Raw genomic sequence first — 62,253 nt, 5'->3', positions numbered from 1 at the left:
CTTTAAACTATCATTTAAGCCCAGGTAGACTAATGATACTGTTATCATGTTCTTCATGAATTCCTCTTGTCAATTACCATATATTATTTATCTATTTTATATTTGAGGAGACTATTTAGGTACTGTGCTGTCCCTCTGAGAGAAAGAGTAGAGTGCAATATTAATGAACTTAGTTTTAGAATTAAAAAAACTTTTCAGTCCTGGACCCTGAGCTCAGGGCCTGAGCACCGTCCTTGGGCATTCTCAAAGCTAGAGCCACAGCACCACTTCCATTTTTTCTCTGTGTATGTGGTACTAAGGTTCTTCATGCATGCTATGCAAGCACTCTACTACTAGGCCAAACTCCTGGCCCCTAGAATTTTAAATTTTTTAGGAATTATTTCTCTTCAAAGTAGGCTTATATACACTTTGGGCATTAGAGTTACTTCAAGCTTGGGAGTTGGAAGTTTTCCCCAGTGATTATAGTACTTGCCTACCACTTGCAAGGCCCTGAATCTGAAAAAAAATCAAGGTTGATATGATATTCTTGACCTAGTAAAAAAAAGGAAAATACGTTATGCCGGGGCCAACCGGCAGCAAACCAGGGTTCGCAGATTGGGGTTCCTGAAATAGGGGGCAAGGACTAGGAAGAAATAGAAGAGAGACAGACACACCGGTCCGGGATGTCCGCAGTCCAGGTAAAGACTGCCGCGTTTTTTTTTCACTCCAGCTTCTTCCCTCCTTGAGACCCAGGGAACTTCCAGGTGTTACATTCATATGGTAAATCTCAGGTCATTTAAACAGAATAAGGCCAGAAAACAATAAGACAATAAAGCCATTGTCTGATGCAAATCAAGGTACAGTTTGATTCCACTCTGGCTCCCAACAACGTTACAATTGTGTTGTCATTGTTTAGTAGCTCATGTTTCTGCAACCTTTCTATTACCATTCATGAAATGACAAGTCTTAATTCTAAAAACCTTGTTTTAAAGACATTTAAAATGCTATTTTTGCATGTTTTTACTAAATCACATAGGTGATGTCTCTTTCTAAAGCAAAAAGAAATTATAACTTTGGATTCATTCCGATAGACTTCTGCCAAGACTGCTTTTACTCTTGCAAATTCTGAACTCTTTCAGAATGATGACTTAATACACATCTCTGAAACCAAATACTATAATTTTTCTCCACTTTCCCTTTTGTCATTTTCTCCATCTCAAAAATGTAATTTTAAATCATTGAAATATTTGTGCTGACTTGTCAATGATATAATACATTGCTGAATCTTGAAATATAATAGTGAAAATCTCTGGGACACTCATATCAGTATTTTTATCAGTAGCATTTCAAGTATGTTATACAATTTATATGTGGATATACATAAATAAATTAATAATTTGTACAAATGGAATAAAATTTATGCATAATCGATTCTATGAGGTATTTTTTATTTACATAATGTATTTTTGGACACTTTTGTATGAGCATATATAACTTTTAAAACCCACTTTACTGTATTCTTGTTGCTATTTATACACTTTATATATTAAATCCTTCAATATTTTTAGTAACTCCATAGATAGGGAAGCTATTGTAAATAGCTGCATGAGCGAGAATAACTTGCTTAAGATAAAATGTCTACTGTGCAGTAAAACGAATGTTTGAACCTGGGCACAGTGAGTCTAGATCCTTTACTTCTGCTCTCTTACTGGCTCAAGAAGTAAGACCCACCTTTTCATTTTCCTGGCTAGTTTATGAATGAATACAAGTCATGAAAAAAGAAGTCTATCATTAGATATCAATAAAATAAAAGATAAACATAGATTAATCCTATTTTGGAGTTAAATATATATGAATATACATGAAAAGAATGGCAGTGCAAATGTCTGGGCTACTGAATTGAGTGAATTTTTCTTCATTTCCTTTATAAATTTTTTTTCAATTTGATTGTCAGTATGTTATTTTTTTTTTGCCACTCCTGGAGCTTGAACTCAGGGTTTGAAGCCTTTTCCAAAGCTAGCACTGTACCACTTGAGCCACAACACCACTTCTGAGATTTTCTGTGTATGTGGTACCAAGGAATTGAACCCTGGGCTTCCTGCATGGTAGACAAGCACTCTACCACTAGGCTATGCTCCTGGCCCCAGAATTAGAAAGAGTATTGCTTTGATGAACATGTATTGAGTTTTGATGACTAATACTTGCTGAAATGTAGAGTTCTTAGTTACTTGAGAGATAGTAGACAAGTATTTGTATGCTTTTCATCATTTAATTCTCATATTCTCTAATATTATACCCACTTTATGGTTAAGAAAGCTGACATTTATTAAGATTATTAAGTCAGATGTCATACAGCTAGTAGCAGTGACAGAAATTAAAGTTCTACTTACAATTCATGTTCTTTGCGCTCAGCTGCCTTTATAAAGAATTCTTTTTTTTTTTTTGGTGGTGGGACTTGAACTCTGGGTCTGGGGGCTGTCCCTCAGCTCTTCAACTCAAGACTATCACTCTACCCCATGAGCCACTGCACCACTTCATCTGCCTTTAAATAGCCAAATGTAGCTAATGCATCTCTACATGAAAAGTCCTCAAAAACGTGTGTCTAATATCACTAAAATATATTCAATAACTTTAATATATGTTTTTAAAGAAAAGTATACCTATCTTTCCTACATTTTGTGCTGAGAAATGGTGAGATTTTGTGTGCTTGTTTTTAAGACAGTCTTGCTTTGTATCCAGGCTGTCTCCAATTCATGATCCTCTTGTCTCAGCCTCCCTAGTGCTGTAATTACAAACATGTTTCACCAGGCCTGGCTAAACTTTTTTTTTTCATGATTTAAGATTAGTTACCATAAGAATACAATGTATATTGGCCTCTAGGTGTTGTAAATCAAGAGCTTCATAAGTCCTTGTGTGATCTGGAAGATTAACACTTGAAATCATTATCACTCAATAATCCTTTAAGTACTTCTCCTATAATGAATCTATCTCCTGGCTTGCCCAGCACACTTTGTTCTTAAGGAAGCAGATTAGAAAAATCTCAGAGCAATAGGGACTAAGAAAGTTGAAGGTCACAGCCCCCTGACTGGAGTTTTTGTTCTACCCAGATAGACATTACAGGCAGGTGAAAACACTCGTGTGTGGGTAGGTGACAGTGAACAGTTCCAGGTAGGCGTGGACCTTTGCCAGGTAGGGCACTTGCACAGGTGTTCAGACCTCAGGATTGCAGCTTGAGGTCTGAATTGCTAAGACGCAGCATGGATTCGGGTCCTCAGGCCCAGACAGCTAGAGTGGTAACACGGACCTTGGGATCTTAGGTATAAACGTTCATCTTACTCAGCGGATCGGAAGAAACCTTACAGCTCTCCACTGCCCACAAATACTCTATGCTGCAGTCACTGCTTAAGTTTACTATTCTTGCCAGTTTCCCCCGGACTACACAGCTTGCTGGCCCTGATGTTGACCTGCAGTCAGTTAAGCTTCCTTCCAGCCTCTACAATTTCTTCTTTTTTCATTTTTAGCTCAGCAAAGGGAGAAATTCTAGATCACTTTATTTGGACCTGATGCTGTAACAATCATAGAAACAAGCAGTAAGTGTTATTTCCCATTTTCTCACAAAATGAACCGAACACTTGATTATATATAGCCAGAAGAGTGAAAGAACAAGGTGTTTTCACTAATATCAAAGTTTTTCTGATGTATGCGGTAATCACGGTACAGTTTATTATGCAAATGAAGGATTATGTTTCCACCAGTCACAGGGCTTCTGGTAAGTTTATGTCCTCCTCTTCATACATCTGTCTGGTCTGAGGCAAGGATTGGGAGGAATGGTAATTGTGTCCGTTATTTTTTCCGTTGTGACAAAGGATAGGCAGTGCCTTCTGGAGTTAGAGTCATGCAGCCTCGACCAGGAAGAGGATCCCACAACTGTCAGTAAGTCTTAGTAAGCTGTTAGTCTTCTCAGCACCCAACATATGTGTGCATGACAAGAAAAAATATAGTATTTCAGAGGCTTATCAATAAGAGTAAACAGTATTTAACAGTATTTTAACAATGCTTAACTTCTGTCCCGGGGAGAACTGTGACCCTACCATCTGATGCAAAGAAGATGTGGCAGCAAAGCAATAAACAGCTGGGAGGAAGCATCAAGGACAAATACTGACCTCGCACTTTCACCACGGATAAATTGTATCTCACAGGTGAGTAACATAATTATACAAAAAACTACAACACAAATGCCATTACACAAGAATGGTATTTTAATGGTTTTGCTTATGCACTTTTACATAATTACACAAAAATATTACCAAAACATCTATAATGCTTAAATTATATAATGTTATATAATGCATGGTGTTAAAGCCTTTTCTAAGGCTTTCCCGTTTTTGATATCATTCATCCTTAATACTGATTTACATATCTGAAATATTAAAGAGAGGGCCAGGAGCATGGCCTAGGCATAGCTTGCTTGAGTAGCACGCAAAAAGCCCTGGGCTTGATTCCCTGGAACCACATACTCAGAAAAAGCCTGAATTTGTGCTGTGGCTCAAGTGGCAGAGTGCTTTCTTTGAGCAAAAATTGTCTAAGGACAGTGCCCAGGCCCTGAGTTTCAAGTCCCAGAACTGGCAAAAAATAAATAAATAAAAAAAGATTAAAGAGAGAGTGACATTACCCAAAAGGAAAAGTACTCTTTGCCTGATTTATGTAAGTGTAATCCCTCTATTTTTATCACTTTAAAATTAAAATAATAAAAAGGTTCAAAAGTAAAACTATAACTGAGAGAAGAGTTTGACATCGTCCATTCTACTGTGGTCTAGGTATGTGAGCTATTGGATTGAAAATTGTTGGTAAGCCCTGTACTATGGCAGCCACATATTCAACCTTTTTTGCTTTGTTTCTCAGATGAGGTCTTAATTCCAGAGCCAGAGGTGAATCTTGTTCTTCCCATGTCTATCCTTCTATCACCACCTCTTGAATAGATAAGACTGCAAACATGAGCCATCACAGACAGCTTGCTTTTGTTTTTCTGCTGTTTGCTTTATGTACAAAGGGGTTTCAACACGTCAGTTTATGAGTACAATGAGTATTGATTTTGAGATTGAAGAAATTCACCAAGTTTTTCCCTGGTTGCCCCGGAACTATTTCTGTCTTCTCAATACCTGTATTACGGATGTGAGCCACTACACCTGTTCCTCTCTCTTTACATACGGGTAAGATCTGTATACATTTCCAAGGACCAAGTAGAAAGTATATAGGTGTATTCTATGATCCTTTTTATGTAATTTAATAGGCCTGCTTAAGCTTAAAGAGTGATGATGAAGTGAATCAATCTGAGATAAGAACTATGAATTTGGGGTCCTCTAGAATTTTAGCTTATAGAAGAAAATATGAAATTAATGAGACTTGTCTATACTTCATGACATCTACTCAAATTTGTGACACAATTTTTAACTCCATTTTTATCAAACTTTTAAGCTTAGCTATTTTATCTCATAAGTTCTTAGCCCAACTTATTGTATTTTGGCTTCAAGCTCTGATACCTTGCAATCTTCTGGAGATGCAGTCAACTGAAATTTTATTTGACATATATGAGTTTTTTATTTTCAGAACTTTGGTATAATTTTTCACTATATCATACTGAATTTTTCCCTCAGGCTTTGCACTGTCTGCCTTATTTCACTGAGCTGTTGATTGACGTTCTGAGTTAAATTACTTTTTTTAATTAAATTATTTGGCTGATTTCACCGAAGTGTTTACATATGTCCTTTTCTATTTTCATGCTTTTGAGTACATTCTTTGAGATTTCACCCACATTATTACCATTCGGATTTTTCATTGTATATCTGATGTTGATACCTGGAGTATTGTATATATATATTTTTAAATTAGGGAAGAGAAGGGGAACAACAAAATGTTAAACAAAGGACAAAGGGTGAACCAAATGCAGCAGCGATACTTATCTTGGAAATGAACTTTACAACTTGGAGTAAGGGTGGGGGGGGGACATGAGAGGGGGCAACAATGTTCATCCAGAAAAGTACTTATTACCTTCTATATGCAACTGAAAGCCCTCTGTACATCAATCATCCTGACAAGGAAAATCAATTAAAAAAAGAAAAAGGGCAAATATTGGGAGGCTTATGATTTAAGGCCAGTGTAAGCAAAAAGTTAGCAAAACTCCATCTCAACCAGTAAAAAGCTGGTAATTTTAGAGCTGATGCGAATAAGTTTCCAAATATTGAAAGAATTGAAATTGTTAATTGTAGAGGAAAGCTATTACACTATATCTTGAGGCTATTATACTATGTGATAAGTGATACTGGAAGCACAGAAAGTGTGGGACAAAGGGTGAATTAATTCGGCAGTAATACACACTGGACACTACGTTGGAAATGAAGTTCACAGCTTGGAAGGAGGAGGGCTGGGAGGGAAAATCAGAAGAAAATGAGGCGGGGGTGACACTGCTTAAAATAATTTACTCATAATCTGAGTTCTTAATTGTAACCCTTTTGTACATCACGTTCACAACAAAAAAAAGTGATACTGCCAGGTGTGGTGGCTCACACCTATAATCCTAGTTATTCAGAAGGCTGAAATTTGAGCCAGCCAGGGCATTAAAGAATGTGAAACTCTTATCTCCAATTAACCACTAGAAAATCGGAAGTGGCGCTGTGACTCAAGGGGTAGGGCTATGATCTGGAGCTGAAGAGTTCAGGGGCAAGGCCCAGGCCCACAGTTAAAGTTCCAAAAAAAAGTGATACTGGTGCTTATGTACCTAATTACATCAGATATATTCATATGCTAATATGATATAAATACATATTTTAAAATATGTATTAAATATATACACTTAAAATATTTTTGGCAAAATTTATACATATTTATATTAACAATATGTAGACATTATACCATATACTAATGACTTTCTCATCGTAATTTTTTTTTTGCCAGTTCTGGGCTTGAGCTCAGGGCCTGAGCACTGTCCTTGGACTTTCCCAAGGCTAGAGCTCTACCGCCTGAGCCTCAGCACCACTTCCGGCTTTTTTCTATGTATGTGGTACAGAGGAATCGCACCTGGGTAGTCGTGCATGCTAGGCAAGCACTCTACCACTAGGCCAAACTCCCGGCCCCATAATTTTTTTCTAGATTAAAGTGTAAACGTTACCAGTAATTCTACTACACAGAGCAACTTAATTTTAGTCACATATAAGATTATAATTTTGTTATATTATGCGAAGCAAACCAAGCCCAAAGAAATATAGGTGGTATGGTTTACTTCATTTGTAATAACAAGAATATGTCCCTTCTTAGCACGGAATCACAATAGCCCAATAGCTAAGTGCATAGGACCATATATAATGAAGCACATCAAAATGAACTGCAAGAATTGGAAACGAGGTTCTTATTATGTACTGTATACAGTTATTGCTATTTTCTTTACTGGTTTAATTTGCTGTACTCTGTCTTATTTATAAGTTTATTTGATCTGTGGAAGGGGAAGAGAATCATGGAAATAGCAGGACAAAGGAGAAACTAAGGCAACAATGATACTCACTAGGCATTACGTTGGAAATAAATTTTACAACTTTATAATTTTAAAAGATATTTAAGAAAACTTAAAACTGGCAAGCTACCTTCAATTCTTTGTAAATTATCTTAAAAAGAAAACAATTTCATTTTTAAATACATTTCAACAGTTGTTTTAAGACTGATGGTGTTGTGTTACTTTTTTTTTACTGAAGATCCACAAAATTGAAATTATTTTGTAATATAATCTCTATTGTCTGACAATAGATAGCTTTCAAGCATTACCTATTGATAATATTGCAGGGAACAACCTTTACTTACCCATGTGAACTCTTCCTGCTACTCCTTTTCCATCCATTCTTGGCAGCAAAATCACTAAGATATAGAACAAATATAATTGAAAAGCTGTCCAATTGTTTTTTGAATGAGTTTTTTGTTGCAGTGTAGCAAATTATTGCAAAGGTAATTATCTGAAGCAACACACATTTATTATCATATAGGTGTGGTCACAGGGCTGTGTTCTCATTCCAGGCTATAGGGGAGACTGTTTCTTTTACTACTTTTTGGAGGCTGCTTGCTTTCAGTGGCTTGTGGTACCTTTCTCCATCTTTGAAATCAGCAGAATAGCACCTTCCAATTTCTTTCCCTTCTCTGAATCCTCTGTTATCCCATTTTGTTCTCTGATTCTCCTGCCTTTCTTGTCTTTAATTACGATGTTATAATTACATTAATCTCACAGGAAGAACCAAGAATAAATCCCCCCCCCTTTTTTTTATGCCAGTCCTGGGCTTGAGCTCAGGGACTGACCACTGTCTTTGGTTTTTTCAAGGCTAGAACTTTACCCTTGAGCCACAGCACTACTTCCATCTTTTTTCTATGTGTGTGCCACCGAGGAATCAAACTCCGTGTCTTTGTGCATGCTAGGTAAACACTCTACCACTAGGCCAAACTCCTGGCCCCCTTGTCTTAATTCTTAATCATACCTGAAAAGTCTCTTTCCCTCTATGAAAGTGAACATATTTACATGATCTTGAAGAATCCTTAGGTCTACCTCATAGTAAAAAAGATAACATGGTTCCTTGTTTGCGGTCTTTTTTCAGTTGTATTTTAATGTTGGGGTGATAGAAAGTTACATTTGGTACATTACTCCTTGAACCTTGGTACTCCTTCCCATGTGTTTCTCTCATTTTCCCTCCCCCATCCTTCCCAATCATCTTGTTTTCCCCTTCCCTTCTCTATTTCAAATAAACAAATAAATGTATATAACACATACCAGGTACCAAAGTCAGATACAGTGACATGAGCTAAACCATAAGGAAAGAAACAAAACAAAACAAAACAAAAAAGGTGTGTGTGTGTGTGTGTGTGTGCGTGCATGAGAGAGAGAGAGAAGAGAGAAGAAATAACATCACACCGTAGGTTTAGAACAACAAACACAAAAATAAAACAATTGTTTCTATATTCTGGAGTTCATTTCATTATCCTCATCCTATATGGCCATATGTACATAGCTATTGAACTATTGTGGTCCTCTGCTATGAGAATCCTAGATGTGTACTACTTATTGCAAATGAGGAAAATCATGGAACCTATGTTTCTTTGGATCTGGCTTGCTTAATATGATTTTTTCCAAGTCTTTTCATTTCTTTACGAATGGGGCGATGTCATTCTTTCTGATGGCAGCATAGAATTCCATTGTGTATAAGTGGCAAGTCTTGAATCAATCATCTACTGAGGGGCACCTGAGTTGGTTCCATACCTTATCTATGGTAAATAATGCTTCAATGAACATGGTTGTGCTAGTGGCTTTAGTATGCCCTTGTTTATGGACATTTGGGTAAATGCCCAGGAAAGATGAAGTTAAACTTTCACTCTTTGCAGATGACATCATTCTGTATTTAAGGAACTCTATAGACATGACTCCCAAGTTATTTGAATGGATGTGAAACTTTTGCAAAGTAGCAGGGTATAAAATTAACCCTCAAAAATCAATGGCTTTCCAGACTCAAAGGAACATAGGTTCAATGATTTCCCTCATTTGTCAATATTAGTATAAACCTTGGACTCTCCTAGCAGGGGTTTACAATAGGGCAAAACTTAGATACACAAGGCCATAGAGGATGAGGCTAAATGAAAGGACCTCTAGGAAACAAGAGCCATATAATGTGTGATTGTTGTTCTTTTTTTTCCATATATTTTTTATTGTAATTAATAGAAGGGTTACATGATATTTGCCAGATAGATGGTGCATTAATTCCCATACATTGATACCCTTTCACATGTCTTAGTCCCCATTTCCCCCACCCCTCATCTTGTTTTCCCCCATTCTCTATCCAATTTCAAATAACCAAATACAAATATATACAGATATATCAGGTAACAAAGTGAGATACTGTAACAATATGAGATAACCAAGGGACAGCAAAAGAGATGAGAGATAACATAGTACCTTAAGAAGAACAATCATTCATTATATGGCTTATGTTTCTATATCCTAGAGATCCTTTCATTTAGCGTCCTACTATATGGCCTTTTTTATTTATTTTATTTTTTTCCATATATTTTTATTGTAATTAATAGAAGGGTTACATGATATTTGCCAGATAGATGGTGCATTAATTCCCATACATTGATACCCTTTCATATGTCTTGGTCCCCATTTCCCTCCTCCCCATCCCCACCCCTCATCTTATTTTCCCCGTTCCCTATCCAATTTCAGATAACCAAATACAAATATATCCAATAATGATTGTTGCTCTTAATGTAATACGTTATTCCTCATCTCTTTTGTTGACCCTTGGTTATCTCATGTTGTTACAGTATCTTCCCTTGTTATCTGATATATTGTATATATGTTTATTTGAAATAGAATAGGGAAGGGGGAAAACAAGATGATTGAGAGGGGGTGGGGGGAATGGGGACATAAACATGAGAAAGGGAATCGATGTTGGTGAAGTAATACATATCTGGTGAATATAATGTAACCCTTCTATTACAATTAAAAAAGTCAATGGCTTTTTGATGTGTGGCTGAAATCAGAAAAGCAACTTTTTTTGCAATAGCCACACAAAAATAAAATATTTAAGAATTAACAAAGAAAATACGAATGTTTATGATGAAAACTTTAAAAACCTGAGGAAGGGAATCAAAGCAGAACTAAGGAAATAGAAAAACCTCCCATGCTCCTGGATTGGAAGAATTAAAATCATGAAAATGGTAATCCTGCCAAAGATTATCTACAAATTCAGTGTCATACCCATCAATATCCCAATGTCATTCTTTGTAATTTTTTTTTTTGCCAGTCCTGGGCTTGGGCTCAGGGCTTGAGCACTGTCCTTGGACTTTCTCAAGGCTAGCACTCTACCACTTGAGCCTCAGCACCACTTCCAGCTTTTTGCTATGTATGTGGGGTACCAAAGAATCAAACCCCGGTCTTCGTGCATGCTAGGCAAGCACTCTACCACTAGGCCAAACTCCCGGCCCCCCCAATGTCATTCTTTAATGAAATACAGGAAGCAACCCAAAAATTCATATGGAATAACAAAAGAACCCAAATAGCAAAAACAATCCTTAGCAGAAAGAACAGCTCTGGGGGAATTTCAATACCAAACTTCAGATTCTATTACAGAGGTATACTAACCAAAACAGCTTGGACTGGCACACAAACCAGCCTGAGGACCAATGGAATAGAACTGAAGACTCAGAAATCAACCCACAGACCTACAGCCACCTAATCTTCAATAAGGGAGCTAAAAGAACAGGATGGAAGAAAGATAGTCTCTGCAACAAATGGTGCTGGCAGAACTGGTTAAGCACCTGTACAAAACTAAAGTTGGATCCTTCTATGTCACCCTGCACCTGAATCAATTCCAAATGGATCAAAGACCCTGAGTTAAAGAATAGGAGATGCACTAGGGCTCCTTGGCCTTTCTTTTTTTTATTAAATAATTTTTTATTGTGATTAATAGAAGGGTTACATTATATTCACCAGATAGAAGGTGCATAACTTCACAATCATTGATACCCTTTCTCATGACACGGTCTCCATAAGGCCCAGAAGCGCAGCAAATTAAAGTTGGGACAAATGGGATTGCATTAAACTGCAAAGCTTCTATATGGCAAAGGACATAGGAAGTTAAATAGAAAGCCCACAGAGTGGGAGATCTTCACTAGCCATTCAACAGACAGCAGCATCATATCTAAAAACATACCTACAGTCCAAAACATTGAACCTCTCAAAAAAAAAAAACAACCATCCCATTAAAAGGTGGGCTGAAGACTTAGAGATTTCTCTGAAGAGGAAATAATAATGGCCAATAGACACATGAAGAAATGTTCAACATCTCTGGTCATAAAAGAAATGCAAATCAAAACAACTCAGATTCCATCTCACTCCAGTTAGAAAGAATGACCATTATCAAGAAATCTAATAACAATAGATGCTGGCAGGATGTGGGCAAAAGGGAATGCTACTACATTGCTAGTGGGAGTGTAAACTAGTTCAAACACTCTGAAAAGCAGTATGGCAATTCCTTAAAAGGCTAAACATAGAGCTCTCTTAAACAAGTTTAAGCTTTGTGAATTTGATAGAGCAGAAAGAAGAATTCTTGGAGGAGTTCTAATGAGACGGAATGTTATTCATAGGTTTACTGACAATTCAGATTTATTCCTCTGTAAGTAGACTACTTGTACCATTTTTTACATTTGTTAGGATAATTTTCTTTATATTTTATATTTAGAAAGTTTATTTTTATATTCAAAACTATGAGCTTATTAGTTTGTATTGCTGCTTAGATTTGACACATTTTCATTTTATATATTTAGTTCTTTTCTTTTGGAATCGGAAGAATTTCTATTTTTATGGTATCTTCTGTTAATTGGCAGCTTCTTTTTCTGTATTAATCTTTCAAATTATTATTATTTTTTTTTTGCCAGTCCTGTGGCTTGAGCTCAGGGCCTGAGTGTTGTCCTTGGGCTTTCTCAAAGCTAGCACTCTACCACTTGAGCAACAGCACCACTTCTGGCTTTTTCTATGTATGTGGAGTGCTGAGGAATCGAACCCTAGTCTTCATGCATGCTAGGCAAGCACTCTTACCACTAGGCCAAACTCCCAGCCCCTCAAATTATTTTTATATCATGGTCAAGTTCTGTATTTGACAGGAACTGTACTTGGCGCATGAATATATAGGTGGAGGAGAATAGACAAATTTTAAAAAGTATTTAAATTGAATTTTTTTCATCTAGAAACTGGACATGAGCATTCACTTCTCTAAGTATTTTTTTTAGGTCAATCAAAAAAATTGTTTCCTTCCCAAGGATAATTTCTGAAATCTATCCTGTTGTATGATATTTGATCATGAACTTTTTTTATTGTTTCTACCACATCAATATAATCATATTCTTAAACACTGTGTGTTCCTAATATGCTGCAGCCAAATTCCAGTTTAATCCAGATTTTTAAAGCCCTGGTCATGTTGAATTGTATAAAACCTTGTACAACCCTATGAAGTTCTGAGAAAATAGAATGTTTAAAAAGCTTGAAAAAAATTGTTTTTTTTCATAGAAGACCTTAATGCAGGAATCTTATCTCTCCTATTAAAGGGACTTTGTGTCTATTACATAGTGTGAAAAGATAATATAGGTTCCTGTATCCAGTGTATGAGGGGGCTGTGATATTGTAGTTCTGGGGTTTTTTTAAATTTTTTTAATTTTTAATTTTTTATTGTAATTAATAAAAGGGTTACATGATATTTGCCAGATAGAAAGTGCATTAATTCACATACATTGATACCCTTTCACATGTCTTGGTACCCATTACCCTTCCCCCCACCCTCCTGTAGTTCTGGGTTTTAAACAAATGTTTTTTTTTTTTTTTTTGGTCAGTCATGGGACTTGGTCTGGCTTGGTGGCTGTCCCTGAGCTCTTCAGCTCAAGGATACCACCCTACCCTTTGAGCCACAGCCCCACTACCCATTTTCTAGAAGTTAATTGGAGATAACAGTCTCTCATTCTTTAGTGTCTTGGCTGGCTTTGAACTGCCATCCTCAAATCTCAGCCTCCTGAATAGTAGCTAGGATTAAAGGCATGAGCCACCGCACTCAGCATTAAACAAGTTTTAAGCCTTGTGAATTTCTTTAACTTTTAGCTGGAAATAGGATCATATGCAATAGCTACGTGTATATGCTCATAAAAATGATGTTTATCTAAAGGAACGCCAAGAAATGGTAACACGGTTGTTGGTTATTTTACTCCCCTCCAGTGCCACCCCTTTGGCACTTTCTGATTTCTGTATCTTTTGTCTTGTATGTAAGTTTATCTGTTTGGGGAAGAAAAGCCTTTTGTTCCCCCATCAGTGTTACAAAGAATTAGTCATGAGAAAATATAGCTGGAGTGACATCTGAATGTTAGCTGGACCTACTCAAAATTGGAGAGACTTTCTTTTCAAACTATTTGTTCCAAGGCAGCCATTTCCACAATTTATGTTTTTGGATTTCAAAATTTATTCTTCTGTCTGCCTTAAATAATCATTAACCACAATTATTATTGCCAAGAAAATTACTGAATTGATTTTTATCTCTATAAATTTTTATGACATCAGTTTACTCTTACACTGATAGTATACCAAATTCTTTAATAACTTTATAGGTCATTTTTTCCTTTCTAGAAAAACACTGTTATAGAGCTAAAATTAGTGGGATGTTATATGTCCATGAACCATTTTTTCCAATGTTAAGTAATGCTAAAATTTTTCTCTTTTTTTTCTGCTACAGATGAAAAGAGATGACTTCAGTGACATTTCTATTATAATTCTGTGTGAAGCTTCCTTTAAGCTATCTTTAAATACAACTCAATGTGATGTGCCTGCCTGAGGCAACTGACATTTCAAATTGTGATTCTTTTCACCCCAAAAGCAAGAAGGTCTGCTCTTTCTTGTACTTATAACTATTTAAATGAAGTTAATTTAAGAGGTCAGAATCTGACTTGTGACTTCTCAGATTCTTTCATTTGCATTACAAATCATTTATGAGAAAAAGGAGCAACTGACTAAAAGATATTGAAGAACACTAGAGTAAAACATTATTAATTTGAACTCTCTTACTTTTGAATAGCCAATAATTTAGGCAGTGAGAATTAATGTCATTGGGCAAAGTAATTTGCAATTGAAATCATTAAGATTCGTAAGGGAGATTAGACTATGAACTAGAATGGGACCAGCTGAACATACTATGAGTGACAACTTTCTGTTTCCCAGGCCGGAGCTAGTACAGTAAAACTAGCAAGTCTTAATCAGTATTCATATAACCTGACCTCAATCAAAAAGAAAAATCCTTTAGCTAAAATTTGCTCCAAGTAAAAAAATATTTTGTTAAATGAATTCCAAGTTAACCAGTTCATATCAGAATCTATAGCTTTGTTATTGTTTATGTATTGTTCCAAAACAAAATGTGAATGTTACTCTGTAGAATCTTTAAGGAACTCTGAAAGGCCAATTGAAATTGGGTTCTATGCTGAAACTACCAATATAAATGCTGTCAAACCCTTAACATCCTCTCCTTAGCCTCCACCCATTGACCAAGCAGATAGCCTCTATATAGGGAAGCTATATAGAGGCTCTTAACCAGCTTCTGACCAGTCTTTGATCAAGACATGACAATTACTAGACTCACATTCATTGTCTGATCCTAAAAAGTTGGAGGATTTATAGATTGACCAACTGATTGGTTTCTCAAATTCTTCAGCTCTGAACAAGCTAAGATAGTGTTGACCAAGTAGTTTCATCTGTTCTCATGATTCTTTTACTGAGTAATTGTGTCAGTTATCTCACAGCAAAACCTTTATTTCCCAATGCATCTTTTCCCCCAATATCTTTTTAAATGGATACAAAAAGTGTAAAATCATATGTATGTCACACGATGTGATATTTTAATATATGTGTACATTATGTAAGCTCTATTTCATTATTCCCCAGATGTTGCACATATAAGAAATTGAAATCTGGATATATTTGATGAATATTGATATTTACAGTTTCAACATAATCATAAAATCAAATGTTTAGAACTCATAAGTTTTCTTATTTCATATTTTAAAAATATAGGCAATATGATTTATGTTTTGCCAAGTATTTCCCAAATAGTTGATTGCTAATAATATAACAACCATATTCAAAAATCATTTACTTTTACAAAAATTGTTTCTTGCTCTCTCTCCAAAATATTACGGTGTGCTTTCTTGAGTAGGGCAACCCATTGTAGACAACTCACATGACATTGAACAAAGCCTTGGAAATACTCACAGACATTATCAAATACTTTGTGACAGAAAAAAATAAGGTATTGGCCATCCAGGCATTGGGGTCTATCTGGTACTCAGAAGAGGAATCTGAGAGATTTCAATTTGGGATGTTGATTTGGAAGAAACTGTATTTGACAGGTGAGGCTGGCAACTTTTCTACATATTCCTGATCATCTCACATAGCCTGCACAATAAAGATCAGCATTAGTCTCTCAGATCTCTCCCCTACCATCCTCTTACACGTTCTTTTTTACTTCACAGTGGAAATACAAGTAATTGTGAGGAAACTAACAACTAGAAACTCTCTTCTATTTGCTTGATTTTCTCTTTAAGTTTCCCCTTGAATTACCACAACAAATGACCAGCCTGAATGGCTATAAACAAAATACATATATTTTTCACAGTTACCAGAGACAAAGTCTGAAATCAAATGTGGCAGCAAACACTTTTTGCATATTTATCATTGCACACGTGGCCACTCAAGTTCAGATTAAATTTAACTTAAATGGATTACACCTTCAAAGACACTGTTTTCAAATAAGTTTTCATTCACAGATATTTTTTCAGAGTCAGATCTTCAACATGTATTGTTGGAACACATAGTGCAACTAATAGCTCCCAGCCTTACTTTAAAAAAAAAGAACATCAATTGAAAACGTTCTTCCTATTTAAGAATATGCCTCTCAAGTTTGTCTTTCTTCCTCATGACTGTGTTATAAGTATCTCTTCTTGAAAATATCAACATTATATCTAACCTTATATCCCTAACCCTTCCTCCTTTCACTTTTAAAATTGTCCTTTACATTTATGTTTATAGTTTCTCCTCCTCAATTTACTCCTTAATTATAATGTGACTTCAAGTCATCACTGAGACTGTTCATTATAATAGTTCTAATGATGCCTTTGTCATTAAGTCAATAAAACTTAATGATCCTAAATTGTTTTGTGACTTGGTAACTGATGGATTTTCTTTTTTTTCTTTTTAAGTTCTATTTTGGCTATTTCCATTATCTTCAAATCACTTCCTCCCTGATGTTCATGGTGTTTTGCCTTTCATATACTCTATCTTTGGATACCCAGCTATCTTGAAAGGCTTTCTTTATTCTGTTCATTCCACAAATTTTGATATCCTTCTGAAATTAATGTATACTACCTTTCTCACTATACACCTGCCTCATATAAACTCATTTCCTCAGTCTTAACTCTAGCCAACACTTCTCTTCATTCTTTTTAAGACTTTATTAACATTGATTTTTACATCATATTTCAAATGTCATGTTTAAAAACAAGTATTCAAGAAGGGATTCTCTCTATATAATCACTGGCACATAGATTTTAGAACATAATTAAAGTTAAGCTGAGGGTTTGTATATCATAGATACATATCAATCTATATAACATTATGTCTGTAGAGTATAAATCTCATCATATATTTTTATGTCTATGTAGTTATGTTTATATCTCCAAGAACTTCTCTTTATTCTTATAGCACATATTACCTAAGTGAGAAAATCACAATACTCTATGGTGACCCATTTTCCTCACTGTCCATATCCTTTCTTTCTTCCTTCCTTCTCTCCTTCCTTCCTTCCATTTTCTTTTTCTCTCCCTGCCTTCCTCCCCCTCTTCCTCTTTCTTTTTTTTCCCGAATTTTATGAAACAAGGCCTCATTCTGTAGTCCAAGTGACCATGAACTCACAACCCTCCTTCCTCAGCCTCCTAAGAGCCAAGATCGCTAATCTTCTGTATATTTTTATAGTATCTTTCATATTAGTCTATATCAATTGATCTGATTTAGATTAAACTCCTGTATATTCTTTCTGTATTTTATAAAAGTAAAAGTTGGTAAAGCCTTTGAAAAATATTCTGGCCTTTTTGCCAGTACATAATTTATTATGTACTTCTTTAAACAAAGGATTTTGAGATAAGTCATCCTCTATTTTGAACTCCAAAAAGAATATACTACGACAAAGACTTGGTGACCAGGTGGACAGATGCATGCGTGCTCTGCACATGTCAGTCACTCTCCCCAGCTCTCTGTGTACATTTAATGAGCTCATTAACAAAGTGGCTATAAGGAGAGATGAAGCTAGAAGATAGGCATTTCCTTATTTGGAGTTAATCTGTTGAGGCAGATTTTGCTTTCCTAAAATGGCTACAATGCACTCCTGTAAAGGTGATTGGATACTTTTTACATCATAATTGGATCTAGATAGCCTCTTTAACTTGGAAAGTTCCTTGTGACTTCTTTGTGCAACTGAGAAAAACTGTAAAGTAATAACATCTGGCCTGTCAGATTTGATGACATGAACTCTAGAATAGATTTACATGATTATTTTATTAAGTTATGCAATAGTTTTAGTTTTCTATGTATGTGATTAGTTACTTTAGACTTTAATAATTTTTATATTTCTGTACCTATTAGGGTGTATATATATGCATACATATATACACATATACATATAGACATTTAGTTTCAATACTTGCCACATGGGTTTTTTTCCTTATCTTGCTTTGAGCTTTATTCTCTTGAATAAACTTCCAAGTAAATATGTTTGGAAATCTTAGTGCTATGTGTCTGAACCTTTGTATAGTTGTATAATTGAAAATTTCTTTCTGTTGGTTCATATGGAATATTATTCTCACGGCATCATCTTTCCCTTCTTAAATTTAGTAAATGCTAAATTTAGAAATTCCTAGGAGGATTTTAGGCTTACATTTACATTTGTATTTTAGTTTTAATGCTCATTGGATTTCTTTCTTTCTACTTGACACCTCTCATTGATTCATGCCTATGTACCTGTATCCTGGTCTTTTTAATCTTATGTGGTAATTGGTAAGTTTTCTACCTCTATAGTTTCCAGTCTGTTGAAAATTCTTCAATTATGTTTCAGTTTATTTCTCTCTTCATGATATTATCACCGGTCTCACTTCCTTCTACAGTTTTCCTTTATTCTATATTTTAAGAACTTTTCTGGATTTCCTCACAGAGCATACTTATAGTCCTAGCCCTTGGGAAACTGAGGCAGGAAGATTAGGAGTTTCAGGCCAGCCTTGATTACACAGCAAGACCCCGTTGAAATAGAAAGAACCTCAAATGTGCCTTTTGGTTCACTACAAAAATCAGGTTAGTTTGCAAAACTAGGAGGCTTTAGGAATAAAATACATAAAACAGATAGACTTCCTATGGGAGAAAAAGGAAGGAAAGTACAGAAAGTTTCTACATCTTTAAAGGTGCAATGTCCTAATTATCAAACATGACATTTTGCACATGAATGCATAGCAGGTGAATTTCTATTCTATACTCTTCTTATTTTACTTTAACTTTTTCCTTAATCAAAAAATTTAATATAAATAAATTCTTTTTCTGGTTTAGAAAAAAAATCAGTTACCTTTAGGTAGATTTAAACAAGAACTAAATAATTTCTTCATTGTCTAAAATAATGAGACTGCTCTGTTTCAATTCTATTACTCAGTGTTTATATATAGCCATTTGATAACTGATTTTGTTTTTTACTTTCACAATAAATAACAGCTAGAACCTGACCTGTTACAAATTTACAATGTTAGACTAAACCAAAGTGCAGATTCTAGAGATGAAAATACGGCGCAACAGAACAAAGTTCTGAGTTTTAAGCCCAGTACTGCAGAGGGAGAGAGGGAGAGGAAGAGGAGAGAGAGGGAGAGGGAGAGGGAGAGGGAGAGGGAGAGGGAGAGGGAGAGGGAGAGAGAGAGAGGGAGAGAGGGAGGGAGGGAGGGAGGGAGAGAGGGAGGGAGGGAGGGAGGGAGGGAGGGAGCAAATCTATTATTCAATTCTCCAAGGTGTTGGACATAAATCTGGCATATTTTAGCTTTTTATTCTACTTCTTGCACTAGCCTTGAACACAAAGAGGCTCAGGGATTTTACCCAGGCCCCAGGAAAAATGCCAATACTTATTTACCATGTGGACAATGTCGAGCAGAGAAATCAAACTCAACTTTTTGATACTTTCCTGTACTTGTTTTTAACATAAAAGATTTGGTCAAAAAACATATTGAAACCAAAGGATCATTTTGTATGAAATATCACAGAATGTTCTTGTCATTCATTGTTCCAGAACTGATCATATACAATATTACTATAAACAAACGGGAAGATAAAATCTCATTTAAAGCAAGGAAGTAAAATTGTAAGCCAATGACTGATGAGAAAGTATATCTACAGCTCCAGTCTGCTTGCTAGACAGAAAAAGAATTGAGACTTTGCTAATTTTGGCTATCTGTGATTACCAGTTTGGGAAATTCTGGTACAATATGAATACATATTCTCTCAGTAATAGAAAGAATAGAATATCAACTGTGGAGGGAGACAGAGAGACAATAATGGACCTAAGTCACAGAAATTTTCCATGTATAGTAACTGTACATGTTTATTCTTATTTCAGCTTCTTCTTACATTTCTGTCTCTGGGAAGCAGCATAGAATTTTATAACAAAGAAGACAAGAATAAGTCCTTTGTGCTTTCTACTGTGGCTACTTAGTTGTACTTTTAATTGTTGGAGAAGTAGAAGATGACTTTTAATTATTAAGGATAGAAAAGGCAATAATAGCCTGTGCCTTGGAATTCTTCTCATTAAGAGAAAAAGTAGTCCACCCTCATAGGCCCATTAAATAAGTTAATAAACTCCACTAGTTAAAAAAAGCAAAAATTAGCATTTCCTTCCTATGTCCTATATACTTAGTTATTTTAATTTTCCTACATAATAGACATGTTTCATATAAATAGCCTGTGTCCAGCAATGAAATGAACTTTGTATAGGAAATAAGAAAACTCGATTTTAAACATAGTGCTATGGTTAATTAAAGTGTACATTGTGGTAAGTCACTTGAGAATTTTTGGCCTTTAGTTTTCGCTTATGCTAAGAGGATTATGTTGCATTCAATTCCTGGTCTCTTTTGGACTTCAGAAGAGTTTCCACTTTGTTGCATCATGTTGATACCATCAACATATGACTATGTGCAACATCCCTTATTCAACATGTGATTATATGCAATAGTCCTTATTCTTGACTTGTCTGATTCTTTCCTCATAGTGAGATTTAAGTTCTTTTCCTTTTATATTTTCTATAATCTAACTTGATTAAATACAGATATGCATGTATGTCATTTTGGGGTTTTTAACAAACTTTCCTTATAGGGAATATTGAAATATATTTTGTTTAATACCAGAAAGTACAGGGTATTAGATCATCCATCTATTAACAACACAAAATGTGAACCTGGATTAAGATAGTCCATGTTTTCCAGTGTGTGTGTGTGTGTGTGTGTGTGTGTGTGTGTGTGTGTGTGTGTGTATGTGTGTGTGTGTGTGTGTGTATTATTAGTACAACTTTCCAGATTTCCAAACTATTATTTTAATCTACTGATAGCTTCTGATTACATTTCTAAATCACTGCCATGGTTCCTCCCTCCTTTGATATCAACTACTTTTAAGATCCTGTGTCTTTCCTCCTGTCATCTTTCTTTTTTTAAAAAAAATATTATTTTATTATACAGGTGATATACAGGGGGGTTACAGTTATATATGTAAGGAAATGGGTACATTTTTTGTTGAAGTGTTACCCTCTCCCTCATTTTCTCCTGCTTTACCTCCCCTTGACTCTCCTCTCCCACAAGTTGCAAAGTTCATTTCCAACATTCACTCTAGGCTTTCTCTTATGATCACCATCGGCTGCTTCCTTCAGAATTCTCCCCATAACAGAAAGATCATTCTCTATATCCAAGTGGTCTTAGCAGTCTCCTGTGCTGCTCCTGACCTTTCAACTGAAACTAACAGCTTTCCAACATAGGAATTACATTGACTCAAAGTTATTGGCATAAAAAAGGCCAAAAAATCATGAAAGATATAATGAAATTGTTCAGAGGATTTTTTTCTCTTTTTATGTATATGGCCGTGAGTTGGGAGGTGAGACTATGTGCATGATTATAATGAATGAATGCACTGCTTCTTCCAAAGTCAAGGAAGCCACTTAGTGAGAGTGGCTATCACTCAGTAGTGTTGGGAGTTTTCCTTTCTAATTTCTAGGTTACGCATGATTTTTATGTGGCCTGTATTTCTGAAATTGGGCCATTTGTTCCAGATGGAGCTTTTATGGCTATGGTTTGTTAGGAAATACTGCTGTGCTTGCAGATCATTCATTCACTGATAAACTGAACTGACTTTCCTATGTACTTACCACAGCTTTTTAGTGTGATATAGTGAGAGGAGATTGGATTTGGAGTCAGAACTGGGTTTGAGTATTGGGCTTTGCTACTAACCTTCAGGTAACTTTGAACAAATTTAACTTTTTCTTTGGAAAAATACCATGCCTATTTCATAGCAAAATACAAATAAGATGTGAAAAACCTCTTGTGAGTCATGAAAATATTAAAATTAAGTGATTAACGTTTATGTTTTTCAATGTGCTAAGTAGATTAATAGATTCTTCTTAGAAAAATTTCTACTACAAAATAGTATATTTTTCTGTTTTTGTAGATTAAGAGTATCAATCTATTTTTTTCCCCTTTGGTAGAAGAATAATTTTGAAAACAAAAGGAAAACAGACTTTTTATTTTAATCAGGTTGAGGGCATGTCTCAAGTGCAAATGTAACAAACTCCAGTTCTAACTGCCCCCCACCACATATTTAAGACATTTCCTTTATTATCTTTATTCCTTATATAGCATACCATTGTGAGCTTTGGAAATGTGTCAAAATAACTTGCTAATATGATTTTGACATTGATCCAGCTACTAGTTTCAAAGTTAGCTTTACCTAGTTGACCTAATATCTCTATCCTTCCATTATTTTTCTTTTTCTTTTTGGTGTTCATTTTGTTTTTTTTTTAAATTTTTTATTGTAATTAATAAAAGGGTTACATGATATTTGCCAGATAGAAGGTGCATTAATTCACATACATTGATACCCTTTCATATGTCTTGGTACCCATTACCCTCCCCCCCCACCCCTCCACCCATCTTGGTTTTCCCCCCTTCCCTATCAAATTTCAAATAACCAAATACAAATAAATTCAATATATCAGATAACAAAGTGAGATACTGTAACAATATGAGATATCCAAGGGACAGCAAAGGAGATGAGAGACAACATAGTACATTAAGGATAACAATCATTCATTATATGGCTTTTGTTTCAATATCCTGGAGGTCCTTTCAATTAGCTTCATACTATATGGCCTTATGTATCAAAATTTTGCTCTATTGCAGATCTCTGCTAGTAGAGCCCAAGGTTTCTACTGATTATGACAAATGATCACATTGCTCTATATGATGTTCAATCAACGTTACCACCCTACCCTTTGGCATGGGTGCTGTCACTGGGCTCTTCAGCCCAAGGCTACCTCTCTACCCTTGAGCCACAGCGCCACTTCTGGCTTTTGGGTGGTTAATTGGAGATAAGAATCTCAGGGATTTTAGTGCCCAGGCTGGCTTTGAACCATGATCCTCAGATCTTATCCTCCTAAGTAACTAGGATTACAGGCGAGAGCCACTGTGCCCAGCCAATTTCAGTTTCTGATGACATGAATTATTTTTACATAGCAAGTATGCTATGCATCTTGATTTGTATTCTTGTTCACACCCTCTCACCTTCCTTCCCTCTCTCCTTCTCTTCTTTCCTTGCAAGTCTCCTTCCTTCCTTCTCTTCTTTCCTTTTCTCTTTTCCCAGGATTGAAGCTAGTAAGATAAGCGCATCTTCTGCTCCTGAGATCTTACCCGCATCCCCTCCTCAAAAAATCTATGATAGAATACAACATTAATTAGTAGGCCTTGAATGGTTCTCTATGGCTCTTGGTTCCCAACTCACGGTCACCTAATTTTGCCTTCTGAGGCACTTTCCTTTAATACTGTAACCAGGTCGTTTTCTGGGTCTGCTTCCTATTTGGAAAGCCAAGTTTATCTCTTCATTTTGTACGGTATTGCTCCTCGAGTCTGTCTGGAAGTATTTCTGCCATGGAAATTTTTCAAATCTGGATGTGTTTGTTAGGGCTCTTCTAAAGTCTGATGACGTTATATCTTGATTAAGAGAATCCCACATTCGGGGCAGCCGCCCAGAGCGCTGAGCCTTGGAGATGATGCACTTGTAGTTGCTGCCGCTTTGGGAAGGCCGCCTTGGCTTCATCTTGGCATTCCATAGCCAGCAGCAGCTGGGCACATCGCTGGCAAAGCCAGTAGTGCAGCAGGCCCTGGGCTGCCTGGACCTGCTCCATGCTAACTGCGAAGCTCTGGTGTCTTGATCCTGGAGGCTGGGCTTCTGTAGCTAACTTCTTGGGCTTTCCACCAGCTGGGAAGCACAAGAAACCTTCACCCAATGCACCTGCTCTCCAGACTGAGGGTGCAGGAAAGACAGGACAATCCAGTACCCTGCCACTAAGCTGAGGCAGGCCATCCCAGGAGACCCCATTCAAGGTGTCCTGCACACCCGGAGTGTGGGGCCCTTACTTGTGCAGAAGTGAGAAAAGATCTTGGCCCTTCACCAGAGACTCCGTAAAGCCACTGAAAGCATATAAAAAGTGCTTCGCTCGACAGTCAGTATCAAGGCTCCCTCCCATAGCAGTGCCCAATTCCTCACAATGCTTTGAGCAGAGCACTCATTCAGGCAGTGAGGAGAATCTCATTGGTTTGGGGACTACTATGGCCCACAGGCTGTCCAATGACTTGCTCCTAGAGATACCTTACTGAACCCCCACACAATGCACTCTAGCTGGTGCCCACCCTTGAAGCCCCTTATGTTCAGATGGCGCTCTGCATATTATTATCTTCAATGAATATTTGTTATTTTCTTGTCTCTCTTGGCCCTGGACACCAACAAGACAGACTTTGAAGCAGGTTCTGCCATTTGTGGGCTTACACCATTACCACAGGTGACCCTTATGCTGTCTAGGCTTAACCGAAGTTATTAACCCAGCAGTCACCAGAAGGTGAGGATTTCAATTCCGAGGCCCCGCTGTGCAGATGTAGGGAATCTAGGCTGCCCGATCTCTTCTATGTGCTGCCCACCCCTGCAGCTGGCTGGGGATGGTGCTTAATGGATCAATGGTTGGGTCCAGACTGGGCATGCAAGCAGAAAGGCCTGGACCTCAGAGCTGGTACACTTTTGGCCATCACACTCTAGGCTTTATTTTGGAAAAGTCCCTGATGGCACCTTGCCTGGGATTTGGGTTGGCTGTGCCCCACCTGTAGACTGGTTGGAGGTAGGGGCTGCTGTCTCTTGAGATAGCTCGTCTCTTGAGATAGCTCGTGCTGGTGACTTAGGGAAGAAATTCATTTTGCAACTGAAAATGTTTTTCAGTGGTGAGCAACTCCCCTTTCCTTTCTGGTGGCAAGAAAGTTGTCCGTTAACACAATACTCCAGACTATCCTGATGAATTCTACTTAGCGTGCTGATCACAAATCGAATCTTACTGTTAAGAGTTTAGCCTCATTTCAAACAGATTTTCTTAATTCTTCTCCCTACTTTCTTTCTTTCATTGGTATTGAGGTGTTTTGCTTTTGTTTTGTTGCTGTCATTTTTTTTGCCAGTTCTGGGGCTTGAGCTCAGGGCCTGAGCACTGTTCGTGGGCTTTCTCAAGGCTAGAGCCCTACCACTTGAGCCACAGTACCACTTTTCTATGTATGTGGTACCAAGGAATCGAACCCTGGTCTTAATGCATGCTAGGCAAGCCCTCTACCACTAGGCCAAACTCCTGGCCTAACCCCATACAGAGGTTTTGAACACATGGCCTCACATGCTTGTTAAGAAAGTGTTCTACCACTTGAACAATAACTTCAAACATTTTTGCTCTTAGGATATTCTTCGAATTGGATCTCACTTTTTTTTCCCCCAGGGCGATGCAAGGATCCTCATCCTATGCCTCTGGGATATCTGGAAATTGAGGTATGGCCCAATAAACCTGGCTTGTTTGTTCAAATTGAGCCTTGTCATTTTGTTCTGGGCTGACCCTGAGCCAAGGTCCTCCTGATTTATTCCTCCCATGTAGTTGGGAATATAAGCTTGAGACACTGAACCTTCAAATGTCTAATTCTTCTGAGTAGGGCTGATGAAGGATACAGGAAGACTCAAAAGAACATTCCCCATTCTCCATCGATTTTCTTACGGTCCTCCATGTTTATGTCTCACATGGCATAAATAAGAGTGAAGAGAGGCGTGCACTTTGAGTGTCCACATGTTGAGTAAAAGGAGATGTCTTTCTGTGGATTAATAATGTTTCCCCATCAGACGTGGGTGTGCACAGCATGTGGGCATACGTCTCTGCATCTCTTGCTCTGGGAAGCAGGCTCCTTACCAGAGGGACGTGCTGTCTCAGCACTGTTTCTCTGGGTTCACCTCAAATCCTCAGCAAACTCTCTTTTTCCCTTTAACACAACCATGGACTGCGGCTCTTTTTACATCTGCTTTATAATGAGCCAGTTAGCAACAGATCTTGACGAGAAATAGACTCCTTCTCTGCCTTCTAGAAACAGACTCAGATTCTGAATGATGGTTTTCCTGAGACTCAGCTTTTGCCAGAGGGAAGTGCATGGGACATCTTTACTTTTCCCATCACTTTCCCCCACCACCAGGATAAGGGCAAAATGGAGAAAAGGCCTAGTGGAAAATTGCTACAGCTTACCCAGCTCTGTTTTCCTATCTGCTCACTTTTGTGTCTCTTTATATAGATGATACATGAAAAAAATGTGTTCCAATATGTTGTTGGAAGATCATTCTGTAACGAGAGTATGTGTTAGAGAGTCAAGCACAGATCGATTAATGAGCTTTGAAGGATGAAGGAAATCGGTTCTTAGCAAAGAGACACTATCCCTGCACATCATGTCCTTAGAGTCATAGAAGCGGTTCCTGTGATCCCCCTGAATCTCCTGCACATCTCTATTACCTAAGAACCACTTACCACTGTCTGCTTCCCAAACATCACATTTTCCCTTTGCTTTCAAAAGGCCTCTTCCTACTTCTGACGATTACTCCCTTTCTCCTGCTCCCTCTCCCTCCATCATTATGACCATGTTGACCTCTTGTCCTTATCTTCCTGGTTAAACACATCACTGAACTGCCAGATCATTCAAAACAACTTATCATTATGTTCTTTCTGTATCTGCTCGGTGTCGGCCTTCTGATGCAGGCGACTATCGCTGTATTGATTGAGTGGCTTATTTATTGAGCTGCTATTTTTCTCGCAGATTCTTTCTTTTAGAAAAATACTGCTTTAAAAGATGAGGCACTGAAAATACCTGTGTATAAGAAAAGAGAAAATAAGCAGTTGGCCTCTAAACTCCTGCCACTGGAATAAGCCCACTTTGATAGCATTGCTTTGACAGATATTCAAGTCACCCCATCTGTAGTTCTTTAAAACAAGTAATTCGGACAGAAAAAAACATGAAATGAATTATAAGCAAGGATGATTGATGCTCTTCCATTCATTCTGTGTCCTGAGTCCAACAGAACAAGCTGGAAGACTTCCATTTCACAAGGAGGCAACAACAGTTTATGTATTGAGGCTGTAATGTAGAAAGGCAATTGCACAATGGGCCATGCTACTAGGTGCCAGACACTCAGTAAATTTTCAATAAACACTTTATTTCATAGTCTCAATGCTTATCATTTTAGTCAAGGAGTAGACAGAGGTATCGATATGTGTGTGTTTATATGTATATATATATATGTATGTTTTATATAGGGAGATATAAAATTAGTAATATGTATATTAGTATGTTATTAGATATTTTATATATGATTATTTTGCGTTTTACATACACATTGAAATGTATATTTATAAATGAAATTTATACAATACATAATGCGATAACATGCAATTTTATAGTAATATATAATTATGTATAACAATATATACAATTATGATATTATATGCCAATACATATAATTACTTATATATAATCCCATTAATGTTTTATACATAACTACATACAAAATACATGTGATTATGTGTATGTTTTGAGGGGTGCCAAATCTTAAGATGTTTGAGTTGAGTTAACTTTAGGAACCTGAGAGAATTTAAAACTCAGCAAACTTGAGAGCTCCCTCCTCACTCCTCAAAACTTTAGTATCAATTTAACTCTAAAGTCAGAAAAAATCAGCCTCCCGGTTCAAAGGCAATCAGGCAGAATGCAATGCCTTGTACTTGAGGCAAGGTCAATTTTCTTTTGCTTTTGTCTTCGGGCCTTCAACTGATTGGATAAGGTCCACCCACAGTAGAGAGGGCAGTCTGCTTCTACCAATTTAAATGTTTATTTCACTCAATTACATCCTCAGAGAAACACCCAGAATAATGTCAATGAAATTTCTGTAGCTGTTGTGGTCCAGTCAAGTTCACACATAAGAGGGATCGTTGTCATGCCTGTGTTGCCAGTTCCATACTAGCCTAGATTTTCAGGGAAAAATGAGAAGAAAGCAGGAGGTACTGTAACTTCCTGGAAAATGGCAAATAATCTGTTCCAAATCAGCTCTTGACTGCCCAGATTACCATGTTTAAAAGAGAGATCAGGGCTGGAATTTAGAATTCTGGGCTTTTTGTGAAAAATCAATAACTACACTCATTATAGGTAACAGTGGATTGGTGGATTTGCTATTAAAAGAATGTTCTCCTTACTATAAACCCTTTTTTTGTATACTTGATAGAGAGGGTGACAAAGTGAACTTAAATGAAAACATACTGGACCAATATTTATCTCTATTCTCTTCCACATTTCTGTGCTATAAATGGAAAAAAATGGAAGTCACTGGACAATTAACTTCTTTAATATAGCCTCTTGTGAAGATAATATTACCTTTGGCAGAGTTTTTCCTACTCCTTGCTGATGGCATTAGAAAATGGCAAGGTCAACTAAAATGAGAAATTGACAGTGCCCCTGTCTTTCCAGCTTTTAATAGGTGTTGTCAAATGAAATCCTAATCACATTTGAACTTGTTTGTCCTAGAAGTGCCTTTGGGGGAAAAATCCTTCTAGAAAATCTAAAGTGGGATCAGAAGCAATTGGGGAAAAGTAGAAATGACTTAAGTGCCCTTGCTCACACTATCTTGTGTGTGACTGAAGTGAATGCTCTTTCTTCTTGGGGGCTCAGGCTCTGGGGCACTCATGTCTTTGTTTCCTAGGGTGGGAAGCATTAATGGCAAAAGAGATCTCTAATGAGTGATGGAGCCATATGTTCCAGTATGACAATAAATACAGTTTTCTAAGAACAAGCATGTTTTAGGGTCTCATTGCTAAGGCAAAACTCCAGGCAATCCTGTGAAGTTAGTTATATGCATACTTATTGTTTTAGTTTAAAGTCATTTAAAAAATCATTGCAAAGTATCAGTACAGAGAAACTGCCATGTAACATACCAGTTTATGAATGCATCTTGTGCAGGGTCATCCCTTTGAACATTCTCAGCCATCTCTCTGCTCCCTACCTCTTTCCCCACTCTTTAATTTAGTAAGATATACATTGGATTTTTGATTGCACACTCCCTTTTTTCTCCTCTCAATTTGTCTACAGCTTTCCTCTTCACCTCACCCCAACCCCTTTAGAATACTTATTTTCTGGTGTTTTATTTTGCTGAACTTTGGCTTTGCCTTTTTAAGGAATTAGACTATTTGAGTTCTTTCTTGAATCGATTGTATTTCAGTTGATATATTTGAATATATTTGCATACTATCCAACATATTTGCTTATAAAATTATAAGTTATGGATAGCTTGCACATATGAGTGGAAAGGTATCTTTGTTTCTCTGGGCCTTACTTATTTTATTTCATATAATTTTATCAGATCTTTTCTTTCTTTCTTTCTTTCTTTCTTTCTTTCTGTTTTTAAATGTTTTTATTGTAATTAATAAAAGGGTTACATGATATTTGCCAGATAGAAGGTGCATTAATTCACATACATTGATACCCTTTCACATGTCTTGGTCCCCATTTCCCTCCCCCCAATCCCCCATCTTGGTTTTCCCCCCTTCCCTATCCAATTTCAAATAACCAAATACAAATATATACAATATATCAGGTAACAAAGTGAGATACTGTAACAATATGATATAACCAAGGGACAGCAAAAGAGTTGAGAGATAACAGTACATTAAGGACAACAATCATTCATTATATGGCTTTTGTCTCTATATCCTGGAGGTCCTTTCAATTAGCTTCATACTATATGACCTTATGTATCAAGGTTTAGCTCTATTGCAAATCTCTGCTAGTCAAGCCCAAGGTTTCTACTGATTATGACAAATGAGGGAAACCATTGAGCCTAAGTTCCTTTGAGTCTGGCTTACTTCACTTAATATGATTTTTTCTAAGTCTTTCCATTTCCTAACAAATGGGTCGATGTCGTTTTTTCTGACAGCAGCATAGAATTCCATTGTGTACAAATACCACATCTTGTTGATCCACTCATCAACTGAGGGACATCTAGGTTGGTTCCATATCTTTGCTATGGTGAATAATGCTGCAATGATTCATTCTAATCATAGAGTAAAATCCCATTGTGTATACTACAGTTTTTTTCCCATTCATCCATTGAAGAGCATCTGGGATGATTCTATACTTTAGTTACACTGCATAAGGCCGCAACAAACATGGTGGCACTGATGGCTTTACTGTATCCTGGCTTGTAATGTTTTGAGTAAATGCCTAGGAGTGGAATTGTTGGATCACAGGGCAGTTCTGCATGTAATTTTTTTTGAGGAACTTCCACACTGCTTTCCAGCATGGTTGAACAAATTTACATTCTCTTCAAAGGTGTATTAGGATTCTTTTTCTCCTGCATCATTTTTCTTATTTTAGTTGTAGAAGGGTATGGGTGACAGGGTGGTAATTTAATACACTTGCACAGTATGTTATAAAATCGGGGTAGTAAACAGTTCTACCTCTGTAAAGTTCAAAGACATTTTGATTATATAATAATTATGGTAATAAAATAACATATTAAGGGTACGGTTTAACATTTGCATATATGTATATAATGTGTTTCAATCACATCAACTTAATCAGTGTTTCCATCTTATAATCAATAGTGTGTCTTTGGAGAGTCTTTGGGCTCCTCCTCATAGCTCTTTGTAAAGAAGTTAATAGGTTATTTTGGCTAAAGTTGCTACACTGTGCTGTGGAACTCTAGCACTTATGCCTTACACTTATAGTAACACTGTTTTGGTACCTATTATCCAACCTTTCATCTCTTTTCCCCATAACCCTTCCAAGCCTCTACTATTCACTTTTACACCTTCACAACAACTATTTTTATTAGTATGTACTAACTATACAATAATGGGTTTTATTATAACATTTGATTATATATGTATATAAAGCACTTTGTCTTTATATTCTTCATTATCCGTACTTACTCCTACCTTCTTCCTGGTCCCTTTTCTATGCTTTATTAATCTCCTTGTACTTTTATATGTTTCTTGGTAACTTATATATGAGATAAAACATATGATACTCGTCTGAATCTTGCATCTTCAACTTAATGTGAAGATTTCCGGCAAACAATGGAACTTCTTGAACAATGTGGTGGTTCCTTATTGCAGTTCATTGGTAGGTCATATGCTAGCACACTAGCAAATTCTCTAAACTTTAAAAATGATTCTTGATCTAGAATTGGGGAAAGTATATTTGGCAATGATCTGAAAGTGATTAATGCGTAATACACTTTGTCAGTTTTCAGATAAGCATGACGGTTCGCTAGCTGCCCAGGTCATTTAGTGAAGCTGAGCTATTGCCAATGAAAACTTCCATGCAGGGCTTCTAAGGAAGCAAGATGAAAGTGTTCTATGATTGAATGGGCTGTAGAGTAAGATGCCCATTGTCTACTTGTCTCAGAATCATCTACAATGCCTAGTTTTCTACTTGACCTCACAGAAAATTGGTGGGCAAATGAATTTATCATGGGCCATTTTTTATACTGAATAGAGTTTTGATTTAAAAAATCTTTACATAGTATATTTCTTTAGTTCTCTTTTCCCCCACTTTCATGAGTGCTAGCCTAAAATTGAGCAGTTCCCCTCTATTTAGCATTTACAAAATATTTTCCATTTTTTTGCTGTATTTCATGAGAGTCCTAATAACCTAATCTAGTCATAGTACAATGATTTTCATTTGTAGAATAAAACTGCATTGACAGCAACAAATTAAACTATACTTTAAAATGAAATCAGTGGTTTAAAATTAACCCTCTGAATAACAAGCATGTATATTTTCTGGGTATACAATAACTAAAATGTGTTTCACAGATTTATTATCACCACAGTTCTTCAAAGTAAGTGTAATCCCACTCTACCCTCCCCCCCCACTATTTTGCAGATAGAAATTAGTTCACAGAAGCCCAGTTCCTGCCTACTTTCCTTGTTACTCAGGAGGCTGAGCTCTGGAAGAATAAAGTTTGAGGCCAGCCCAGGATGGGAAGTCTCAAAAACAACCAACCAACCAGAAGCTGAGCAGGAGATTTTTTTCAGGCAGTAAAGCTCCAGCCAAGCAAGCTGGCTGAGTGAGACATTGAAGTCAAGAGTGGTACTGAAAAAAGAGGCATTGGATCACAGAAAGAATGAAATGACTTGACAAGGGACTGGAACTCCCATCCATTTTTTTTCACAGTTCAAATCTTGTATATTGTCTCCTTGGAGGGAAAAAAAGCCACTGTGTTAAATGCTGTCTCAAAGTAAAGGAAACAAAAGTCCACCACTCTGGCTTTAGTGAAGCTTCTACTCTAATGGAAGAAGACAGTCAAGCACACAGAACTGATGGCTTGGATAATTCTTGTTTGGTAAACACAAGATAAGAACTATGGATGAGCATCTGGTCCACAGAGACAGAGGAAGTGATGGAGTGACCAGCAAAAGCTTCCTGTGAGAGGTGATGTCTGAGATGAGCGAGAATGCATAAGTAGAATCCGGGGCAGGGAATGGGAGTTGCCGCACAGGCCAAGTCATCCTTTGGAAAGGAAATGTGGTTAAATGGCGAAAACCCAGTGAACACAGAGTCATGAGAGACTTGAGGCAACTGAATAAGCTGGACCTGAAAATCATGTTAAGTAGAGTGCTCTTGGATTTTCAAACTGGCACATGATATATTGGCTTACCATGGTGTTTATGCTCTTAGATTGAATGCCAAAAATGCCATGGATTCAAGATCTTAAAGTGGGAGAAAATAGCTTTTCACAGTTTTGGAGGTTGGAAGTTAAAAGTTAAATATCCTCATTTAACGTTAATTACCTTTTTAAAAGCCCTGCTTCAAACATAGTCACAGAGTTCCAGCTTATGAATTTAGGAAAAGAAATCAGTGGAGTGGGTGTTTGTTGAGGCGCCTCCCTTCATGACTTGTATGCAGCCAGTCACCTCCTCACTGTGTCTCAAGTGACATTGTGTGTGTGTGTGTGTGTGTGTGTGTGTGTGTGTGTAGAACATGAAGAAAGGAGAGGGGAGAAGGAGGAGGAGGAAGAAGAAGAGGAAGAGAGGAGGAAGAAGAAGAGGAAGAGGAAGAAGAGAAAATGAGGAAGAGGGAAGAGGAAGCAATTAATAATAATAACAATAATAATGATGATGGTTGGATTTGGTCCATGGCCCCTTCTCTTTGTGCTCTCTCCATGCACACAAGGTCCTTTCCCCAGAAGTCTGCCCTCAGCATCTGTAGCTCAGGTAACAACTCTGGGAGCAGCGGTGATCCCTCAGGCTCTGAGGTTACGTCCACATCCTCTGTGACTACATCCCTTTCCTGCCCTCTCCATACATCATCAATATCCATGATAAGCTCCCTTCTTTCCTTCCCCTTTCATTCTCTTTGAATCCCCCTTTCCCTCTCTCTGTACAGTTCAATCTTCCTCTCTCTATCTCCTCATCACCACCCTTTCCCATTTCCCTTCACTCTTCTCTCTGTACACCTCTATCTGGCAGAGCCCTTTACATGCCTCTATCTCCAGTGGGCCGGTAGTTTGTTTAGCCCAAATAAGCTTTTCAGCCTAAACAACAACCACATGGCTGTCTCCTTCCAATGAATCTTACAGTTGGTATTTCTTCCTACACTGACTAGGACTCAACCCTCGTGACCTCATTTTAAACTTTATTCACTACTTACAAGCTTTGTCCAAAACATAGTCACATATTAATTTAGGGGGGCAAATTTAGCTAGATTAACAATGTAGAGACTGGATGAGAGAGGAATAAGGTAAACCTAAAGAAAGACACAAGTTGGATGGTGGTTACCTGAACTGATCCCCAGTGACCACAGCTGGTCATTCCACTGCTTCATTGCACATGATGAAGGAAACGCAGATACACTGAGCGCTGCCCAAGATTAACAGTCCAGCTAACTGAAACCAAATACCTTAATAACCTCACTAGTCCTATTACCCTCAGTGTGTCAATTGTGACCAGTTGACAACCCACTGAATTTGTATTTTACCTTTTCCACATAGACAAGTATCCCTTCAATGTTATTTCCCCTGCTTAGTTAAAAACATACCACTGACATGTGACAGACACCAAGCATAGCCATTCTGACTGGTTTCATTTGATTTGAGTTGTAGATAACTAAGAATTAGACAGATATTGATATATGTCATGTTCCATGTCTTGGATTCTTATCTAATCAAAACATTGACATAACACTGTCATCTAATCATGAACTCAGTGAATAAATCATAATGTGTGGCTATAAGGTAAGCCATATATGGGAAATGGAATTTAAATAAGAGAAGTTATAAAGGGAGCAGGGAAAGCAATTCTTCTATCCTAAAAATAAGCACTTTTGTCTTGCACATGTGAGTAGCCGATACACAAACTGAGGACACATGCTCAGATAAGCAGGGTATCATTAAAGGCTGCACTACCTTTCAACTAAGCTTCCAGCACAAACTAGAGGCCAAATGCAAATTACATCCAAGCCACGGCAGATTCAAATATGATTGGTCTCCACTGTTCTCAGACCTTGTATTTGCAATTTTCCCTAATTGCTAATACTTATTTGTCACCTCCGAGTGAAGGAAACACGGTACTTTAGTTGGCACAGAATTTCTGCTCTTATTAAATTGACCAGACAAAAGCATTGGCTATGTCAAATTTCAACAGTACTCTGAAAAATACTGGGGAGTAGTAGTTGTGCTCATCATTCAATGGTCAAAATGTCCTCTCCTTACTCCTGAAATATTGAGAAATACCAAACCTTCTGTGAAATACTGTAAACTGAAGGAACAAGTCATCTTTTTTTTTTTTTTAGGAATCTAGGCTGGATTTACTTTAATTTTTACAGCTGAGGTAGGAATGGCTGACACAATGGCTGACAAACTAGCCACTGTAGGACTTTTTTTTTCCCCTTAGGTTGTTCTTACTGTTCAGAGTCCTACACAAAACTTCATTCTACCTATAGGTGGTCGAGATGTTACAACAGGAACTCCAGATGTTTAAATAGGAATAGATGGTCACCATCTCAGGGTCAAGAAACAGCTTATTTTTTTTTTTGCCAGATTTCTTAATTCCACCTGTGGCCAGGGGTCCCTCCCCCGCAGCCTTCACTTTCAGTTCCTCGTTTCTTCTGTTCTTTCTGTTTCTGCTTGAAGGCCTTGTCTTCCTCACCCATTTCCTTAGCCTGCTTCTTGAGCTGCTTCAGGGGCTGCTTCTTGCCACCTTCGCAGCCAGACATGATGCCAGCCGCACCTTTGTCCAAGTCATCTTTTGCTCCACTTTTAGCCTATCAGATAAACAGGGGTGGAATAACTTTAAACAATGTCCCGTGTGTGAAAAAATGGAAGACATGGTGCAGCTAGCTGTCTGATGCAAAATTGAAAACTCAGTGCATAAGTGATGGTTTCCTACCATGGATGTAGAGATTATTCCTTGATGGGACTCTCTCTCTAGGAGAGTCCCCCCATCCCACCAGTCCTCAGAGTTTGGCTTGTCTTCCTATGTGAATCTTCCTCCTGTAATCACCTTTGGGTCTAAACCTCTGTGGACACTGGATGATGCTGCTGTTCCATCTTAGGCGCCAGGCTTTGCTGTGGCCAGAAAAATGGAGAATTACATTCTGGATCTTAAATGCTTCTGCAATAAACTGCATTGTATCATTTTATTCTTTTTTTTCTTTTGTTGGGCTTGAACTCTGGGCCTGGGTGCTGTCGCTGAGCTCTTCAGCTCCAGGCTAGTGCTCTACCACATTGAGCCACAATGTCAGTCTCACAGACATGCCTGGGCTGATTTTGAGCTTTGATCCTCAGATCTCAGCCTCCTGAGTAGCTAGGATTACAGGCGTGAGCCACTGCACCCAGCTGGAACAGTACTCTTAAAACCAAGCACTAGTCAGATTAGGCTTTGGTCCTTCCTCTGCATTCTCACCAAGGACGGTGAAATGATGGAAAGGATTCTACAAGGCCTTTGCTTGAAGAGCCCTTTTCTGAGCGTTTCATGCTGTACCATGAGGGAATCTGCTGTGTAGTATTAAAGATCTTCGCATCATAGCTAGGGAAATTTTGTTCATTTATTTCATGATGACCATGATGAAAGCCACAGCATTTCATTACTTGACTCATTGTGCACAAAAGGAAATGACACAAATATTTCTAAGAAATGGATGACCACTATCCATTGAGCTTTCTGCATGCTGCTAATGACATTTACTATCTTAGAGCAAGACACCATAATAAAGAATGGCACCTAGTAACATTGAACCAATGGGGTGATATTTAACTGACTTGCGCAGAGCCTTTTGGAAACATGACATACAAGCATTCTGTGTATGTACTGAGATATAAAAATGTGTATGATGTACAAGGTCCTAAATACCCCAATAGAAGAGCAAACAAAATGCAGTGCATAAACCTTGATACATAAGGCCATATAGTATGAAGCTAATTGAAAAGACCTCCAGGATATTGAAACAAAAGCCATACAATGAATGATTGTTGTCCTTAATGTGCTATGTTGTCTCTCATCTCTTTTGCTGTCCCTTGGTTATCTCATATTGTTACAGTATCTCACTTTGTTATCTGATATATTGGATTTATTTGAATTTGGTTATTTGAAATTGGATAGGGAAGGGGGAAAACAAGATGAGGGATGGGGTGGGGGGGAGGGTAATGGGGACCAAGACATGTGAAAAGGTATCAATGTATGTGAATTAATGCATCTTCTATCTGGCAAATATCATGTAACCCTTTTATTAATTACAATAAAAAAAAGAAAAGAAAAATTAATCACAAGAAAAGGGGACGTGGGACTGTGGCTCCAGGAGCAGGGCGGCAACCTTGAGCTGAAGAGCTCAGGGACAGGGCCCATGTCCAGAGTTCAAGCGCCATAACCCACAAAAAAAGTGACTCAGAGAGAGATTGTTTGGAGGTTCTAGCAGGGGAGCGCAGCTACTCATATACCCTTGACTGAAGACCGGTCCTCCTCTATTGCGGACGGTCGTCCTCTTCGACCAAGCGCACAGCTTCGGGAGGGACGCACATGGAGCAGTGAGGGAGGAAGGGGACACCTGCCTAGCCAGCCACATCAGCTGAATCAACCCTGGCGATCAATGGGGTGACAGATGTCACAGCCAGATTGCCCATCTCTTTTGCTGTCCCTTGGTTATCTCATATTGCTACAGTATCTCACTTTGTTATCTGATATATTGGATATATTTGTATTTGGTTATTTGAAATTGGATAGGGAAGGGGGGAAAACGAGGAGTGGTGGGGGTGTGGGGGAGGGAAATGGGGACCAAGACATGAGAAAGGGTATCAATGTATGTGAATTAACGCACCTTCTATCTGGTGACTATATTGTAACCCTTCTAATAATTACAATAAAAATATATGAAAAAAAGTAAAAAAAATGCAGTGCATATAAAATAAAGGAGCCTACTGGTTAACATTTAGTGTAGCTGCTGTGGTAAGTGGGCTGAACTGGTCATTATACTTGGTATCTGCTGTGACTTGCCTATACAGCGAAATCTCATTGATAATTGGGAACAAGACAAATTAGGATTTTGGGAGGTCAGATTTGCTTAGACTCTAATAAGTTTTATAGCAGCAGGTTTGCTATAATGTATTCATCTTTTTCTCCCACTCTTATGTGTAAAAATTGCATATCAAAAGTATTCTAAATTACTTTGCATATTGACATCTGAAATGTCACTGATCAGTGATTCTTCTCTACTTCCTGTTCCTGGTGTGTCTTCCTCAGAAACCTTAGAGATAGACACTTAACATGATCCGTCAGTCTGCCTGTATTTTCATTGGAAATGAAATGTATATATGTATATGCTGGATTTGGTTTTTTCCAGACCAGTTGATTCATTTGTCAGAAACAAAGAGTAGGGACACAGACTGCAAAAAAGCATGTCAGAGGCAAAGATTACTGTTGAGAAGGAAAGCTTGTTTCAGAAGGGTGGTGATGGCATTCACAGTGCTTTTAAAGTACTTAAGTTGTACTCTCTCAAGAGAATCTGTCTTTCACAAGCAAAGGAGAATGTCAAGAAATTGTACAGCTCTTAAAAATAGCTCTCCATCAAAAGAGTGCTAAGAGTGCTCTTTGAGACCATGAACCTTGTGTAGCCATGACCCAGGTGACACCCAAACTATCATGTAGCAAACTTTCTGAGTCTTTGGACATCATCTCAAAGTTGAGAAAGGGAGCTAAGTGAACAATCAAAAACAAATCTGGGTTAGAGTCCAGCTATTAGACAAGAAGACAGATTTGATGTTGTTTCCTCATGAAACAAAAACACAAGGTAGGCCTGCCTAGTCTGGGGAAGAGTCTATATATGGTCGCCAAGTGCTGTCCTGAAAAGTGTATCATCCATATAAGGTATATTTGGATATATATATACATATATATATATGATTGTAGCAAAGTGTCTTAATAAATCAATAGGCTAGGCAAGGTTTCTTAAAAGGGTCTAGAAAAGAGAGCTTCTCTTCAAATCTGCACAAAAGTAAAATACAGGCTGGCAATAGCCCTAGCTCCCATTCAGAAACAGTGAGCGCAGACATATTCTGTACTATGCTTTGATTCTTGTGTCCATTCCAGTAGAACTTGGTCACAAAATCTCATTGATTCATTTAGGTATTCAAATAATGAATTAGGCATCTGTTGAATGACAGCTATTATTGTGAACATTAGGACACAAGCAAAAAATGCCTGTTTATGTGGCATTTTCTTTCCAAAATGAACTTTGAACTGAGGAAATAAGGTTAGAGAACAATGAATGTGGGGTAGAGGAACAAAATCAGCCTTTGAAAGCAACTATATCTTGTATTTATTCCCAGCTTCAATCTGGCATGGCTTCAGGAAGTTAAACTCTTCTTACATTATTCCTCTTTAGTAAAAATAATGCTTTCCCCATTGGACTCGTTGAAAAAGTGAATACATTTTCCAAAACACTTATACAGTTGGTGGTGGTTATTGTAATTATCTTAAAACTCAATCTTGTAATTATTTTACATCCCAACCCTAGATGGCAGTATCTACTGACCCATGGACGTCCTAAGCTAAAAGGAGCGTGGTAGAACTGGGAGTTTGCATTTACTTTTTGCACATTTATTTCTCTTTCCACTCTGTAAAACTTGTACTCTATACCTCACTGAATAAGTATAGTACAAAAAGAACAGGATAGACCTCCTGGCCTGAACAGAAAAAATCACACAAGCTTAGAATTCAAAACCTAATAACCAATATGGGAAATGGATGATGAAATGAAATTCATCTGAGTTGGCAAAGCCATGTTCAGTTGTGTTTCTCCATGCTTCCAGAAGGGAGGAGTTTCATAGGAAGGAGACTGAGCCAGGAGGTTGTCATAGATCAGTTCCAGAGGCCAAGTTGGAGATGGAGATTTATGTACAATAAGGTTGTTAGGGATACTCACTCCTGGCACCAACATCTGAAGGAAGCAACGAAAGCACCTGGACAAGTACTTCAGTTCTGGAAGGAAAGATCAGAGTAACAGTAGAGAAGGCATCTCTATGTCAAACGCATCCACACAGTCTGTGCAGAGGTGAGTTAGTCATTATGCCACACTGAAAATAATTCTGTGGTGCATTAGGCAAACAGAGTAGGCCACTTGTAATGAGAAGAGGCAGGCTCGGTGGCTTCAGCTCCCACATGGGAGAAGAGGCAGGCTCGGTGGCTTCAGCTCCCACATGGCTACAGATGACTATTATCAGGCCACAGGAGGAGGGATTTAACAAGCCCATTCACATAACTTGAATTTAAACATATTGTTTGGAAAGCAGTGAATTAAGGACTTAAGCAAAGGTTTCAGTGGAAATAAAACATAGAAATGATGTGGAAAAGTCCCATAGTCACTGGCCTATAAGGAGTTAACATAATTCCTTCTGTCACATTTGTATAAAGCTCACTCCTTTCCTAGGCTTCAACTTGCGAGCTTTTCTTCTTGAAACCTATACCCCAACTCCATCTCATATAAAGGAGTTAGACTATAAACCTTCCTGGGTGAAGAGACATAAAGTTGATTTTAGGGGGGATACCTATTACTTTGCACTAGAATTTTGCTTTTGATTATCTAAGCCTAATTGAAGTGTACAGAGGAGAAGAAAGAAATATAAACAAGAGAAGAAAGAACACTGTGTATCTTCCATCTATGCCGCATTTATAACATGCTGTGCTCAGTAGATTTGGGCTATAGCTCGTGACCACTATCTGACTGTTCCTGTCCATCTTAGGTTCTTAAGTTGATGTCCTGTTTTGACTCTTGAGTGCAACAATAGAGAAATGAAGGGAGAGGGTGAATGAATAGAGACGAAATGCTGTGTAGACACACATAAAATGGAGCAACGAAGCTTAAGAATAGTTTGGGAAAGGAAGAAGAATGAGGGGGAGTGACAGTGGGGAGGGCAAGAGTTTTATCGAGATACAGTGTAGGCATATGTGGATAATAAAAATGACACCAATTAAAAAAATGACAACTAAGTGATGCTAATTAAAATTGCAGGGAAACAAAGATAAAAACCAAGTCTTGAGCCAAGCTAACAAGGGCCCAAGTGATTTAACGAGGTAAGATTTTTCCTTGTGTATTAGGGAGAAAAGGCAACAAATCATTTTGCGTTTTAAATAAGGATTACATTGTCAGTAGAATTAGGGCTGGTATACACAGGTGGATACATGTCTCCTGGTGCTCATGCTGGAAGTTTCCTTGGATGCATATTCATGAATGAGAAGAGGATTGCTTGCACTGTAAATGATGTGCTTCAGACTTACCATAGATACTGCCAAACTTTTTGTTTGCCTCAAATGAGTCTACCAATTTACATTTCTTCCAGCAGTGTCTGAAATCCACAGCTGCTCTATGCCCTCACACACATCTGCTGTTGTCAGATTTTCTTATTTTTTATTTCTTATGGGTGTGTAACAGTATCTCATTGTTTAAATTTGCATTTCTCTCATTATGAGTGAATTTGAGCTTTTTTTTGAGCGATAGGAAAACAGTTCGATTTCTGAATAAGCATTAAACCCAAAGATGATGTACATCCCAGAAAATCCACTAAAAAAATTTCAAAGACAGAAATAAATCTCACTCTTGTCTATAGCTATTTGGATTCAACCTATTTCTGTTTGCATTTCCAAGATGAAGTTACTAATTTGCTCCTGTATTTAGGAACTGAAGGCAGAGTTTTGCAAGTTAGATTCAGGAGAAAGTTGAAAAATTTCCAAATGTCCCCAGAAGTTTGAACTGTACTGTTTCAAGTCCACAGTTAGAAATGAAATTCTTGCTTGAATTGGGAACCTTCTTTCAGTGACACTGAAAACAACAGTGGCTTTCTGAGTGTCCCTCTGACTTACAGATCTACACTGAGTGGATTCCAAGTTTAGTGGCGCAGCATCTGTGTGCCTGTGAGCTGCTCAGTTACTTTTCCTAGTGATAGTAGTGACTGAGTAACTTTCTCTAAGCACTATGGATTTGTACCATTTGTTCATTTTTTATTTGTGTGTGTGTGTGTGTGTGTGTGTGTGTCTGTGAGTGCGCATGTGTATGTGCGTGCTCATGCACATGAACATGTGGCTTGAATTCAGGGTCTGGGAGTCCTGAGTGGTTTTGTCCAAGGCTTTTACTCTACCACTTAAACCATAGCTCCACTTCTGGAGTTTTTGAGAATTGGAGATAAGAATCTCACAGACTTTTCTGCACAAGTTGTGATCTTCAGACTGTATCCTCCAAGTAGCTAGGATTACAGTCATGAGCCACCAGCACCCAGTTTCATTTGTCTTTTTCTTATTTTTTTCTTTTGTCTTTTTGTCAGTCCTGATGCTTGAACTGAGGACCTGAGAGCTCTTGGGCTTTCTCAAGGCTATGAACCTCAGCACCACTTCCAGCTTTTTCTATGTATGTGGTACAGAGGAATTGAAGCCAGGTCTTCATTCATGCTAGGCAAGCACACTACTACTAGGCCCAGCTCCCGCATTTGTCTTTTTCTTTATCAAGTTGCATGAGTATTTTAATGACTATGCTTTTGTAGTTGTATAAATTTCAAATACATTGTTTTTACCTATTTTTCTCTTTGATGGTATATATTATCTTAAATTGAAACTTAAATGCATTTTGAATTTATTAATACTTTAGTGTCTGGAAAGTTGTTCAAAACATGTGAACAATATATTTTACTTTATTAGAAGTTTTGTTTTATATATTAACATATATATCCACATGGAATATAGTTTTGTCTTGCATATTTATGTATGGGTATGTTCCCATTTTTTTCCATAAGAAAAAACTTTAAACCTAACATATTGAATGATTCTTTTTTCACTCCCTATGTTTTATTTTTAGTTTCTAGATGTTCATGGGCCTGTTTTTGATATTTCTGTTCCATTGATCTTTGTTTTCTTCTGCACAGTGTCATGTCTTAATTATTGTAGACGGTAATAAGAACCACTGTTACATAGAAAAATCTCTGTTTTATTTTTCCCCTTAAAAACATTCATATTCCAACATAGAACTCCCCTATGACCCAGCAATTCCACTACTTGGCATTTACCCAACCATCCAGAAACAAGGACATACTAAATCTACTAGCACAACAATGTTCATTGCAGCACTATTCACCATAGCAAAGATATGGGACCAACCTAGATGTCCCTCAGTTGATGAGTGGATCAACAAGTTGTGGTATTTGTACACAATGGAATTCTATGCTGCTGTCAGAAAGAATGACATCACCCCATTTGTTAGGAAATGGAAAGACTTAGAAAAAATCATATTAAGTGAAGTAAGCCAGACTCAAAGGAACTTAGGCTCAATGGTTTCCCTCATTTGTCATAATCAGTAGAAACCTTGGGCTCTACTAGCAGAGATCTGCAATAGAGCAAAATCTTGATACATAAGGCCATATAATGTGAAGCTAATTGAAAGGACCTTCAGGATATTGAAACAAAAGCCATATAATGAATGATTGTTGTCCTTAATATACTATGTTGTCTCTCATCTCCTTTGCTGTCCCTTGGTTATCTCATATTGGTATAGTATCTCACTTTGTTATCTGATATATTGAATTTATTTGTATTTGGTTATTTGAAATTTGATAGGGAAGGGGGGAAAACCAAGACGGGTGGGGGGTGTGGGGGGGAGGGAAATGGGTACCAAGACATGTGAAAGGGTATCAATGTATGTGAATTAATGCACCTTCTATCTGGCAAATATCATGTAACCCTTTTACTAATTACAATAAAAAAAGAAAGTTAGCAGAAGAGGATGAGTTGATCAAAGGGAAGTGGCTAACAGTGATGTTGGAGGGATGAAGACAGCCAGAGAGGAGAGAAGTGAAGAGGCGAGAACAAGAGATGAGAGATGATGAGAATAAATCACCCGTCTAGAAGTTGATAAGACATCAAGCAAATGAGAACATAAAGATAGAAACACGCTCATCACTACGATCCCATCAATTGGCCATTGGTAATTTTGACAAGCATAGTCCCTATTGAGTGCTGTTGTAACAAGTTGGATGGGGGATGTGGGAGTGAGTGATGGAGACAGTGACATTCCAAAAGATGATGTATCATTTCATGACTGCTTTTCCCAATAGCCTGATTTGTCTCCATATAAAGGAAAGTTTTGTTTCTAAAAAAAAAAAACCAAAACAAAAAACATTCATATTCCCCTTTTATCTTCGGTTATGTCTTATATATTGGAAAATAATATTACTAGGCCCAGGAACACTTTTGGATTCTTAAATGAAATTGCATTTCATCAAAGAGTGAATACATTTAGAATACTCTTATACATGGATATTCTATATTGTTTCCATTTTATTTGGGACAGCTATGTTATAATTTTTCTCCCTAAAGGTCTTCTGCATTTTCATATACATTTATTTCTTCTTTTCAAAGAGAAATATGGATGGGTGTGTATGGCTTATGCCAATTAAAACTAGAAATTCAAGAGGCTGAAAGTGAGGATCGCAGTTTGAAGCATGCCTGAGCAGAAAAGTCTGTGATACTTTTATCTCCAATTAATGACAGGAATATCCAGAAGTGGTGCTGTAGTTCAAGTGACAGAGTGCTGCCCTTCAACAAAAGATGCTTGGGGACAAAGTGCAGGCATAGCATTAAAAGACTCAGGATTGGGAAATAAGAAGATAAATATATAGAGAGGCAGAGCTGAATAAACATAGAACTCTAGACATAGAGTTCTAGACTTATACATGTTTGTTGCTATTATAAGTATGTTTTAAAGTACATTGATTTCTTAGTGTTTAGAAATGTAACTGATTTTTATATACTAATCTTACATGGGAAAATGATGAGTAATTAATGACTTTCACACCATTTCTCTATAGACAGCATCAACTGAGGATAATGTGTTTAACGTTTGAGTTTATACTTCTGTTATTTCTCAACACTTTCACCTTACTGGCGTGGATCACTAGGACTACACTGGTTGGAGGTGATGGTAGAAGTCTTTTTGGTCTAGTTTCTGATTTTAAAAAGAATACTTCCCCTGGGTCCTGGTGGCTCATGCCTCTAATCCTAGCTACTCAGGAAGTTGAGATCATAAAACTCATCCCCAGTTAATCACCAGAAGACTGGAAGTGAAGCTGTGGCTCAAAGTGGTAGAGCACTACCTCACACAAAAGGACTCAGTGACAGTGCCCAGGCTCAGAGTTCAAGCTCAAAAACCAAGGACAAAAATAACTACAGGCCGGGAGTTTGGCCTAGTGGTAGAGTGCTTGCCTAGCATGCACGAAGACCCGGGTTTGATTCCTAGGTACCACATAGAAAAAAAGCCAGAAGTGGTGCTGAGGCTCAAGTGGTAGAGCTCTAACCTTGAGAAAGTCCAAGGACAGTGCTCAGGGCCTGAGCTCAAAGCCAGGATTGGCAAAATAAAATAAAACAGAATAAAAAAATAACTACAAAAAGGAATACTTTCAATGTTATACCAATAACTATTATGCTTACTACATATCATGAGAGCAATCTTTATCATTTTAAGAATTTACACACACACACACACACAGACACACACACACACACACACACACACACACATGAATAGATGGCAAAATCTATCAAATGTATTTTTCTAGGTCTACTGACATCAGTTCTCACTTTAATTTGGTAATATAGTTTATTATATTAATAGGCCTTTCTATTGTCAAGCCATCCTTGAATGGTTAATGATTTATTTCATCCATCATGAAATAAGTCTTAAAATATCATTACATTCCATCTACCTATATTTATGCCTTTTTACCCATGCATACACTGTTAAATAAGATTTGTTAATTTTACGTAGGACTCGTTTTTTTCTTTTTCACAGTGAGCTTTGCAATAAGGATATTTTGCATTGAATGTCTAACAGATTCCTCAGACGAACTTTTGATTATATTATCTCCTGTCCGGACATCCCTTCTAAGCTCCAATCACATTTTCATCTGAACACATCAACTGTACTCAGTCAAAACCCATTTTTTTAACCATCAGTCTTTTCTCTCATTTCTTTAACCAAAAGATAGTCACGATCCCTTGTCTTTACTGTATTCTATAACCAATTACTATCCATTATCTGTTAATTCTGCCCTGTGACATTCTCCTTTTCTTTCCTCCTTCATTTCTGTTCTGACTCTCATAATCAGATCCTTGTTATCACATTTTTAGGTTATAACAAGGATTATGTAACTAGTCTTTTTATGAATTACCTTCACATTCTCATTCTTCCAATATTGTCTACAAGCTGTGCCAGCTAATCCTTTAAAAATCACATCTAATCACCAGTGGCTCACACCTATGATCCAAACTTCTCAGGAGGCTGAGCTGTAGAGATTTGGGCTCAAATCCAGCCTGGGCAAGAAAGCACATGAGACTCAATTAGCCACCAAAAAGCCAGAAGTGGAGCTGTGGCTCAAGTGGTAGAGTGTTAATCTTGAGTGAAAGAGCTCAGAGCTTAGTGACAGACCCTCTCTTAAAGCCCCAGAACCAGTACCAAACAAGTAAACAAACAAAACCACATCTCATTAGATGAGTTTCAAGGGTTATCTGCCTAAGATCTAGCCTATGTCTACAGTCAGAGTAGACAGCCCCGCTCAGAACCTATCCTCCAGCTGCATAAGTGTCAGTCCACAACATGTCCCAGCATTTCCACCTTCTAAACTTACCATATTTGTATGTATGACCCGAAACCACCACAGCACTTATCGAAGGTTTATTGAGTATTTATTATATTCCAGGTAAGGAGTCTATTACTTCAGGTCTGTCCCTATCACTTACCACCAGGTTCCTGAACTGTACAGATCGCTGCTTGCCCAGGTACTGCTCTACACATCCTCTTACTCCATTTTCATAACGACCCTGTCAGAAAGGTGCTATTATTGTTCTGTGGTAAGTGAGGAGAAGAAATAGAGCTAAAAGAAATGTCCCAGAATGACGATTGGGAGGGGGTGGGGGAGGGGAACTAGGACAAAAACATGAGAAGGGGTATCAATGTGTGAGAAGCAATGCATTTGTAAGGTATTACAAATGTAACTGAAACCTCTCTATACATTATCCCGACAATAAAATGTTACAAAAGGAGGAAAACATAAAAATTTATTAGGACTACAGAGTGAATAAGAGGAAAAGCAAAGCTTCAAAGAACTCCATGAGATTCTCGAGACCCACTGCCTTCCCCTTCAAGGTAGGAAAACAGAAACAACAAGTTGGAATCATCCATTTGTGGACAAAGTTGTAGGTTGATTGGTTAGTCGTTCTTTCCCTGATTCTTCTTCTCTCTCCTTCCAGACACTCTTCCTGTATGTCCTCCATGTTTAGCATGAGGTCTGATCACTGTACTAAATCCTTCATTTTGGTAACATAGCAACTGAGCCTTGACACATTCACAATACTTTTCGGCTCATATACAACCTTCCTAGACATGATCTCATTCACTCCAGTGCTCCCCTGAGTTTCAAGTTTTATTATTATTTTTCTTTATGAGTCCCCTAAACAAACTGCAAGCCTCTCAAAGGTGCTGATGGTAAAAGATGAGAGAAATACTCGTTCTGTAGTGCTCTCAGAAGTCTTAAGTGAGAAAATAGACACAAAATATGAGTGTCAGAGCCCATGCCTTTAACCAGATGAAAGTAATTCTGAACTTCCAGATGCTTTTTCAAGAAGGTGCAGGTTTACAAGTCTAGAGGACAGCTCCTGGAGAGTGAAAATAAATTCTGACACTTTCTGGGAGACTTTTATTCCTTCCATATATTTATAGATTTTTCTTTTTTGATGTTGGTGATTCATGTCTGGTTCAAGAGGTGTGTTGGCACTGGGTGGGGGAGGGGATAATAGCTGGGCTAACTGTGGGACAGTATAGACCATTGCTGTGCTAATATGATGGGATTTCTGGCATGTGTACATGGATAGACTTCTGATAATCACTGACTGGAGAAATAACTCGGAAATCCTGATTTTTATTGGGAAATCACTTGATCTTCCCTTTTTTTGTGCTGGCAGTGAGACTTGAACTCAGGGCCTTAGCACCATCCCCCTTTTTTTTCTTCCTCAAGGCTGGCACTATCCACTTAAGCCATAGCTCCACTTTCAATCAGGTCTTTTACTGGTTAATTGGAAATGAAAGTCTCATGGACTCTCCTTCTTGGGATGGCTTTGAACCACAATTCTCAGATCTTAGCCTCCTGTGTAGCTAGGATTATAGGCAGGGGCCACCGATGGCTAGCTAAATCATTTGATTTTAGAAATGGCCAGGAAACTTGGTTATCTCATATTGGTATAGTATCTCACTTTGTTATCTGATATATTGAATTTATTTGTATTTGGATATTTGAAATTTGATAGGGAAGGGGGGAAAACCAAGACAGGTGGGGGGTGTGTGTGGGGGGGAGGGAAATGGGTACCAAGACATGTGAAAGGGTATCAATGTATCTGGCAAATATCATGTAACCCTTTTACTAATTACAATAATAAAAAAGAAATGGCCAGGAAAAGCAGAGATTTACAATAGAACAAAATCTAGAGACATGAGGCCAAATAGTATGACACTAAATGTAAGGACCTCCAGGAGAAGGAAACAAAAGCCATATAATGAGTGATTGTTGTCCTTAATGTACTATGTTATCTCTCATCTCTTTTGCCATCCCTTGGTTATCTCATATTGTTACAATATTTCACCTTGGTATCTAATATATTTTATATGTGCTTAATCGGTTATTTGAAATTGGATAGGGAAGGGGGAAATCAAAATGAGCGAGGGAAGGGATAGAGGGAAATGGGGACCATGTCATGAGAAAAGGGTATCAATGTTTGGGAAGTAATGCACCTTCTATCTAGTGAATATAATGTAACCCTTCTATTAATTACAATAAAAAATCTTAAAAAAAGAAAGAAATGGCCAGGAAAGAAGAATAAGAGGAACAAACATATAATAATTTGGAATAGCTTTCTACTGTGAGTCACAGTAGAAAGAATCTTAGCCTTTGATAGGCCTTCAGTGAGATTTCCTTACACCTGCCGCTCCTTGTTTTTTGCTCCTATACCTTTCCTGAAGTGCCACTCCACAAGAGAGGCTTATGCCCCCATGTCATTGCCTAAATTGTTGGCAGGCAGGAAGTAATGTCAATGTGTGGGATGTGTGGAAGATGAGCGATGACTCTGGTTCATGCAAGATCTATAGTTTGTTGTTATTTTCCCTATAAACACATGTCAATTGATAGCTCACTGAGCCAGCAAGGTACAACGCTAAGTAGCTTTCAGACTTGAACAATAAACAGTATTAACTTGGGAAAATGATTTAATTTCCTTGAGTCTAGTTTCCTAATGGAGTCATTATACTTCCTCACAACTCAAAGCTCATAGATTTAATGATGATTTTGAATGGAATAATGTAGGCCAAGTATCTAGCTCACAGCTTGGCTCAGAGCCTTGATGACAAAGTATCACCCACACAAAATTTTGTTGATTGAAAGCAAAATCAGAAACAATACTAAAGACATCTGACTTCTATCCAACTGACCTTTAACCCATACATTTTGTCAGCAAAAACTATTAGTATTGTTACCTTATAATCCATCACTCCGTTTGCCTCCATATCTCATGCGGCCAATTAGATAACCAGTGTGGAAACGCTTCATCTAGTTAGAGCCTGCCTTCCTGGTTCTATACATTGGAGTCTTGACATATCCTTCAGTCTTCCTTTCCCCTCAATACATCCTTCCTTATTTCCCGTACAGCTTTCCTATTCCTTGTGCCTGCTTGATGTGGACAGCAGGTGGCGCCTGACGTCAGATTTGAATCAGTAGTTGTCAAGGGAACCCGGGCTCTGTGCCAGCTGACAGGGCAGACTGCTTTTCCTCCTTTGGGGAATGCTAATCCAGAAGCAAGGGGATGGAAGCAGGGTGCACTAACCTTCACGAGTTCTCCCCTTCCTCTGGTTGTCTGTTAGGATAGATTTTTGTTGTTGTTGTTGTTTTTTTGAAGGCAATCTCAAATGTTACAAGAACGTCCACCTCTAAACAAGGCCCTAGCACACCCAGCTATCAACTAATCCAAAATTGATAGCTTCTTTTCTTTCATGCAGGGCCTACACGGGGAATAAAATTTCCTAAAGGGCCCTTTCCTGTGCAGTAGAAGGAAACAGGACTTAAGCTCTAGGCAGGAAGTCAGTTACCAGGCAGGGATAAAGAGACTCCAGGGTAACCAAATTGCAGCCTTGAATGAGCAATGTCATCAGAGGTCAGAGCTTAGCAGTCTCCCTATTGTTTTTACTTATATCAAGAAAGAAAGAAGAAGGTCCTGCCAATTAAACAGGTTGTAAGGCTAAACCTGGTCTCAGAGATATGAATAGTTTTGTGTTTTTGAATCAGGGCGATATGGTAACTCTGAGGACAGTAATCAGAGCAGGGTGTTCTCCAGTTGTCATCCTCTGCTTTAGGCTGTCTCTATCCTAGGCATCCTAATCCATACCTTGGAAACAAGTAAGGTACTGGACTGCCAGAGGAGTATTCTCATCCTCAGAATGCGCCAAATTCAGTCCAATGCCTATTTCTAGTACAGCCTACAAATGAAGAGATTTTAGTTATGTGAACTCAGGGCCTGAGCACTGTCCTTGGGCTTTTCTTAAGGCCAGGCAAACACTCTACCACAAGGTAGAGTAATTTCCTTTCTTGTGAATACATTCCTAGCATTGGGGATCATATAATAGATCCATTTTTAGTTTTGGCTATATAAATTCACATTTGTACTAACAGTGAGTAAGAGAACTACTTCTTCTGCACCACATCATCTCCAATGACTTTTATTTTGATGGTGGTGGTGGTGGTGTGTGTGTGTATGTTTGTGTACATACCAGTCTTGGGGCTTGAACTTAGGCCCTGGGATTTGCTCTTGAGTTTTTCACTCAAGGCTCACACTCTACAACTTGAGTCACAACCCTACTTCTGGCTTTTTGGTTTTGTTTTTGGTTAATTGGAGATGAGTCTCCTGATTTTTTTTTCTGTGCAAGCAAGCTTCAAACTTCAATCCTCAGATCTCAGCCTCCTAAGTAGCTAGGCTTACCGGTGTGAGCCACCAGTGCCTGGCTTTTGGTCTGATGCCAGTCAAAAACCTTTTTGTGATGAACATTGTAATCAACTATATGAAGCATTAACTACGACTCCAATGAAGTATCATCACTTCTAGAAGAATTCTGCTTGCCATTGATAGATCTGCACCATAAAAAAGTACTAATATTATTTTAACTACCAATATACATTTGGAGTATTTTTCTCTCATATAAATACCTGTACAATTTTATAACAGTAACCTCAGTTTTGTTGTTTGGCCTGTAAAACTTAATATATTATTTAGTCCTTTACAAAAGTTTTGGACTAAAATGATATCACAGATTTGTCAGTATCATTCATTAATAAAAATGCCTAAAGACTGGAGAAGTTGAACCAATTAATATGTATTAAGTATGTGTCTATGCAGCTCTGATATTTACTTTAAAAATGATTAGAATGTCATATATAAAATTAGTCCTACTCTACTCAAAACACACAACTTAGGGCAATGTTGTGGTTGTTCAGAATGGCATTCATAATTAGTTCATGAACCACACAATGCAGATCTGAATTTCTACTAGCATGTCCTGAATATAGGATGGGAAGAGATCAGACACTGAGAGGGGTAAAATAAGAATAGTGTATTCTCCCTAAAACTTCATTTTGTTTTTATGTCGAATGATGTTTAGTCAATTGTTTACTTTGGGTTGCTGGTTATGAGGCTTAAAACTCAGGGCTTGGCATTCTTTCCTAGTTTTTTCTCTCAAGGTTGATGCTCTCCTTCTTGAGCCACACCTTCATTTCCGGCTTTTTTTTTTTTTTTGCTGATTAACAATATAGGAAGCTCACAGACTCTTCTGCCCAGGCCGTTTTTAGACATGATCCTCAGATCTCAGCCTCTTGAGCAGTTAGGATTGCAGGTGAGAACCATTAGGACTTTTTAATCAATTTTCATCATTGTATTTCACTTTAAATGGCTTAGTGGATTTCAAGAATAAAATCTACATTTAAGGTTCAGAGGTTTGTTTCAAGCTAAAGACATTGGCATCTTATAATCTGTGAAGAGACTTATACAGTAATTCAAACTAACTGGGGCAATCTCCAGCATATATAAATAAATGGTTATTTATTATAAAAGATCAAGACCATACTTCAATATGTTCATACACTTCGTGGCAAACAACCAGTTTTCTTAGATGGAAGACTTCTTTCAACTAAATACATCAGGCGATGTGGGTGGTAGGAAAACAAAGATTTTAAATAACTGACCAGGGAGTTCTTATGTGTTTTCCATTTGCTATATTCTACTGCCTCTGAATTAATAATCTTGCCTTTTGAAATCCCTCCCATTTTGAAAGTTGTACAACTAATTTTAAAACTGAACCTGATAGAAGCTGCTTAGGAGTCACCAAGAAAGGTAATTCTGAGTAATTCAGATTATATTTTTGAAGGGAAAAATTTTGAGTACAAAAGGAGTAAAGAAGAGAGAGATACATGTATTCAGAAACAGAACTATGCCTAACCATGGTGATTAACTTAGGAATTCTGTTTTTTATTTCCTTCAAATCTATGTCTCTGATTGGAACAAAGGAATTTTTTTTGACAGTCCTGGGCTTGAGCTCAGGGCCTGAGCACTGTCTTTGGGCTTTCTCAAGGCTTAGAGCTCTACCACTTGAGCCTCAGCACCACTTCCATCTTTTTCTATGTACATGCTACCAAGGAATTGAACCGGGATCTTAATGTATGCTAGGCAAGCACTCTACCACTAGCCCAAATTCTGGGCCACAAAGGGAATTTTATATTAAGGGAGGTTTGTAAACTATCAGGATCTACAGTCTAGTGATTTTTCTATGGCTTTATCTTACATGTTAGGTTCTTAATTTGTCTCAGTAATCTGTGTGCGATATGGGCCAGGGTTTTCCTCAGGGTCATTTCTCTAAGAAATGTCAGTAGAGTGACATCCGTTTCAATTAATGCACAACTTTCTCTGACCTTTCAAAATAACATTTCGTTTGATCATGAATGCCTTTAAGGATGCTTGTCTTAGTTCTTTTTTTGGATTAAAAAAAAAACGAGTACTAAGCAAACCCTTTTATTCTAAGGGCTTTGGGAAGTTGTGAGGCTTTAGGGTGTGGCAGCCTTCCAGATAGAGAGCAGCGTTTGTCTAGTCTAGCATCGTGAGTTCTAGGATCAAGCCGATGATCTCGAGGTGGTCAAGCTTTTCTTTAATGGTCAAGATGGCCGTGGGCTTAGGATGGCAGTGCAGCCTGGCCTTCTTGTTGGGTGTCTATCCCATACAAAGGGCAAAGATCACCTTTAGCCTGCTTCCTTGGGCAGACCCCCGTGGCAATAGCATCAAATGATCAAAAAGTCATGGGTCCCTTTGCGTTCCTCGTTCATCCTCAGTCTATTTATGCCAGAGAAGAAAACCTAGGCCAGATCTGTTGTAAAGCACCTCAAGTTTCCCGTTGGGGAATAACAGTGTTTTGTCATTTATTTGACTGGGACTTGAGAGGTCCTGTACCCAGATTTATCTGGAACTTACTATTCATCCAAGAACTTTATTTTGTTTTCACACGCTTTAATGTCCATCTAGAAAATCCAGCCTTGCCTCAATATGCATTGAAACATTGTATTATTGTCAGATAATGCACAGAGGGGTCACAGTTACATTCCTCGGGTAGTAGGTGCATTACTTCTCATACACTGATACCCTTTCTGATGTTTTTGTCCCCATTTCCCTCCCCCAACCCCTCCCAGTCATCTTGTTCCCCCCTTCCCTTTCCTAAATAAACAAATAAACATATATACAATACACCAGGTAACAAAGTCAGATACAGTAACAATATGAGATTAATCACAAGGCCAAATAAAAAAGTGAAGAGAAATAACAAAGTACATTAAGAACAACAATCACATAAGATAAAGCTCTTGTTTCCATATCCTGGAGTTCCTTTCATTTAGTCTCATCCTATATGACCTTATGTATATAGGTTTTGAGCTACTGTAATCCTTTGCTAGGAGAGTCCTAGATGTGTACTAATTACTACAAATGAGGGAAACCATTGAGTCTATGTTCTTTTGGGTCTGGGCATTGAAACATTTTAATTACTGTATAATGAAGAGAACTGAAAATTGTGAGGCTCAAATTCACTGCCCAGGCAGTGTCCTTGAGCTCTTTTGCTTAAGACCAGGGCATTAAGAACACATTGAGCGACAGCTCCTCTTTCAGTTTTCTCGTGGTTAATTGGAGATAAGTATCTCAACAGGTTGGCTTTGAATAGTGATCCTAGGATCTCAGCCTCCTGAGTAGTTAGGATTACAGACTTGAATTAGTAGTACCCAGCAGAAAATCTCTCTCTTTGTTTTGGAAATGCAGATATCTATCTGATTATTATAATTTTATCCTGGAAATACCAGTATTCTTCTTCCATATCATGTTGTATAATGTATTCTCTATATACAAGGTGCATAGGGCAGAGGCCTCTGATAGCAGATGTTGAAGATTTTATATAACTGAGACTGTTCCTTGAAGCATTCCTTTCTCATAAGGTAAAGGATTATTGTTCTAACCCAGCCATACCACTCCTAGGCATCTACCATAAGCATCATAACCCAGGATATAATAAGGACACCTGCACAGCCATGTTTATCTCTGCACTATTCACAATAGCCAAGCAATGTAAACAACCCAGATCCCCCATGACAGATGAATGGATACAAAAAATGTGGTACATATACACAATGGAAATCTACATGGCTACCAGACAAGATAAAATAATGGCATTCGCTGGGAAGTGGATGAAACTAGAGCAAATCATGTTGAGTGAGATAAGCCAAGACCAAAGGAACAAAAGATACATGGTCTCCTTGATATGTGGATATTAGATCCAAACAGTACAGGTACAGGTACTCAAGGTCACTGACATGAACTTGGGGAGATATAACTTTAACTATATAGACATATAAATCTATGATGGGATATATTCTATAGGCATATTGATATATAGATTAATATGAATCTATGACATACAAATACTCACCTTAATTTTAATTTTTGTTCTTAAATTTATGTGACAGTGATTGCATACAGAGATTCCATTCTTGAATACTTATTTGTTAAATGTGACATTTGAAATATGATGTAAAAATCAGTGTCAATAAAACCTTTTTCCATATTTTTATTGTAATTAATAGAAGGGTTACATTATATTCACCAGATAGAAGGTGCATTGCTTCACAAACATTGATACCTTTTCTCATGTCTTGGTCCCATTTCCCTCCCCCACCCCTGCGCCTCATCTTCTTTTCCCTTCTTCCCTATCCGATTTCAAATAACCAAATACACATATATGCAATATATCAGATAACAAGCTGAAATACTGTAACATATGAGATAGCCAAGGGACAGCAAAAGAGATGAGAAAAAGAGACAACTGCGTAGTCAAGGTTGGCCTGGGATTTACTATGTAGCCTGTGCTGAATTCAAATTTGTGATATTTCTGCTTCAGTCTTCTGAGTGCTTGGAATTTAATACTTCTTATTTTATTTTTATTTTAAAATTATTTTATTGTTTTTTATTATTAAATAGTTATACAAAGATGTTTCCATTTAACAAAGCAGTTTATGGCACTTTCTAAATAAGTTTCTTATTTTTGTAACACCGGAAAACATGAACAGCCGTAGGAGAGGTAGGAGTTAAATAACAGAAGTGGCCATGATTGGCAACCTAGATACAATTTATTCTTTCATAAATTCTCCATAACCCATGGAACATTTAAGCATTTTCCCAAGTATCATTAGGTAGAAAAGAAGACTTTGTACCTCCTCAATTTCTAACCCATCTTATTTTTCTATGGGTCATATTACCGCTTCCTATCCAATATTCATAACTTAATGAGATTATATGTTATATATAAATATTATCTCATTCTATATATAGTCTTATGTATGTAATCTATTGACTTTGTAGAATCTGGAGGCACCAAATCACCATAGCTCCTACAAGCCATCTCTTCTCTTCTTTCCAGAAGAAAATCACATATTGGCTAATGCTGTTAACTTATTGATGTTTTTATAGATCTGAGTAGGACCATTGTGAATAAGAATGGTTGGTATGGGAGAAGTAAGGATGGGAGGCATTGCAGATGTGTGGCATCTCTAAAATTTTATCATTTTCCTTGTGAGCCATGCACACTGGCATGGTGGCTGTTTCCTGGGAGATTTCACACAATTATGAGGCACGATTAAAGTATTTCACATCAAGCAGAGACATGTTGGTTTGGAAACAGTTTCGTCATATTGCCTATTAGAGTAATGTTAAGAGATTTGGGAGATAATCTTCTCTGTTTTTCTAATATGTTTTATTATTGTTTGGACAAAAAGGGCATTGAAAGCACAAAGTGTTAACATTTTTATGATGCATTAACTTCACATTTTATTTGCCTAAGGTCAGTGCTAATGTCTTATCTTTGGAAGTTAACTATTATTAAGGTGTCATTTAAAATTTTTTTCAAGGCTAGAGAAATGGTCTTTAGTGGAGACAAAAGTAATCTCATTCTTTGAGGTCTATTCACATATTTGAAAATTATATAGGTTGGCCTTAGAAATCAATTTCATGTGTCATTGTTTGAATATGACATGTATTGGATTCTGCATGTATTGGATACAATCTTTCTTCTTAAACTCATATTAAATCAACAGCCATAATCTACTTGAGAAGAAAAGTGGTGAAAACCAAGCAACCACTAATTTAGCAAACTGCAATGAAAATTCTATATTTAGAAAATCTTTTTTTAAGTAGCTTAATTAACCCCTTTGTTGTTATTGAAAACTGAGCTTGCAGATAAACTTCTGTTTCTGTGTGCTCCTCTGTTTCAGCCTCTCTTCTCTTCCTCCTCTTCTCTAAATCTCTGTCTCACTTTCAGATAAAAGAAAAACTTTGAATTTAAGTCCTTCATCTATTACAAAACCCTTGTAATAATTAGATTATTATAATAAATTGTTTTCTTTCCATTTTGGGCTTTTAGTTTTAATTATTCCCCTCAAACCTCAATTCTCATGTTATTGTCCTTGGAAAGGAGTTTTTTCCCCTTTTTTCTAGTCTTAATCACGTTTTGCTGTCTTTGTAATATTGTAACTGCCTATGAGTAAGAGAATGAAAATATCTATTTCTTCCCCCTCAGGGCATTTCCATGTATTTACTTTCTGTTCTTAAAGTGTCAGTTTTGATGGAATTTAGCTTAAATCGATATTTGATTTGTTATTAAACAGGGACAAATTATAAGAATGCTTATCTATAGAATTTCAGAGAATCCTGGAGAGAATTCTAAGGTGATATTTCTTTAAACCATGTATCTTAGCAGAGTGATTGTTGGAAATCACTGTCAGGATGTTTATTTGGAGAGCGTAATACCTTAATTTTCTTGTCACTTTATTTGCAACTTTCTTCTGCATTATTTTGCCTGGACAAAATTCACCCTTCAGTCAAGAATCATTTAAGGTAATAGTTTTTGTCAGGAAACCCACTTTAAAAACCAGGAGGATTTTTTTCCTTAATAGCATTTTGATTTCTTTACGCTAAATTGATGAGAAAAGAAGAGTTTTCCTGTTTGTTAAAAACACTTTAAAATTTGTCAATGGTATAAGGAAACATTGCCTTTTGAAATTCATTAGTTAGATCCTACCATGGTTTATTTGAGAGGATGGTAAAGCTCATTGCCCTGTATATAATTTGTGTTCAGCTTGCTATTGTTCTATTGGATCGTGAGTTGATGGAGGACAGGAATGTGTCTCACTCCTCTTTATATTCCCGGAGCTAGGGCAGGGCTGGCACTCAATGGACACTCATAACATGAAAATAAATGAATGCATGTTGAGAGAAAGTTCTGGCTCATGCTTAGAATTCTGATTAGGACTCTTAGGGACATATCATAGCATATCTTTTTTTCATATTTTTTATATTTTTTATTGTAATTAATAAAAGGGTTACATGATATTTGCCAGATAGAAGGTGCATTAATTCACATACATTGATACCCTTTCACATGTCTTGGTCCCCATTTCTCTCCCCCCACCCCCACCCCTCATCTTGTTTCCCCCCTTCCCTTTCCAATTTAAAATAACCAAATACAAATATATCCAATATATCAGGTAACAAGTGAGATACTGTAACAATATGAGATAACCAAGGGACAGCAAAAGAGATGAGAGATAACATAGCATATCTTCCACTGAGAGAGCTTCAGAAAAAAAATTCTTAGCATAATCCTGTGTGGCATGTAACTTACTCAGTGCACGTCTCTACATACCTGTGTTGTTAACCTGTTTAAACAATACGGTGATGTGGTGTTGGTCCTGTTTCAGGTTTGTAAATGGTACGTGCTCCATAAATGGGAAATAATCAGAGGAACAAAAATGTAGCAAATGATGAAATTAAATCACAAACCACCTAGAACCAGGACTGACTTTGAGTTACACAGCATATTAGCTCCTAGTTAATACTAAAACCAAGTCTCCTGACCTAGCAAATGCCTTCTTAGTGCATCTGTGACCTTTCATAATCCTGGGGACATTTCTCTGACACTTGTGAAAAGCATAGGCTTATTACTGAAATTCTCACTACTTAGATGGCTGAGATTCAGAGCATTGCTATTCAAGGAATCCTGAGCAGAAAAGTTTGCTAGACTCTATCTCCAGAATCACCAGCAAAAAGCAGACTTGGAAGTGTGGCTCTAAGTTCAAACCTCAGAGCTACCACCCAAAATTAAAAACAAACAAAAAAACAACAATAGCAAAAAACACAGAGTTTAAAATCATCAGCGATTTAGTTTAGAGGAATGTCAACACGACATTGTGTAAAATGAGAAGTATATGATGTGTTATGCACTTTCATATCTTTAGTTAGTCTCCAAGATATGGTATTCTGTTGGAGCCATCTTGGTCTCTTACTGAGTTGGAATAGTCTGTGATCTTATTTTCCTGTCTGCATGCACTTCCTCTTATGACTTCACTGGGGTCACTTAATTGCTTTAACTGACATCTATATTCTGATTTGTTCTGCCTTTACACTTCCAGTCTATCTTTTCTCACAGACTATATAGATTCAAACAGCCAGTTGCTGATGTGACTTTCTCCACTTGGCTCTTTCATGGGTGTCTTAAATTCAGCACATCTAACGCATCTGGCCACAATTCCCTGGCTTGTGCCAGCTGGAAGAATTCTCATTTTAGTAGAATGACATTTTTCACTTGTTCTTCCAAACTTTTGGAGGTAACCTCCAGTCCTCTCCTTTAAACTTAAGGAATGAACATGATTGCTCAAACTAGGGTATTTTCAAAACAAAGGGAAGTCCACCAACCAGCTTAAACCATCAAGTGTAAGACCTTCAGAATGGATCCAAATGTATTCTTGCTTCTGGATGCCATCACTATGTTCCTCTGGATTACTAATAACATCCTGATTTTTATCATTCTATTATCCTGCCCATGCTTAGTCCTAGGTAGTACCATATGCCTAAGCCTATCCTGGGGAAGCTTTTCCGTGTTTCTGATCCCTCTCTTCTTGTCAGTCAACTGGTCTTATGTTTGTCCTAGCCTTCCTCCAGTGGCAGGTGGCCTGAGTGGTGTCATTCCCTGTACGATGATCTTAAAACTTTCCCTACTTTCTCTCACCTTTATTCTTTCCTCAGACAAGAAGAATCTTTATATGTGTCCCAGAGTAACTGGATAAACTGCCTTGTTTGCTTCTTAGGGGAAGAGGGGCATGAGAAGGAATGCAGATTTCATTCCTGTGCTTCTGAGGGGATCAGTCCTCTTGTGCTAGCTAAGCCAGGCTGGTTCTTGCTAGTTAACCCAGTGTGGGGCCTCGAGTTGGCTAGAAGTTTAAGAAAACTTGTGTCTGGGGTTCCTAGGGACTCTTTTCCTGTCACACTAGCTCTCACTTAGCCTTTAGCATTTGCTACTTTTTTTCCCCCTAGTTTGTTGCCAGCAAGTAAGGCAGTGTGTGAAACATACTCTTCAGTTGTGGCTTGCCTATACTTGGAAGCTGGCTAATCATCTGCCTTGCTACATCAGCTCTCACTATTCTGGGGAAGACTGCGTTTCAATGTGTTCTTTACACAACCGTTGAAATCTGAAATGATTCCTTTGAATTCTGACGATGGGCCTTTGATCAAAAATTTCTGGAATCCCTTTCTGAGAATCCATGGTATAGTATACATGATTTGTGGCAAACTTGTACTCTTGGAAAGTGAGCTTACTTTGCTAAAGTTAGATTGCTTTATTACCTAATAATCACTGTACAAAACAAGGGGGTCCCATTGTGACATTTTCATGGGGACGTGTAAAATATTTTGATCATATTTATCCCCTGAATTTACATACTTTAAAAACCTAAAGTTTAGCCAATACCAACTATAACGATGATGCATACCATTGCTTTTAATAACCACAGGCGTCTACAGGATGAGGTTATTTGGCAGTGCCTATGAGAAAGAGTGACTCAAACCATACAGGTATGTGTCTTCAGAGGGTGGCTTTGATCTTCTATTGGGTAACTTTGAGGCAAGCAAAAATTAAATAAAATGAGAGGTAATGGGTAAGCAGCCTATGTGAAGAAGTTCCACCTCTCCATCTATCATCAACTACATAGACATTATTGCATTCATTGGGTCATACTAACAATCTGTCTTCAGCCAGAGGCACATCTCCCTCTCTAGAAAAGAAACTGAACTTGAATTTGGAGGTCATCTGAACTATTGGAAGCTTCTTCGAGCAACTTGCAGCAAATATTCAACTGTGACAAGTTTAGTTTTCCCATCCACAAAACATATTATTCTTGGAGGAGGGCTGGAAGAGTGGTAGGGGATGGCTCTATCCAAAATCTATGGGGAAGGAGGAGGGCTTTTACAGCTCATTCCCATCTTAGTTGTCAGTAATGAGATGTTTGTCATTTTGTTGGTGAGACTATTACTAACATAATTATTTCCAATAACAAGTGTTTATTGAGTACTTATTGCATGAAGCTATAAGGTTAATAAAATTATTTTATTGGTTCTGTTCAATACTAAAAAGATTTTTTCTTTTTTTCCATATATTTTTATTGTAATTAATAGAAAGGTTACATTATATTCGCCAGATAGAGGGTACATTAATCCACATACATTGATACCCTTTCTCATGTCTTGGTCTCCATTTCCCTCCCCCCTACCCCCATCCGTCATCTTGTTTGCCCCCTTCCCTATCCAATTTCAAATAACCAAATACAAATATATCCAATATATCAGATAACAAACTGAGATACTGTAACAATATGAGATAACTAAGGGACAGCAAAAGAGATGAAAGATAACATAGTACATTAAGGACAACAATCACTCATTATATGGTTTTTGTTTCTATATCCTAGAGGTCCTTTCATTTAGCGCCATACTATATGGCCTTATATATCTAGGTTTTGCTCTATTGCAAGTCTCTGCTAGGAGAGCCCAAGGTTTCTACTGATTATGACAAATGGGGGAAACCATTGAGCCTAAGATCCTTTGAGTCTGGCTTACTTCACTTAATATGATTTTTTCTAAGTCTTTCCATTTCCTAAGAAATGAGGCGATATTCTTTCTGATGGCAGTAAAGAATTCCATTGTGTATAGATACCACATCTTGTTGATCCACTCATCAACTGAGGGGCATCTGGGGTGGTTCCATATCTTTGCTATGGCAAATAGTGCTGCAATGAACATCATTGTGCTAGTGGATTTAGTCTGTCCTTGTTTCTGGATGATTGGGTATATGCCAAGTAGTGGAATTGCTGGGTCATAGGGAAGCTCTATGTTTAGTCTTTTGAGGAACTGCCATACTGCTTTCCATAGTGGTTGAGTTTGCACTCCCACCAACAGTGTAGTAGTGATCCCTCCTGGCCACATCCTCTCCAGCATCTATTGTTACTAGATTTCTTGATCCTGGCCATTCTAACTGGAGTGAGGTGGAATCTTAGAGTTGTTTTGATTTGCATTTCTTTTATGACTAGAGATGTCGAGCATTTCTTCATATGTCTACAGACCAGAAGATTTTTTTTCTTAAAAAAAGAATCAACCTGAGCCAGGAGCATTCAGTACCCCATACACAGAAAAATCCAGAAGTGGTGCTGTGGGTCATGTGGTAGAGCACTAGCCTTGAAAAGTCCAAGGACACTGACCAGGCCCTGCATTCAAGCATCAGGATTGGCAAAAAATGTGGTTTTCATTGGGATAGATTTGAGTCTTGAAAAATTCTCCTCTTGCTCATATACTACTTATAAGTTTATAGTATTAGTAGCATAAGCTCTAGATTAGTCTTTTCTCCAGTTTGATGTGATTTTTATGTTGGTATATTGTTCATAATCACAGTTTCTATTTTCCTACTATTTTTTAGAATTTTAACCATATCTTTATTTGTCCTATGAATATAGTATTTTTATTTTTTCTAAAGGTATTTAATTTTTCT

At 37.5% G+C, this 62,253-nt stretch overlaps 1 long non-coding RNA gene and 1 pseudogene across 1 annotated transcript; both read right to left on the bottom strand.

The window, feature by feature from the left end:
* Positions 1 to 3,695: 3,695 nt before the first annotated feature.
* Positions 3,696 to 26,538, bottom strand: LOC150061625 (uncharacterized). The gene is made up of 3 exons (XR_016535935.1): positions 26,451 to 26,538; positions 7,828 to 7,881; positions 3,696 to 3,935 (listed from the first exon to the last, which is right to left on the bottom strand). It is a non-coding gene; the product is annotated as an uncharacterized LOC150061625 (long non-coding RNA).
* An 8,580-nt stretch (positions 26,539 to 35,118) lies between these two features.
* On the bottom strand, positions 35,119 to 35,501 carry LOC150061624 (translation machinery-associated protein 7 pseudogene; annotated as a pseudogene).
* Between the last annotated feature and the right edge of the window lie 26,752 nt (positions 35,502 to 62,253).

Source organism: Megascapheus bottae, chromosome 6 (genome assembly GCF_031878675.1).
Source record: "Megascapheus bottae isolate mThoBot1 chromosome 6, mThoBot2.hap1, whole genome shotgun sequence".
In the NCBI taxonomy this organism is placed as follows: Eukaryota; Metazoa; Chordata; class Mammalia; order Rodentia; family Geomyidae; genus Megascapheus; species Megascapheus bottae.
The sequence above is the reverse complement of the archived record's forward strand: the minus strand, read 5'-3'. Positions and strand labels throughout refer to the sequence as shown.